This window comes from Phragmites australis, chromosome 18, assembly GCF_958298935.1.
Source record: "Phragmites australis chromosome 18, lpPhrAust1.1, whole genome shotgun sequence".
Classification (NCBI taxonomy): Eukaryota; Viridiplantae; Streptophyta; class Magnoliopsida; order Poales; family Poaceae; genus Phragmites; species Phragmites australis.
In genome coordinates this window covers 9,013,538-9,085,626 of record NC_084938.1, presented here as the reverse complement: position 1 = coordinate 9,085,626, position 72,089 = coordinate 9,013,538, and the positions used below count along the sequence as shown (strand labels likewise).

Here is a 72,089-nt window from a genome sequence, read left to right as displayed (position 1 = left end):
GACATGGAAACCCTTTCCAAACTGAAATCAATAGCGGTCCCTAGCAGGACATGTTGACTCCCGAGTATACATAAAAGATCATATCGGCTAAACCTTGATATACACATGCACCGATCCATTCGCCTCACAATACCAGTTAAGCTCAAGGCGAGATACGTGCCACCCTCGTGATAGCTCGACCATTCACTCGATCAAGTAGTGGATTCATCATGACTAACTCTTTAATCATATTGGCATGGCCATGCACTTTCTCAATCCAACTATCTCGAGGGACCCAGAGATATCTCTCCTATTATCAAGGATGGACAAATTCCATCTTGATCGCTCACATCCCCACGACATGTTTCATGACAAACCCGAAAACTACCTTTATGACTACCCAGTTATGGAATAGCGTTTGGCTGCCTCAAAGTATGCCACTACACATTCTGGGAACCAATGACGATCTCAAGTCTAAGGATCCTGCAGGTACACCATTTGAGATAACAACTGATGGCACATCATAAATGATAATCCCATCAGTATCTCAAGGTGGGTCTATCCAACATCATGTTCTCTAACATAAATGTCCACATTATTGACTTGGTATCTCTATACCTATGATCCATGAAACGTGATCATCAATCAATACATGTGCTGGTCTTATGTATCATCACAATGATACGCGACCAGGGATCAACTAAGAATAATATCATGATATAAACAAAGAGTTCCAGGAACAAGTCACATAATGATATAAACAAAGAGTTTCATGAACAAGTCACATACTTACCAATCAAAGTAAATGATAGTCATTCTTTAAACAACATATTATTCAAAATTACATTAACATAGACGTGTGATACAATCATCTTTATGATTACCTCTAAGGCATGTCACCTTCAGCCCTAGCCTGCAGCAACGCACAACATGACTGCCAGGGTAGCACCAACGTCGTCTTCAATAGCGGTCCATCACCACAAGGAGCACTGGGGGCCAGCACCCACCATCGAGAGATGGCCGTATGACGCACAAGGGCCATAGACATCCAGCATCTGGACAAAAGCAACATGGACAGCCGCCACCGCCGGCCCGCCCATCGCATTGATGTACCGCGATATCAGCAACCACCCCTAACCACTACCAAGTAGCCGCCGACCCAAACCGACCGGGAACGCCGAATGGACAGTTGGCCACCAACACGGCCGGATCTCCGCATCTGCAGGCCACTGCACAACGTAGAGGGCGGACTGCCAAAGGAACAACAGCAGGCCGGATGTGCCAACCGGACCGTCCGTCCACGCTTGTCACGGCCGGTCTTCTCCTCCCCTCCTTAATCTCTCCATCTCTCTGTCTCTCTCTATTGTGTGGGACCCAGTTGTCAGCTACATCCTCCTCCCCGCCGTTTCCTCCTCCTCAGCTGCCAGCCCATCTGTGATTCCTTCGATTCCGCGCGATAGTAATGGAAGGAGGCCACGATTGTTTGGAAACCTATGCTGCATTCAAGAAGGCAATCACGTCAGTTCATTTTTGTGATGGAAGGTGAATGAAATCAAGGAACCGAGCTAATTTTGGCCCGCCTATTTCAATGCCACCAATCGATTCAATTCTCCCTCTCCTCTCTATAAAACCTCAATTGGTCCCTCGGCCGAGCATCTTCGCACTCCACCTCGCCCAATTTCGCAATCCTCATCGAGTTTCCTCAAACCGTCAGCCCTAGCACCGTCACCGAATTTTTCTGGACTCTGCCGCCGTTGCCAAGTCGCACAGAGCCTTCCCGATGCCGTCTGAGCCTCCGCTAGTTCTCTCCGTCTGCACGTCAACATCCTTGACTGTTCACCGTCAAGCTCTAACCTTCGCTCGCAACTCCGTAGGCTGCCGAAGCTCGTCGTTGAAGCCCCACCGTCACCGAGCCTTCCCAGTCTTTCCCGACGCCCGACAAGCCATCAAACAGAGTCGCCGCACCCTCTGCTTCCTGTTCCACCGCTCATCAACATCATCCAACCACCGCAGCGCCATCTCTACCGTCTCCGGCGATCCTCCGTCACCCCGAGCCGTCATCACCGTCAACATCTCATTGGAGAAGAGGTAGGTGCCCACTCAACCGTTGGATCATCATTTTGTGGCATAGATTAGAAGTAGCGTACCCCTTCGTGTTGGTTAATCTCAGCCGTCTAATCCGAGATCAACGGTTCTGATTTAATGAATCGCGCGTCGAGTCAGCCTAGCCTAGTCAGCAGCCACGTGTGCATCCGTATCCGACGTGGCTAGTCCAGTCAGTGCTTTTTAGCCGAGTCAACAGCCTAGTCAGCAGATGACATCAGCGACTGTGCAGTAATTCGATTTTCCTGTTAGAAAATAATTTGGGATAATCCGAATATTTCAAAAATAGGCTTTCCTTAATAGAAAAATTCCAAAAAATAGTTTTCGTCTGGCTGTAGTTTTCGCTTCGTTGCTCCAATTTGGGCGGTTCTTGCACCCAAATCTTCTTGTTTCTGTGCCCTAGCTTGTTCCATTGTTCATTTTATGTGTTTTCTTTGTTTAGTGTTTGTTCTTAGTGGTGCTTGGTTGCTCACTTGTAGAGGAGTTTGTTCCGAAAGCGTTCGAGAACATCCAAGATCAAGACTTCGGAGATTTTGAACAACTCATCGGTGCACTTGAACATTTTGCACTTACTTTTATAAAGTTTTTTTTTCCAAATTGCATGCTCGTCAACATGATACCCCATTGTTAGGGTTTTCTACTTTTTCCTCAATCTTCCTTGTAACCGTAGATTGGTTTTCATGTTGGGTAGAATGTCCTTAGTTATGCTTACTCATGGGTAGCATAGTTGAATTATGTTGATATTGAAGAACCTTGGTAAAAGTGCTTAGCCTAATATAGTAGGGTCTGGGCAAGTTGGCATGTTGGTGGGCCTATGGATGTGTTCCAGGCAGAATTGTGGGCTTTCAGATATTTGGTTATTACATTGTTGATGGGTATGGGGCGGGCCTAGCCCATTAATTCGCTTTTCTCTCAGCATTGTTGTAACATCCTGAGTTGAGCATGTTTATTTAGTTGCAAATTTAGCTCCAAACTAAAACTTTTTAGGGTTTATTAATCTAACTAATGTTAAGAAGATGAGTATGTCGATGTAAATATATATCTTCATGTACATTAGATGTGCTAAGTTGAATAAGTGTTCCAAATAGCGCAAGAGTCAATTCCAAAGTAATCTCTACATTAGGATGGTTCATATGCTTTGGTTGAGATTCTTATGGTTCTTTTTGGGGTGGTTTGAAATGGAATCTCTCTCAATTTCAAAACCTACTCTTAGATTCTATTCAAATCAAATCCAATTCAAATTCAAATTCTTGGATTCAAATCATCATCAAAAAGTCTCAAGATCCAAAGATCATATATTCTAAATGAAGTTGATCTAAATTCAAAATCAAATCCAAATTCAAATACCTCAATTTGAATTTAAACTTTATCCTTATCCCAATTAATTCTATTTCCTCTTCTCAGGCCGAATTCATTTTCTCCTCTCTTTCAGCCCAGCTAGCTCGGCCCAGCTCCTTCTCTTCTCTCGCCCGCGCGCAGCCCAGCTAGGCAGCCCACCAGCCGCTCTCCCTCCCACGCGCCGCGCCCGGCCCACGCGCGCCCGTCTTCTCCCTTCTCCCTCCTCCACCTCACACTCGCACCGCACCGGTCGTCGCTCCGCTCCAGGAAAGATCTCCCGACCGGCTCCTCGTTCCTCTCTCTCTTCTCTCTCGCGCACGCATCCTCTCTCCTCCCATGCCCTGCACACGGGACTTCCGCAACCCTACCCATGCTTGGCCGGCGCAGACGGCCCATACCATAGAGAAAAAGGTGGGCATGATCGCCACCTTGCCGCCGACGTCCCCGTGACTCCACCCCACGCACACCGCCTCTCTCCACCTCTCCCTTCCCTCTATAAATAGCATGTCCGGTCTCTCTCTCACCCCTTCCCTGTTTCGCCATCCAATCCACTACCACCATCTGCATTACCGCCGTCACAACCTCGCCATCAACAATCAGCCGACCACGTGTTGCCGAGGAGCATTAGGAACTTGCCGTCGTCCTTGTGCCACCGTCCAATCACCGAAAGCCCGACGGGAGCCTGCCCGAGCCAGTAGCCAAGCAGCGCCGTCACCGCCCCTTTAACAAATCGCCGGCTGCCGCCCCGCCCGTCACCGTTCCTGCTCTTGGTGAGCCTCCCATTTCTCTCTTGCGTCTGTGTAGGTAGCATGTAGGTGTCCCCAGGGCCCCCTCGTAGCTTATCTCCGCGCGCTGCTATGTGATTAGCTCCGCTGCCATCGCCATTATCGCCACCGGCGTGTTTCTTCTCCATAAGTGTGGCTGGTCGTCACGCCATGATACCTAGGCCTCTCTTCTGTGCAAGTTGGTCCCTCCCCGTGTAAGGGAGGTGCTACCCAGCTCTGGCCGTGCCGTTACCCCTCTTCGGCCACCGTCTGGTGGCACTCTCGCTGCCGTCCGCCGTCGATGTGCTCCCTGCCGCATCCGCCATACCACGTACAAGCCCGACGTCAACTTCCCGTCACGAAACCACTACGGAATCCTAACACTGGCGATCTTCCCCGTGCTCGCTACCGTGAATTTCTCGCCTCCGGTCATTCCTTCCCCTACCCTCCACCACTCGCGCTGCGCAGGCACGCCCGCGTAGCTCGGCCTGGCTCGGCCCAGTGGTCGGCTGGCCGACCTGGCCAGCCCAACCACTAACAGGCTGTGCCCCATGGGCCGACTCAGCTTCGGCCCTGCTCCCTTAGCCCAGTAACCACCAGCCCAAGACATGAGTGGGCTATCACTGTTCAACCCAGTACTGTGTATACCAAGCCTGTCCCAAGCCCATTTAGGCTCGGATCCGACCCATCCAGGTCCGGATCCGGCCCATCCAAGCTCATTTGGCCCAAACCCGTATTATTCATGTGGGTCCCACCGGTCACTGTCTGTGTGGGGGCAGTTACTGTTCTATGGGCCCCACCTATGAACAGTGTTATTTCTTAATTTCTCAATTTAAATTCTGATTAAATCTTTCGGGAGCCATAACTTCTCCATTATAGCTCCGATTTTGGTGATTCTTTCGCTGAAATTCATCTAAAATTGAGATCTACTCATCTGTCACGTTATGGTATCCATTAGGGCTCATTTTTCTTTCCATTTGGTGTTAATTGATTCTTCTTTAGTTTTGCCATTATTAATTATAGTCGCTATTTCAGGGCAACCAGAGTTTTGCGAGTGCTGCGCCGGAAGCATCATGAGCAAGGAGGATCCCAATTACAATCAAGACTTTGAAGAAAATTCCGGAGAAGGCAAGTACTATCTCCTTGATCATATTGAACCTATGTTTTCAAATAATATACATGATGAACTAAAACCGAATTTGTTATCGCATGTGCTATATATTACGCTTTTACAAAACTACTTGTAATAGTTAATCCTATCAAACACATGCCATATCTTGAATATTACCATCCAGAATACATATCACCCTAGGATTACCGGTCATTATCTATATTAACGTCAGATGACGCCATAATATCTAGCATGCTTAGGATTGAATACGTCTCCTCGGAGATGTCGCTTTTAAAACACCTCTCCTTGGAGACAAGATTTATTGTTATCAATAACAACTCATATACCATGAATCCTTGATGGTTGTGAATTTCATGATGGTTGTGAAATCCTTGATTTCCTGTGGGGTATGGAGGGTGATATGTAAAAATGGATGAAAACTGTTTTAGCATGGGCAGGTAGAGTGGTCCTCCAGGGAGGATGCTCTTGGGGGCTTGAGTTACATGATGGTATTAATTGCCCATGAAGATGCCTAGCCCGGTCGTTTAAGGATCGAGTCTTGCGCCGTCATGCTTAGCCACCCCTGTGCAACCATGCGTCCTGTATGGGTAGGACTTGACTTTTTTTTCACTAGACTGAGTTGGGCATCATACTAGGAGGCTGAGAGCAACGAGCAGCCAAGGGTCTATTTGTCCCACTGTTTGGAGGTTTCAGGGACCGACTTAGGCTAAAAAAGGGATGCTGGCCTTCAGAACATGTAGCTATGGGACTTGGCGTGCCTCGTGGAAAAGCCTGCCAGGAAAGGTGTTGGGAGAGTCTCGGTATGATTCACTCCTCCGCTAGCTACGGATGGAGGCTGAGCATATCGTGTGGGTAAAGCTGTACAACCTCTGCAGAGTATAAATCTATTTGAATAGCCATGTCCAAGGTCATGGACGTGCGAAGGCATGGTCACGCTTAAATAGACTCCAGGTGCGTGAGTCTTGATGAGTGAGTGTGTGGACTCGATGTCCGTGTGATGAGGTTCCTGGCCCACTCCGTCAGAAGCTGTGTGGTACTAGAGGTACACCAGATGTGATAAAAGGGACTGCGAAGTGAGGTATAGCCCCTCCCAGGACCGAGAAACCCCAGATACATCTTGTTGCGGAATTTCGAACTACTTAAAATATTTGAAATCGATCATAGTTGATACAATTGGTAATCTGCATAAACTGTTTTACGCTTAAATCTAAACCGTAAAGCTTATCCTTGAATAAACCCTTTATGCATCTATCAACACCTTGAAGTAGTATAGGGCTTGCTGAGTACCTTCCGTGCTCACTCTTAATATCATTCAGATAAAGATCTCGATGCCGACTTCGCCGCTGGTGAAGCCGGGGATGAAGAATAGTCTCTAAAGTCACGTTCACACCCTCGCTACTTGTAGCTTGGCCTTTTGCTTCCGTGGTGTGTTTTGATGGCCGCTAGGCTAGGCTTGTAATATTTGGTGTGGTTTGTAAGCCTTTTGTACCCAGAACCATACTATCTACATACAAAGTTTGACTATGGTACCACAACTATTATACTATGCGTATCAGCTACGTAATCCAAGGACTGATACAGATGGCACAGGAGATCCCGTAACGGGGATCTTACAATTGTGAAGATCACTTGGTGGTATGGGGACGGAAGGGTGTACTTCCTAGAACCGTAAGGCGCAAGAGAGGGCTTCTAGGGTGGAGGGTGTAAGCGGGTCATCATGTGCTGAGAGAGGCATTGGAAAGGCTTTGCAGTGAAATCCTGGCCACACACCTCAGAAGTGTGTAAGTGTTTGATCGACACGGACAAAAAGGAGGACACGTCTTGTGGGTAAAGTGTACGACCTCTGCAGAGTGAAAACTGATATATCAACCATGCTCATGGTCATGAGCAGCATGGACTCCTCACATGATTAGCCAGGTGGTACTTTGGGTTAGTCTTGGGTTGGAATTGGTGGATCACAGTGGTGGGAACTGTGATTCCAGTTAGCTTTGTTTAGAGGTGGTTGGAACCTCGGTTGTGGAGCAAGGTGGTGGGAATCTTGGCTCTTGCCTTAGACAAATCATTCACATAGAAGTAGTTTGTCTTTACAACTGTTTACAAATAAAATAGCATTTATGCCAATAAACCTTTGAGTTAAGCCTATCTTGACTTTTGGCCCCCATGTCATAGTTTTTCCCACACTTGATGAGTATTCTATGTACTCACGCTTGCTCTTTCCTTCATAATCTTGTCGCGGCTCAGAGGCTGAAGACTACGAGGACTTTCCTGAAGATGGAGCTGAGTTCTAGGCAGGCGGCTTTTCGGTCGACTTTCTGTGGAGTTTGGGTTTCGTGCTAAGTTTAATTTCCGCTGCTTTGTAATCTGCTTTTAGACCCCTGGGGTTATTGATGTAATAAAGTATGTTTTAATAATGGATATTGCGTCTGCTACTCGCTTATGACGTCACTACGTATGTGTAACTTGATCCTGGCATACATGTAGTTTACATTCGGTTTGGTCTTAAAACCGGGTGTGACAGAAATGGTATCAGAGCTATATCGACTGTAGGACGCAAGCCTAGATAGAAATGGTCGCGTGTTAGGAGTTTAATTTATAAAAACTATATTCACAAAATTTTTGTTTACCCTTGTGTTTCTTTCTATCATTTTATTTCAAATATTTTACTAATACTCTCCTATTTTCAGCCTATAGATAGCCCGCAACAGGCAGACTGCTTGCAAGCCCACTAACGGCTACATTCCTCCCCGCGCCTTTGCCACCTTTGCACATAACACTTCAGCTAGACCCAGCCCTGTTATCATCATTCCTCAGCATGAAGGCAAAAAGCTGTACCACTCAGAGGGATTGGATGCAGGGAAGGCGCCAATGATGCTGGTGGAGATGTTGCAACGACTAGAGTACACCAAGCCGCCCGTGTACCACGGACTTTGTCAGCCTCATCCAGGACGCAAGGAGTGGACTGTTGAGGTATGCATCTACGGTTCCCCAAAAAGCAACGACAACTATGAGATCGTGGGAATCCACAAGGCAGTGGCAGTTCGGGCAAGCTTCGATGCAGGGATCCGAGACGCAGCAAGACAGGCATTGGCTGGCATCTGTGAGAGCAACAGGAGCTCCTTGAGGGGGACCTCCTATGACTACTTTCCCCATCGAAAACGTGGGAGCAGGGACATCAAGGTGAATTCAACCACACACGAGGAGTGTGGTGTGGTTCGTGAGCAGGTGCTACTGGCTACGACATTGCATGAGGACATGGATGAGGCTTTGGATGAGCTCCAGGACACATGCAAGCATCTTTGGGAGGCAGAGGCACTAATCAGAGAGCTGCAGAAGAGCATTAATGGGATGTCCAGCTCTTCAGACTATGAGGACCAGTCCATCCACTCACCCTCTCACAAGAGGCTACGACGCAATGACCCTTCTAGCTCGGAGTGTTCAGGGCATGCTGACTAGTCAGTTGATGGACCAGCAGCTGGATCTCATGCTTAGGATAATCACCATGAGATAGTTTTAATAAATTGTTTAGAATCATTTTGCTTGTTGTTCTAAGTGATGAACTGTTTGAGTGTTAAGTTTGCTTAGTTATGTGTGCTCGATGCGAGCTGTGGGTCACCTTTTGCACCCTGTCCAAAGCCATATCCCTTTTATCATACTTTGAGTTTATATCAGTTGAATCTTTTCCTTCCAACCCTATCCTGTATCATTATTCTGTTTTGTCACTCTTGTTTCCAACCTCTCTTTCCGATCTCCATCAGATGGTGAACACCTACATAAGGAGGAACGCTGGCAACGCCAATGCCAACAACAGCAATAACAACGACGACAACACCAACCCACAATTGCCAAACCCATCGCCACAGGTCAACATGGAGCGGTTGCTGATGATGCAGACACAGATTCTGCAGGGCTTGGCTCAGACTATAGCAAATATACAGCAAGCCCCAGCATAGATACAAGCCCCTCCTCCGCCACAGAACAGGTTGGGGGAATTTATGAGAACCAAGCCACATGTGTTCTCTCAAGCCATGGAGGCAATGGATGCAAATGACTGGTTAAAAGCTACAGAAAAGAAACTTCAGATAGCTCAAAGCAATGACAAAGAAAAAGTCTTGTTTGCCTCACATTTACTTTCTGGACCAACAGCAGATTGGTGGGATGCTTATACTAATGCACATGAAGACCCTCAAGCTATTACTCGGACAGAGTTTAGAAATAGCTTTCGTACTTATCATATACCTGCCAGAGCTATGAAGATCAAGAAGAAGGAATTCCAAGAGCTAAAGCAAGGATCAATGTCTATAAGTGAATATGTGGCCAAATTCACTCAGCTGTCAAGGTATGCACCAGCTGATGTGGACACTGATGAAAAGAAGCAGAAGCACTTCTTGGAGGGACTGAACGATGGGATTCAGTATGCATAGTTTCCTTAGGACTTTACCAGTTTTCAAGCTATGGTGAACAAAGCATTGGTGGTGGAAAACAAACACCGCCAGATGGAGCACAAGAGGAAGACGTCCTCCCAAGGCCAGGGTTCAAGCAGTCACTCTCGTCCCCGTTACAACCGCCTCAGCAAGGACCAATCTTTTGTCAGCAGAACCAGAATAGACCTCAGATGCAAACCTTGCGTCCGAGCTTCCAGACCACTCGTCAGATGCCACCACAAGCACCTCAGCAAAAGAATGGCAACCAAGCTCCCATCACCGGAAAGGCATGTTTCAACTGTGGTGAAGAAGGGCATTATGCCAATAGATGTCCAAAGAAACGTCCAGTTATCACCCAAGGATAGTACAACAACAATAGTGTGAAGCAAGGTCAAACTCAGAACCAGGGACGTAATGGAAATCAAGCTTCAGTCCAAGGCAATTGTGCACAATAGAACTACGTGCACGGAAAAGTCAACCACATCACCGCTGAAGAAACCCAGGACGCTTAGGATGTTGTGCTTCGTATGTTTCTTATCAACTCAAACCCAGCCTCAGTATTATTTGATTCTAGAGCATCGCATTCTTTCATCACTACATAGTATATTGCGAAGTACAATTTGCCCATTACATCCATGAATCGACCAATGCTTATTAGCTCTCCGGGTGGAGAAATGAGGGTAAAGTATATATGCCCCAAGATACGTCTGAAAATAAGGGGGGTGGACTTTCCAGCCAACCTTATAGTTTTGGAATCCAACGGTATAGATGTCATTCTCGGAATGGATTGGTTAGCAAAGCTTAATGGTATGATAGACTGTGCCCGAAGAGCAGTTCAACTGACCAATGAAGAAGGTACCAGTATCGAGTTCGTGGCAACCATTCCATCAAATGGGGATTGTGCACTCAATAGTTTGAAGGGTGCTCCTATGGAAGCAATCAATGTGGTGTGCGAATATCTGGACGTCTTCCCTGATGACTTGCCAGGTATGCCGCCATACCAAAATATTGAGTTTATAATTGAGCTTGTACTGGGAACAGCCCCGATATTCAAACGGCCATATAGGATGCCTGCAAATAAACTAGTGGAACTTAATAAACAAATCCAAGAATTATAGGATAAGGGTTTTGTGCGCCCAAGTTCATCACCATAGGGAGCCCTAGTTCTCTTCGTTGAGAAGAAAGATGATAGCCAAAGGATGTGCGTGGACTATAGAGCTCTCAATGAGGTAACTATCAAGAATAAGTACCCGCTACCTAGGATTGAAGATCTGTTTGATCAGTTAAAAGGAGCATGTGTCTTCTCCAAAATCGATCTTCATTCAGGTTATCACCAACTGAAGATCCGAGAGTCAAATATACCCAAGACAGCTTTCAGTACCCGATATGGTCTTTATGAATTTACGGTTATGTCTTTTGGGTTAACCAATGCCCCGGCATACTTCATGTACCTCATGAACAAAGTGTTTATGGAGTATTTGGATAAGTTCGTGATAGTTTTCATCGATGATATCCTTATCTTCTCAAAGGATGAACAGGAACACGAAGAACACTTAAGGCTCGTACTGCAGAAACTTAGAGATAACCAATTATATGCTAAGTTCAATAAATGTGAATTTTGGTTGGAGCAAGTCTCTTCCCTTGGCCATGTCATCTCAGCAGGTGGAGTAGCTGTAGATCCAAGCAAAGTTAGAGATGTTTTGAACTGGAAGCTACCTCAATCTATCTCGGAGATCCGGAGCTTTCTTGGATTAGCTAGGTATTATCGTCGATTTATAGAAGGTTTTTCCAAGATAGCCAAGCCACTCACGGAGTTGTTACAAAAGGACAAGAGGTTTCAATGGTCCGAAGCTTGTCAAGCCAGTTTTGAAGAGTTGAAGAACAGATTGACTACAGCCCCAGTGCTTGTTCTACCGAATGTTCGTAAGAACTTTGATGTCTATTGTGATGCTTCTCGACAAGGTCTTGGATGCGTTCTTATGCAAGAAGGAAAAGTCGTGGCTTACGCATCAAGGCTATTAAGGAATCATGAGAAGAACTATCCAACTCATGATTTAGAGCTAGCCGCAGTCGTTCATGCTTTGAAAATTTAGAGACATTATCTTGTCGGTAATCGGTGTGAAATCTGTATGGATCACAAGAACCTAAAATACATCTTTACCCAGTCAGACCTAAATCTAAGGCAACGCAGATTGCTAGAATTGATCAAAGACTACGATGTAGGAATCCACTACCATCTTAGTAAAACCAACGTAGTCGCAGATGCTTTGAGTCGGAAGGTGTATTACAACACTATCATAGTACAAGAATCTCAACCAGCTCTGTACAAAGAATTCCAGCAACTCAACTTGGGAATTGTCATGAATAAAGGACCTGTGGTCATGAAAATCGAGCCTACCTTAAATGAAGAGATTCGTAAAGGACAACTGGAAGATGAGAAAATCAAAGAGATTAAACAAAATATAAAGGGAGGCAAAGCCCCTGGATTTTCTGAGGATGATCAAGGTATCATATGGTTTGGAAAACGCATTTGCGTACCGGACCAAAAAGAGCTTAAGGATACAATTCTGAAAGAGGCCCATGAATCAGCCTACTCCATCCATCCAGGCAGTACCAAGATGTACCAAGATTTGAAAGCACAATATTGGTGGTATGGCATGAAGCGTGATGTTGCAGAATATGTAGCCCTTTGTGACACCTGTAAGAGAGTAAAGGTAGAACATCAGAGACCTGCTGGATTACTTCAACCCTTGAAGATTCCCGAATGAAAATGGGAAGAGATTGGTATGGATTTCATCGTTGGGTTACCTCACACCCAGTCTAGCTATGATTCAATATGGGCAGTAGTAGATCGTTTGACAAAGGTTGCTCACTTTATCCAAGTCAAGGCCACGTATACAAGTGCACGGCTTGCAGAACTGTATATGTCACGGATTGTTTGTCTTCATGGCGTACCCAAGAAGATTGTGTCAGATTGAGGCACTCAGTTCACTTCACGATTCTGGCAGAAATTTCATGAGTCCATGGATACAAAGTTAAACTTCAGCTCAGCATACCATCCTCAAACCGATGGCCAAATAGAAAGGACAAATCAGATCCTAGAAAATATGTTGAGGGCATGTGCTCTGAAATATAAATACAGTTGGGATAAGAGTCTTCCATATGCAGAATTCTCTTACAACAACAGTTATCAAGCCAGTCTCAAGATGTCTCCATTTGAAGCCATGTACGGTAGGAAGTGCAGAACTCCGTTATATTGGAATGAAACCGGATAAAGTCAAGTATTTGGACCGGAAGTACTACAGAATGCAGAAAGGCAAGTCCGAATGATCCGAGATAATCTAAGGACTGCACAATCAAGGCAAAAGAGCTACACTGATAACAGACAAATAGAATTAACTTTTGAAATTGGAGATCTCGTGTATCTCAAAGTCTCACCTATCATGGGACTTTGAAGGTTCAAAGTCAAGGGAAAACTAGCACCCAGATGTATTGGACCGTTCAAGGTGTTAGATAGAAGAGGAGAAGTGGCATATCTGAGCCTCCGTCGGTGCTCTCCATCCGCACGTCGACGTCCTCGACTATTGTCCATCAAGCTTTGACCTTCACTCGCAACTCCGTAGGCTGCCGAAGTTCGTCGTTGAAGCCCTGCCAACGCCGAGCCTTCCCAGTCTTCCCCGACGCCCGACAAGCCATCAAACGGAGTCGCCGCACCCTCTACTTCCTCTTCCACCGCTCATCGACGTCGTCCGAACACCACAGTGCCATCTCTGCTGTCTCCGGCCATCCTCCGTCGCCCCAAGCCTTCGTCACCGTCGCCATCTCACCGAAGAAGAGGTAGGCGCCCTCTCAACCGTTGGATCATCGTTCTGTGGCATAGATTAGAAGCAGCGTACCCCTTCGCGTTGGTTAATCTCAGCCGTCCTATCCGAGATCAACGGCTCCGATTTAATGAATCTAGTGCCGAGTTAGCCTAGCCTAGTCAGCAGCCACGTGCGCGTCCGTGTCCGACGTGGCTAGTCCAGTCAGCGCTTTTTAGCCGAGACAGCGGCCTAGTCAGCAGATGACGTCAGCGATTGTGCAGTAATTTGATTTTCCAGTTAGAAAATAATTCACAATAATCCGAATATTCTGAAAATAGGTTTTCTTTAATAGAAAAATTCCATAAAATAGTTTTTGTCATTTTTTAGTCGTCTAGAATTTCGTCTGGCCGTAGTTTTCGCTTCGTTGCTCCGATTTGGGCGGTTCTTACGCCAAAATCTTCCTGTTTTTGTGCCCTAGCTTGTTCTAGTGTTCATTTTATTTGTTTGCTTTGTTTAGTGTCTGTTCTTAGTGGTGCTTGTTTGCTCGCTTGTAGAGGAGTTTGTTCCGGAAGCGTTCGAGAACATCCAGGATCAAGACTTCGGAGATTTCGAGCAACTCATCGGAGAAAGCAAGTGGCCTTGAACATTTTGCGCCTACTTTTATAAAGTTTTGTTTTACAAATTGCATGCTCGTCAACATGATACCCCATTGTTAGGGTTTACTAGTTTTTTTCTCAATCTTCCTTGTAACCATAGATTGGTTTTCATGTTGGGTAGAATGTGCTTAGTTATGCTTACTCAGGGGTAGCATAGTCGAATTATGTTGATATTGAAGAACCTTGGTAAAAGTGCTTAGCCTAATATAGTAGGGTCTGGGCAAGTTGGCATGTTGGTGGGCCTGTGGATGTGTTCCGTGCAAAATTGTGGGCTTTCGGATATTTGGTTATTACCCTATTGATGGGTTGATGGCGGTCTTGCTCAGACCATGTTAAGGACCGGTTTGTGGAGCGATCACCCATGAAAACAGTACAATGACAAGCCTGGTATGGGACGGGCCTAACCCAGTAATTTGCTTTTCTCTCAGCATTGTGAAGATCACTTGGTGATATGGGGACGGAAGGGTGTATTTCCTAGAACCGTAAGGCGCAAGAGAGGGCATCTGAGGTGGAGGGTGTACTCCACTTATGTACGGCGGTGAAACCTCAGCGGGTCATCACGTGCTGAGAGAGGCGTTGGAAAGGCTTTGCAATGGAATCCTGACCGCACACCTCGGAAGTGTGTAAGTGTTTGATCGACACAGGCAAAAAGGAGGACACATCTTGTGGGTAAGTGTATGACCTCTACAGAGTGAAAACTGATATGTCAGCCGTGCTCACAGTCATGAGTGGAATGGACTCCTCACATGATTAGCCAGGTGGTTCTTCGGGTTAGTCTTGGGTTAGAATTGGTTGATCACAGTGGTGGGAACTATGATTCTAGTTAGCTTTGTTTAGAGGTGGTTGGAACCTCGGTTATGGAGCAAGGTGGTGGGAATCTTGGCTCTTGCCTTAGAGAAATCATTCACATAGAAGTAGTTTGCATTTACAACTGTTTACAAATAAAATAGCGTTTATGCCAATAAACTTTTGAGTTAAGTCTATCTTGACTTTTAGCCCCCATGTCATAATTTTTCCCATACTTGCTGAGTATTCTATGTACTCACGCTTGCTCTTTCCTTCATAATCTTGTCGCGGCTCATAGCCTGAAGACTACGAGGACTTTCCTGAAGATGAAGCTGAGCTCTAGGCAGGCAGCTTTTCGATCGACTTCCTGTGGAGTTCGGGTTTCGTGCTGAGTTTAATTTCCGCTGCTTTGTAATCTGCTTTTAGACCCCTTGGTTATTGATGTAATAAAGTATATTGTAATAATGGATATTGTGTCTGCTACTCACTTATAACATCACTACGTGTATGTAACTTGATCCTGGCATACATGTAGTTTACATTCAGTTTGGTCTTAAAACTAGGTGTGACAACGCCCGTCCTGAAGCTCGTCGACGAGGCAGCACCCCTGCAAATCGGAGGCCGGCTCACCACACAACGGGGTGGATCCGACCGCCAAAGTTGCATATCCGGCCACCCCACGTTCGAGATCCGACCAAGGTGGGGAGGAAACGGCCAGAGGACAGCGCCAGACACGATGACGACCAGGGCACAGGGAGGGAGGGAAGGGGGAGGGAGGCGGGGAGACGAGGGAGTTGGGGAGGGGGAGAGGGAGGGGGGCCGCCGCTGCTGCCGAGCGGCCGAGGCGGCGGCAGCGGCCAGGGGAACTCGGACGGCAGGCGAATCGCCCCCAAGTCGTCTCACGGGGAGACGATGCGAGTGAGGGGGGAGACAATTGGGCTCAGATTTTCTATCCTTACCATGATCACGCAAAACCAACAGAGCATAACGGAAATACTCACAATCCTCATCATTCAGTTAATTCCAATGTCTCCCGATAGTGCAAGCAATACAGTGGTTCTTTCTCATTCTACTCTTGCAGTTAATACTATCATCTGACAACGAAAATATTATATGCTTCGTTGATTCAACTTGGACAAAGGATGGAAAACAGGTTTAGGGGTTATTTTCTTCAACCCAGAAGCTTCAGAAGTTCAGATCTAACAACTGCAATTAGAGAGAATGCATCAGGAATTCATTCCTTGTCAGAAGCTGAAGCACTTCCTTCCATGCTAGCTGTTCACTTTGCAGGACCACAACAGCTGCGCCCTATATGCTTCCTGTCAGATTGTGAAATACTTGTGCAGGGACTGCGCGCATGAGATCTTCAACCAAATCGATGTCAGCACACACTTTCAACTGCATCATGGAATCAGTGAATCACTCATACCAAATGTAAATTCTGCTCACGGCCTTGCTTGAGGAGCAATTACAATGGAAATGAACTTACAGACAATGGTAAGGCCCAACATTATTGTCCAAGCCTTTATCATCATGCTACATGCGGTTTTTTCAACATTACTCGTCGTCCTGGATTTTGTAATCCAAGACAATGAAGCATCATTTGCCTATAGTATAATATCCTATTGACTATAATTTTGTCTAAAAAGATAAAGCTCCCATGCCTGGTAAAAGGGTACCCTGGATGTTCATCACCCATCCTGTTTGTCTGATACGCCGGGCAGGGGACATCATAGGTCTCTGATGCTAAACTTGCCTTCTCGAGCACAACCTGTGTGCTTCCGTACCAGCAATCTGCATCTCCTTCAATTAAAGTGGCAAGTAATGAATAAAGCGATATAGCTCAGCCAATGGCGCAGTTCGTCAGCGAAGAGCCTTCGTTTTCCCTTTCCCTTTAAACATGCAACCTTCATGGAATTAATCATTGCATCTCTACTGTTATAAGTTTATGGTAAGAAACACATAAAACAACATCATCCACAATCCAAATCCACCAGATTTAGGTCACTTTACCTTTTGCTTTGCTCCCCTTTGCTCCCTTTTCCTTTTCCCTTTCGTTGATTTCTAGTCCTACTTCTCATTCTATGATCGTAATTTTTTTCCTAGGCTGCCACTTTAGGCATCTTCTCTTTGCTTCTTCAGGCAGGCACGCATATCTTCTAATATTAAAACAATGACGACAGTAACCATGCATTCACACCATTACCTCCAGTTCTTCCAACCAGCAAGCCTGAGCTCTTGCCACCATGACAAGCATTAACAACGGAGCAAGGTCTCCTCCTGTTGTGAATGTCTACCATGAGAAATCCATGATCCTACCCGATGTGTCAAGGGTGCTCGCATGCCTGTATGAAAAAGATGTCAAGTTTGAGACAATCAAAGCCTCCTATAAGGACATATTCAGCCTCCAGGTAATTGCTTTATATTCCATTGTCCTATGCACAAGAAGTTTTAGAGGCAGCAGTTTGTTTAGCTTATACAAATTGACCTCATCTCAAGTTTGTACCTTCTTTCTCCTTCTCTACAGGCGTCGAGGAGTGTTCCGGTTCCATTCTATGATGGACCTGTATTTCTGCAAGGTAATGCTACTCACTAATGGCATAATCGAGCATCATAATTCTGTGTTGTGCATTCCATGATTCCTTAAGGTTGCATGGTTACAGTGACATACTGTTTTGCAAGTCACACATGCACATGCTAGAATGATACGTCGTTCAAGTGCAATGACTTCAATAGGTGAATCACCTACAAAAAAAGAATGGTATGGGTCGCTTGATGAATAACATTTTGGAGTAAAAGACAGTATGCATTCCTCAGAGAAAGCAAGATATGTAAAACGCAAGTAAAAATGAATTAATGTAGTTATCCAATAAAGATGCAAAAAATACTTCCAATTAGTTCGTAGTTTTTATTTCTTTCCATATTAAGTCAGGCAGAAAAGATCATACTATAAGCCAGCCTACATCAGTATATTTACCAGCCACAAAGGGCATGTATTCTAATGCATCCATTCATGTATTTAATATTTTTTCATTGAAGTAACTACTTAATTAATAATCTTATTAAGGAAGCAGTATGTATATGATTTGTGCATAAAAGATTAACTCAGTGTCTATACTAACATGGAAGATATATGCTGATGGTATTGTTCTTTCACCAAGATTGAAGACATTTTTAGCAGTTAGTGCTGTGGAGAACAATGAGAATGTGGCAAGAGATTAAAATTCAAACCTTTGATGTGTGTCACCCTTAATTCTTCTAATTAGTATTGTCTACTAGCTGAAACAATCAAATTGGAGCGTCTGAAAGTATCAGGATACAAAGACTACTCTGCTTCAGGCCAAATAAGTAAACTTCTTTAAAACAAAACAATTGTCAGCAAGAACAAAAAATAATATGGGAACAAAACTGTATGTCCAATGAATCTAACTTCTCACAGGAATTTAGAAGATTATATAAGATTTTCACTGGTTGGCAATGTGACATGAAATTCAAAGAGACAAAGAAAGAAATAAGCTCTACAGCCTCTGACTATGTTTCTTATTCAGCATTCTGGTTCCCAAACTCTTAATCCACTTCCATTTCAACACATTCATCAAAATGAAAAGAATAAGGAACTCTTGCTGATCAAAAGTTGGTATAAACAAGTTTGTTCCCAGTCATTCATGAAGCATTAGGAGAGAATTGTTCCAGGATCACAGTTTGGTAATGAAATGCAACAATGTACTAGCAGGATTGCGTGTCTCGTTGAAATGTTTTCAAAATGATTAGATTCATGGAATACTTCATTATGGTTGTACTAGCAGGATTGCATGGTACCAACACAAACTGGTGCTCCTTTCCTTATAGTTTTCAAGCAACGTTATGTAGCAGAAGTTCTTTACTACATACTAGAATTAAACGAGAAATATAAATGTTGTTTTCGAAAATATAAACCAGAAATATTAATTATGCACCTTGAGACAGAATGCAGAACTGACCTGTGCTGTGAACTGCAGATTCGAGAGCAATCTGCCGCTATATAGCAGAAACCTACGAGCGTCAGGGGTATCCTTTCCTCCTCGGAAAGGATGTCCTCGAGAGGGCTTCCATTGAACAATGGCTCCGGCACGAGGAGCACGCCTTCGACCCTCCGAGCAGGGCGCTGTTCTGCCACCTCGCCTTCCCGTTGCACGACGAAGACGATGATGACAACAAGGACATCGACCGGGAGAAGCGGAAGCTGGAGGAAGTCCTGGAAGTCTACGAGCAGAGGCTCAGCGAGACTGAGTTCCTCGCCGGGAACAAGTTCACTCTCGCCGACCTCGTTCACCTGCCGGGCACCTACCACGTCATCACATCCGAGAGGTTCGCCTACCTGTACGACTCGAGGAAGAACGTGCAGAGGTGGTGGGACAGGATCTCTGCCAGGGACTCCTGGAAGCAGGTGCTTAAGGACATGAAGACTGTTGAGGAGCAGCACATAAAGGAGCAACTTGAGCAGCAGCAGAAGCAGCAATGGCAGACAGAACAATTGCCGCAGTTCGGTCGCGACATTCGCATAGACCCTCGGCAGCAGGAGGGCACAAAGCCACAGACAGTGCTAGTTGCACCACCTAGCACCGGTACCATCTCAAACTCCATTCCATCAGCTCCGCAAAGACATGAAACTGCCTCTGACCAGAAGCCTTCCCCACCTATCCAAACAAAACAAGGTGGCTTCTTTACACCAGCCACCGGGAATCCTCCAGCACCCTCAAGGCAGACATATTCTACCCCTCAGAAACCACCTAGCAGTGTCGATAGCACAAAAAGTACCTTCTTTACACCAGCTGCCACCCCTTCCTCTGCCAAGACGCATCAGAGAACCTATGCCGAGAAGTCCAGCTACAAAGATACCTCATCTCCTAGCAAAACCAGCCAAAAATCACCAAAAGAGTTTCCTGATAAGCCCCAAGTTTCTGGTTTCTTCAGTGCTAGCAACCAGAATAATGGGGCAGGATCTTTTGCCAAACCTAGTCCAAAACAAGCCAAGATCCCTGGAGCTAATCAAACCACTGGAGCAGCTGCTTATGACAAGCCTAGTGCAGGATCAGCCAAAGCTCCCCACAAAACTGATGATCCTGATTCAAAGGCAGATAAAGATAGGGCTACATCTCCAGCCCAGGAAGTACAATCAGGTCCCCGGAATGCCCAGAGGCAAGCTAAAGCATTACCTTCTGATCTGAAAGCACCTGACAAGTCACCATTGCAAGTAGAATCTAAAGAAGATATTAAGGGTGTCAGTAGTGATGATGAAAGATTCAAGACCGAGAGGCTCAGGAGAATGTTAGCTGCAAGTGAAGCCGCAGAATCACAATTACAGTTTGCGGATTCTCAAGCACCTGCCACGCCCAAGAAGCCCTCGAATGCTGTCTCCAAGAAAGCTACAGAGGTTGATCAAAATAGGGCTACAACATCTCCAGCCCAGAATGCCAAGAGGCAAGCTAAAGCACCACCTTCTGATCAAAAAGTATCTGACCTGTCACCTTTGCAAGTAGAATCTAAAGAAGACAAGAAGGGCAACATTAGTGATGAAAGATTCAAGACTGAAAGGCTACGGAGAATGTTTAATGAAAGTGAAGCAGCAGCACTCCAATTGCAGCCTGCGGATTCTGAAGCACCCACCAAAGAAGAAGCACCTGCCATTCCCAAGAAGCCTTCAGAGGTGCATGAGCATGACAGAGAAAATCAAACTGCAACGGCCCAAGATAATGCAAAAACCGGTGGTTCTCTGTCCACTGGCACAAGAGCTCTTCATGCTCCAAGCTCTGCTGATGAAAGGACAACCATTTCACCACCAGGAGGGATGGCTCCTGACGATCGTGTTACTGATGGCCCCAAAAGATCAACATACATCAATGAGCAAGAAACAATATCACCAGTGCCAAGGGAATCACCAACAACCAGTGCTTGGAGTGCTCCCACATCATCAATCCAACAAGCTCCTCCTGCTGTTCCCAGCACTGACAGGTTGGCTGGAACAGCAGGTATTGACATGAGAGCACCACGGCAAACCCCATCTGGTGCTGGAAATGCCTCAGCACTAGTGCAAGGAGCTGATCGAGGTACTCATGTTACAAGTGATGAACACTCAGAAAAGAGTCCCACCATGGGTGAAAAGGCGCCAGAAGTGACACCAAGGAAGACACCACCTTCTGAGAGTCGCACTACTTCAGCACCAATCGAAGAAGCAACTCGTGATGCCCGTGGGAAGCAAGCACCAGGTGACCGAGGAGAAATCCTGGACGTTACATACAGTGGTGATGGTCGCACAACCAGAAGATCTGTTGACAAAACGGAGGCAGAACCAACTTTAGGTTCTCAACAAACAATACAATCAATCAAAGGAGTCGGCCCTACCTTACGTGGCATCAGTGGTGATGAGTCAGCCAAGGCAGCAATGGCTGATCCAAGTGCAGCATCACCTGCACCAGTGCAAGCACCAGCTTCTGGTGGACAGAATGCTTCTACAGTTCGGGGTGGAGGTACTCTTGATGCTAATGGCAAGAACAAGGCGGTCATACCATCTACTGCACCAGGAAGGCTAGCACCAACTCCTGACACACAAAGTCGTACCACACCAGGTAAAGTAGCTAATACTGAAAAAATCTGAAATATTGAAATGGTGCCTTGTTTATCTAGATTACAACTATGACAACATCTAGTTACATTTTTCTTTTAGGGTTAGTAGTCATAGGTAGAGAATTTCTCTATAACCTTTGTAACTATTCTTCCATGGGTCATAGGCTTATTCATGACATAACGCAGGTCAAATTTTAGACCAATCTCCACCAGTGTCTTCCTTATCTGATACAAAGAATGAGAAGACTGGTATCGATGGAACTAGTCAAACTACCACGGTAGCGCCCAATGAGCAGCCGGGTGGGCGAGTTCCCAGGAATGCTGGAGCATCTTCTCCTGGGCCTTCACCAGCGAAGACTCTGGGAGATATTAATGAAGCATACAAGGAAGGAGCATCTGTACAGCAGCTACCAAAAGATCAATCCAGGGCTCAGCTAGCTGAAAACAAGAAGAAGCAAGGTGATGATGCAGCACCAGTCGCTAAAACTGGCAAGGCCAAGGAGAATGATTTCCTGGCAAAAGTCGAAGACAATAGCACTGGACAAGCTCAAGCAACACCAACTAATGCACCATCCAAGCTGCAGACACAATCTGACCAGAACAGGCCTCAACAGTCAAAAGATGGTGCCATGGGAACCAACGAGACAGCTAATTCTCCTAGCTTAGCAACATCCAAAGAAGTACTATCACCCCCTGAGAAGAGCATGGGACAGCAGCAACTGCAAGGAGACAGGTCTGGTACATCACTGCAAAGCAATGTCAAACAGGGTTCTGAAGCTGCACTGCTGGAGTCTGGAACGCAGCAGCAAAGGAAGAAGGATCTCCCCACAAATGCAGACAAGAACAACGGTGAAACTCCAGTTGAGAGTAAGTCTGGAGAACAAACCTTCTCTGATAATCAGCAAGTGAAGAACAGCAAAACTAATAGCAAATCAGACAGAAGCAAACCCACCCAGTTTGAGGGCAATGAAGGTAATCTCCCCGAGTCAGAGAGGCGTGGCTTGTAGACCAACGTATGAACTACTTTTACTGTGTAATTTCCTTTCAGCTTCTTTGTTGTGAACTTGTGGTCTTGTCTACCTCATCACCACTTCCACATGCTGATGTAATAAGGTCTATGGTCTTACCGCCTTATGACCAATCACGCCAATATCGTTTATTTGGCATGTTATATCGCTGTTCTTTCGTTGAACAAAGACTTGTTTAGATGTCAAAGTCCTTAGTCTAACCATGTCAGCACAACTTTGTCTTCCACAACAACTATGTTCCTTTGTAAATTGTCTCAGTATGTTCATCAGTAGTTTCCAAATGCTGGTCTTCTTTCGATAAATGCTTTTGAAAAGCCACCACAATACCAAATGGAACCTAAACAAGGTGAAGGTACCGCCACCGCTACAGATATAACATCGTCACTTTGCAAGTTGAACAACTATGTCACCACAAAACCATCTTCAACAGTTTCCTCAACTGTACAAATTTCCTCAATTATTTCATGTTGAATGGAAAAGTAGGTTGTTTCTCTGGATTTGTTTTCAAACATTCGCGCAAGAAATGGTATGGATAGAGACACTAGAATAAACCTGGGACTTTGATTGGTGTGCCGTGCTTTATTTTTTCCCAGTGTCAGAGAAGAAGAACGTTTCTCAAAAGCAAAAAATTAGCAGAATTGTTAATAAAAGATCCAAGCTAAGTAAATTTCAGATGAATAAAATTTTAAGAATGATCAATATTAGAGAGTGAGAGCCATTAATCACAACATCTTTGTGTAAACAATGCAAAAACTCAACGCAATCCGCCTCTCGGCTCTGGCATTCCCAACTAGTTACAGCTTTAGAGATTAGAGTAAACCATTAGATCTCACAGAAATTAAAGCAAACCAGAAATCAGGCCAGCTTCCGCATCCTCGAGCTGCTCGACTAAATCGTGCTCCTCGTCGACGGTGCCGTCCGGAGCCGCAGCTCCCATCTCCCTCGCCTTCCTCGAAGCCCGCCTCGCCACCTCCGGCCACGCAGTCTACATCAACGTCTCCGATGTACGCCATGGAGGCCGTCGGCGCCCTCGGGCCAACATTGCCGTCACCGCCGCCGCCGCCGTGCCTGCAAACCAAGAGAATGCTGCGCTGCCCGCAACCGTGCGTCGCGCGCGTGGAATAAGCGAAGTCGCCGCCGGCGTGGGGCGTCGTGAAGACGGCGCCGGCGGCTCTGCAGCTGTTCGTCGCGTAGTTCGTTAGGCCCAAGACAGCCCACTACTAAAGTGGGCCGGCCCACGAGTGCTCGGCACACGTTTTCTTTTTGTATTATTTTCTTCTGATCCGTATAATGAAATCACTGTGGTCTAGATTTGCATTCATATGCGTTCAATACTTTGGAACACTTGATTCAAAAAATTGCAGAACTTAATTAATTTTTTTTGAAAAAACACGTTCAACGTTGCACATGTAATCTAGTGAAACGTCTTTCATATGCACTCAACATTTTAAAGAATTTTTTCTAGATAATAGAATAAGATTATCCTAATCTCTACATCAAAAGATGCACACAACTGTTTATTATTATAGTGCCGGAGTCAAAGGCCTTCACACCATAAAACACCTGTCTAATATAGATCATTGATTTCACGTAGAACATTATTAGGTCTAGATAGATAATCTCGCAAAGAACATGAGCAATTGTTTTCCCCTGTAGGGCATTATTTAACCTTTTCGTTTTCTCAAGCAACAAAGGAAGTGATTTGTAAAGGTATCTCGTCCAAATGGAGGTAACAGCAGAACACTAAGGACTCAAAAAACACATGATTCTCAAAACGTAGGACCAGAAAAACATATGATTAAAGTGTCCTGCCGTCCTGCCACTTGAAATCATAAACGAATTTAAAACACAGGAATTGTACAACAAAGCTATTTGGATATGCTATAGGAAAAGCACATGATGTTTTTAGCGTGAAGAATTTATTGAAAGAGAGAATGGGAGAGAGATAGACATATTGTGCATTGGACTTCTCAAGTAATTTTAAACATGAGTTGGAGATCATGTTTAAAATCATCTAAAGGGCTCCTTTACAACGTAAGATTGAAAAAACGTAGGAATAGGAAAAATATAAGAATATGATAGTGGTAGGTGGAAAACACGGGATTGGAAAACACAGGAACTTTAGAGCGGAAGTTGTTTGGGTAGGTTTACCTCGAGCCTACGTGAGCGAGCAAAAAAAATGAGCTCTGACTTGATCTTGGAAATCTTGCGCTTTCATATGATTGGTACAGTATTCCTACGAAATTCCTTTACCTGATTCCTTTAAACCCAACGGCATGAACAGGACCAATTCCAGATAAATGAAGAGTCCTGTGAAAATCCTTCGAACCAAAGGAGCCTAAAAAAGTGAAGGAAAGAATGAATCCTATAGAAATTTTCCTATGCAATCCAATAATCCAAAGGGCTCCATAGAAAAAAAATCATATAGGAATCAAATCCTCCAAAATTCCTCTACAGTTCCTCTATTCCAAAGAGGGCCTAAACAAGAACGAGAACAGCTCCCTCCAGGTCCCAGATAGTCCAAACCTAGTCAGCCGTGCATTATGGAGCAGATAATTCAATTACTAGTTGGTACAGAAATCGAGTCCAAGCAAACATGAAGCATTTCTGCTTCTACCAAACCAAGACAACGGTCCCTCGTTGACCTCGTCCTCTGTCATCTGCAGCTTCTGCTCCAAAGTCCAAACTTCCAACATGTTGATTCGCGATTCCATTTGAAGCAAAATTCGAACCCCAGAGCGTTGTCGGATTCCTGTTATCTCGTGGATTGGTGCCTGCTTACATTTCTCTAGGACTCCATAGCTCGTGCCTTGCGCCGGCCAGTGATCAGTACTTGGTCTTTCACTAAAGAAATGGCCTATTTTTATTAATTGAAAGTTTTAAATAATAACTGTTCTGAAGTTTTCTGTATACTTCCATGGAATTTATTTGTTTTTTGGGCATTTCAGACACTGCCATGACCAGCAAAATGCATATTTGAACAGTTCGGACTGCACTTTGGTTGTAAAACCTAATAAAGTTATAGGAAAAAATTGTGTTACGAGCCCCTAAACTTTTTTTTATTGTGCAACCAAGCCCTTGCTTAAAGTCTAGGTTTGTTGATCTGAACCCTTCAGCTATTTGACTTTTTTGGAACCAATCCCATCAAATTTGATCTTTTCTGTTTGAACCCCGCTACTATTTCGATTGGTTCAACTGAACTCCTTTTCTACTAAAAATTGTCCAATCAATATATGTATGGCATAAGTGTTAAGTTGAGGCAATAAAGTATAAAACATGCTACTTTTCTCTAGAGAAAAATTCACAAACACATTATAATGTTCAATAATCGCTTATTTCTTCTGTATTTTGATGTCAACATTAAAAAATTGTTTGGTTTACTAATTTGTGAATCGTGTAATAAGCAAAGGAGCCTTACTAGACTCAAATAATACAACAGCTTAAATAAAGAAAAGCTTTACTAGTGGAGAGTGGAGGCACTCAAAATCTATGCTTGAAGGGTTTGAACCAGTTTGGAGATCAATTTACTCGTAATTTTAGTTTGGAGGCTAAATTCAACTTCAGACGCTTCATTGAACACTGGTGAATAGTTTTGTAGCTCAAATCAACAAAATCAAACTTTAGGGGCTTGATTGCATGAGCTGAAATAGTTTAAGAGCTTACAATGCTATTTTTTGCATGTTAAATATAACATTGTAAAATTATTATTAAGACAAATCTACTCATAATTTTCATGCTACCAATCTAAATATTCACCAAACAAAGATATCGTTTTCCGTGGCTTGAGGCTGTACTAGTGTACTCTGAAGAAGAAAAAGAAGAAAATGTTTATCCCGGTAGACAAAGCGAAGGCGGCTATTCGAGGACACTTGTCATTTTACAGGAATAATAAATGACTGTAGAAATAAAGTTTTCTTTAGATGGAACTTTTTTCCGAAGGATTTCAATTCTAAGAAATATTTGGTACGAAGCTTGTTTGGAAAATAGATTGAGGATGTTAAATTCCTATAGAGTGGTTCCTATGGCCCAATTCCGTATGAACTTTAACCGCATATTTAATTTTTACTTTGAGAAATCAAATGCATTCTCTCTCTTTTTCTCACGATAATGATATTTAATTCCTATCGTTTTTCTTCATATTACTGTACTTTCTAGTTCCTACGTTTTGGTCACTGGCTTCTGCTAGATCCTACGAAATACATCTGGTGGGCTAGTTTAAGCTGCACCTCCAGCTAGATTTCATAGTACCGAATCCTTGTCCGTACATCTATGATTAACTTTGGCATGTGAAGAATCCACCTTTTTTTATTTTTTCATATAATATAACCATGCATTGCATGAAGAATCAGTATATACTCGTTTATTAGATTTCTTTCTAGTACTATTACAGAGTGTCAGCCTAAACTTTATAAACTCCTAATAATACACACCGAAGAAACACATACGGGTCTAATAATTGTATATTTTCTGCTCAGCCTCTTGCTTACCCTCCCCAATTAACCTACGAAATCTCACGTATTTTTCTGTCCACGTACGTAACTTGGCCCTTGTATTTTGCTGGGAACATGGCAACATGAAGGATTTTATGAGGAAATAACATTCTTCCATACAGAGTCTCTACGAAGCTCGTACAAAAGTTCTTTTTTTTCTCCAAATTTGTCCATGAGTTGTGGCCCTTATGTTTTGAAGCATGTCGTCCAATTCTGAGGTATTTGGACCTAAACGCCATGCTAATTGCCGTGGGGGTGGTCGTTGTGGTCACCGGACTCATTACCGCGGCTGTCGAACGGCGAGCCGCCATAGATGGCCTCCAAGGGAAGGTACTGGTGAGCAAAAATAAATTTCCCCCCTTTATAGATCTAGGGTTTGTACCGGGAGTTTTGCTACCTCCGGATCTGCTCCGATGGAGTAGCCAGCGGCGACAGCCCATACAGTGTGGGTCTTGTGGGGGTATGTATCTAGTAGTAGTTTCAGAATTTTTGAGTGTTTTTGAGCTTCCCTAGTTTGGGGTTTTGTTCCAGGTCGTTGGATTTCTCTCAGGCGGCGTCGGCTACATTTTCTGGGTCACTATTTTGATTTGGTTTGATGGTGGCGTTGGATTCCATTGCTATCACATTGGAGAAGGTGACAATCGATGTTCTTTCAGAGTTATTCAATCTATCGGTGCTAGGTAGGTGACGAACAGAGTCACTTCCAGGATCTAGTCTGCAGTGAAACAACACTTGGTGCCACTTCCAGGACCTAGTCTGCTGATATTGTACCCACTCTCAGTATTCTCCCCTGCCATGCTTCAACTAGGCGGCCATGCGATAGATGAGAGGGGCTGGATCTGAAGAAGACGACCTGGATATTATCTCTTTATATTTTTTTTCTTTTTTAGGGGGTTTGGTTGTCAACCTGGGGATGTAAGCTCTATGTTCAATTTAACATAATCTAGGGCTTATTGCCCCTTCAAAAAATAGATTAATATTTCGAGACGAACGCTTCTAAAGAATGGATAAATATTTTTAAAAAGATGACAAATATTTGTATACTAGCTGGCTCTCTCTCCTTGTAGGACCATGGGACAATGAGTTGGTCAAATTCTGTCATCCCTACTCCCGAGCAATAAGGTCAAAGATTTCAGACATTCACACCAACCGAGCCAGAGAGGCACAAATAACTGTGCGTCATGGATGTTGCCCCCACATCCGCATTTTTTATGCACCGCCGTGCTACGCTCACATGCCACAACCATACTTAACATTTAACACATGAACAATACAAAATGCTTATGACTAAATGTTTAAATAAAGAGAGTGTTAAACATATGTATAAAAATGGTAATTTCCAATGAAAAAAAGTCTACATGTGCTTAAAAATTATAAGTTTCAATGCAAACAAAGACTATATGTGCTTAAATATGGCTAACTATCTTTTTAGCACTAATATAAACAGCGATACTTAAATAAACATTTTACCCTTCGTCTAAGCACCTGTGCTACTGCAGTTACGAAAAAAATCTGATTTTTTTTCCATAAACACCTCCTCTAAGCACCCATTATGCATGCTCTTACACCCAACATATAGTACAGCTAGACATACAAACGGTTTTCGTTGACAAGTTCATGGTTAAAATCTTTCAGTCAGATAAAAAATTAAAGTAAAACTTCATACTATGTATATTTTAGCATAGCTAGCTCTCAGAAAGATACATTTTAGTTTGAACTTCATATAATTTGACACCAGGTTTCAATTAGCTCTGGATACCTCGATTCATGTTTGTTAGTGGTATAGAAACCCAAATTATATGTAGTCCTATGCAATTGCATCTATACTAAATTTGTAGTTTTGAAAAATTTACTCAAGATAAAAAAAACTTTTTCCACAGTTAAATTCTTTGTTACTGTTTAATGTGTCCAACTATTGAAACCATAGCACCTCTTGAACATTTTTTCAAGTAATTGGGCCTATACCAAGTTAGGGTTGATGTGAAATGATATTAGGTTGCGGATAGGCTATGGTCGGCCATATCACAGTTTAATTTTAGAGAGCTCGCACTCTAACAATAAATTTGTACTCCAAAAGTTCATAATAATGACCAATGAGTGCACGTCCATTCACAGCCCATTTTTACAATGGCAAATGATCTCTCATCAAGTTTGTTAGTGCTCTAAGCAAGGAATTATGATGTCTCTTGGGCATGATTACATGTGCACCCGGGGTGTGCCGAAGAATAATCACATAAAGTGTCTTACACGCTTACACCTGCTCCCATTTGGCAACAGTTCAAACTGATGAGTGGGAGTTTTGGTTTATGTTTGGCAAACACAAATGAGTGGTTTTGACCATAACCGAATCATGGATTTCGAGTGGCCATGTAAAATAGATCTTTTATGAAACCGTAACAAACAGTTACTAGCATAGCTCTATATTTTTCCTGCAATATGCTTGCATATCAATGTTGGCTGAGGGATGTTAATGTACTGGTAGCCGTAGCTGCTGCCTTAAAATTTGGTTGAGCTAGTTTGGATCATGCTTTGTCTTCATATGTTTGGTTTTTAGCACAAGGCCATCATTTGAGATGTTGGTATCCGTAGAGGCAGAGATTCCAACAACTGGACCAAGTAGAACCTTGCTCACAGATACCTTGTGAATGTATGGACAAATTGTGTTGTGACAATGACAACATGAAGACGAATCTTAAACCGACAAAATGGTTATCCCTGAAAAGCATACCGTGAAAAGATGAAGATTCAGAAATATCATTTAAAATTGGGCCTGAAGAATGCCTTGAAACTTCAAGTTCGTGAACTACGAAGTATAATTGGCTTGGTTAAGACCAGATTCAATTCCTAATGCTGAATATTAGTTGTATAATCGTTGTATGGATAAAAGTGGTTGCCACTTTGTAAAGAAGAGTCATACCTAATGCCTCTTTTGTAACACAAGAATTTCGCAGGAATCGGTACAATTCTCATATGAATCATGAAAAATTCCGGCGTTCAAATTGGACCTAATTATCTAGCCACCGACCCACTTCCATCCCTTCTTGCCATAAGAGCCTACAAAAACAAACAAGCAAAAGATTAGTACATGGTCAACATAATCACATGCAATGGACCAAAACAGCTAGGGCACACATTCACATTTGTGTTAGGAGTTCTCATGGCTGACAAAACAATTTGCAAGTTACATGATCTAGCTTGTATTTGGAGCAATGGAGTACTACCTAAAACGTATGATACAGGGCACATGCAAGTACTGGTTAGTTGGCCTCCTAAGACTCCCACAAAAGCAAGCCACTGGAAGCCACTTTAATTTATTGAACTACACAGCCGTGATCTGATCCTGACGTCCTAACTATTTTGCAATTTGGCCATTTTTCTTTTATAGCCTATTACTTTTCCATGCATACCGTTTGCTTGACTGTACCTTAGATGATGGACAATTATTATATCTTCCCCTAAATCACGACGCTAATCAAGGCGAAACGCCCAAATTTCGGATGTTGACATGAGGCATGCGGTAATGGTTTCGATTATCTATATATATTCAGACACGGGTACCACACCAATTGGACTATTAGCGTTTTGATTATTTATATATATTCAGACACTCGACAAATCTATCGCTAAAACATTTTTGACTTGTGTGTAGCAATTTTTTTCAAATCGAGTGTTTACACAAATCAGAAGCACAATAATCAAGGTTCGTGCATGTTAGATCGGGAGGGGTTTCCATGCATGGTCAAGAGAGTGATGGAGCTGTGTGCATTTGCAGTGATGGCTTTCTCCAAAAGCCTAGCCATCACCGCATCCAGCAGCAGCGCATGGGAAGAAAGCATTATTAACAACGCACTTAGATGCCGTAACCCAGAGGAGAGCCGAGAGCAGGTTGGTTTTGCAATCCATGCAAACCTGCTCCTCTCTTTCTTTTTCAGAAAAGTGCCGGTGAATTCGAGTAAAGAAGAGCCATCTGCCATCCCATGGCATGCACCCATGTCCTCTACATTTGCCGGTGAAAAAGGGTTGCAAACATAATGATGGTGTGGAACACGCTTTAATCTTCTAAACAGTGATGAACACACTTTCGCGACAGTGGAGGACTGCAACAGATATCATATCTATCAGTGAATTGAACAGTTACTTTGACACACTGTTCAGATTGTGGGACATGTATTGAATTGAAGGGTTTGATATGATCCAACACTAGGCAAAAAAAGGCAGACGAACAGGTGCTGTTTGCTCTTCCAAATAAGCACATTGGTGAGAGCTTCCATGTGTCATAGCTCCAGTAGTAGTAACATGATTAGCAGTAAGGGGGCAGGTATGGCAAAGCTGTATTGCAACATCTCAACAAGTGGAAGAATCAAAGAAAGAGAAAAAAAAAAAAGAAACAGATATATCTTAGCAGAGCAGGACATGGCGCAGTGAGCTCCACTGGGACAAAACAACTAAGAGCTCACTGCCTGCCTAAACATCCTTCAGTACCACCACCCAAAACACTACTAGTAATCAATCGCTTCAGTCCTGCTCCGCTACCTTAGGCTCAATGTCCTTCAGCAGGCCAACGATCTGCTGCATGGCCGGCCTCTTGGACGGCAGCTCGGCGGTGCACAGGTAGGCGATCCGCAGCGCCTCTTCCATCTGTCGCTCCAGCCCGGTGTCACGGATCTTTGGATCGATGATGCTGGACCCTAGGTTCGCCTTCACCATTGCCCTGGCCCAGTTCACTAGGCTTGCCTCCTTCTGATCAGGGTACTCGTCACCCAGCGGCTTCTTGCCGGTGACCAATTCAAACATCACGACACCAAAGCTGTAAACATCAGATTTTGCAGTCGCTATGGCGTTCTCCAAGTCGGAGAACTCTGGCGGAGCATAGCCTGGGGAATGGTGCAGGAGATCGTTGTCGGTGCTTGTCCCAGCGATCATTGACAACCCAAAATCGGACAGCCTAGGCTCCATTGTGCAGTCGAAGTAGATGCTGCTTGCCTTAACATCCCGATGGACAATCTGCGGGATACAGCCGTGATGGAGGAATGCCAGTGCCCTCGCAGCACCTAATGCGATTTTGTGTCGGAACACCCATGTCTCAGTACCCTCCAGTGTGATGTTTTCAGTTGTGACACCTCCGTTGTTGTCCTCCCATGTGTCGGTGCTCCAATCTTCAGTGGTCTGAACTCCTAGTGGCAAGTCATGCAGTAAGTTGTGCAAATTTCCATTCTCCATGTACTCATAGATTGCAATTCTCTGGTCCCCTGCCAGACAGTAACCAGTCAAAGGAACCAAGTTAGGATGCTTGATCCTTCCCAGCCGCTCGAGCTCCCTGGCAGCATCTTGGTCTGCCATTACCGACCCATGGACCAGCACCTTAACAGCAACTTGAATTCCACCAAGAAGGAATCCCCTATACACCGGACCAAATCTCCCTTCTGCCAGCAAAGTACCCCTGTCAAAGTTCGATGTCGCTGCCAAGAGGTCGGCAAATGTGAAGCTCAGTAGTGGCTTCTCAAAGATTACGACTGGCACTGAAGTTGCAACCTTCACATCGGCAACCCATGTTGTTGAATCTGTCTGGAAAGCAAATGGCCCAGATACACCAGGCTCCTCGTTGAACGACACCTGCTTAACCACAGGCAGTGCATCACACATCTTCCTCCGCCTCCGACATGCAAATGCCAAGCAAAGCAACCCAAAAACAGAGAAGAAAAGCGAAAGCACAATGGCCAATGCCAGCTTCATCCCCTTACGCTTCCCCCCACTTTTCTTGATACGGTCCGGGTTCACAGCGATTGGGCAGTCATTCCTGGACCTAGCAAATGCAGCTGCAAACGCCTCGGGAGAGAGCTCAGAGGCACATACAGTGAGGTTGTTGTATGAGAAGTTGAACCGCTCCATTGATGCCAACTTCTTCACCAATGCCACAGGTATCTCACCGGTGAGGTTGTTCACGGACAAGTCCAGAACGCGTAGCTGAAGAGAGCTCAAGTCAGGGACTACCCCGCTGATATTGTTCTGTGACAAATCCAACACCTTCAATCCAACCAATCGGGACGAAAATTCCGTGGGGATATGCCCATGCAATCCAGTGCTTGAAAAATTAACATACTCCAATTCAGAGATCTCACCCACGGACAAGAGTAAATTGCCATTGAACAACGGGTTGTGTGCAAGATTCACATGCCTCAGGTTCCGGAACCGGCCGGCAATGGTGAATTCTCCAAGAAGCTCATTGCCTGACAAGTCGAGGTACATCAACGACGAGCCAGCATACCCACTGCTAAAATTTAAGCCAGAGAAGCGGTTGTTGCTAAGGTCTATGACCCTCAACTGCTCCTGGAACGCCCCGATGACAGAGCCGCCGAGCCGGTTGCCCGACAGGTTGAGGTAGGCCAGCAACCGGAGCGGTGACAAGTCCGGCAAGTCCCCGTTCAGTGCATTGCCGGAGAGATCCATGGCCACGAGGCTCCGGCACCCGGTGACGACGGCGCCGGGGACCTGCCCTTGGAACTGGTTGTGGCTGGCGTTGAGCACCTGCAATCCGGCGAGGGAGCCGAGCGCCTGCGGTAGCGCGCCAGTGAAGGCGTTGTGGGAGACGTCGAGCGCCTGGAGGCGCGCGAAGTTGCCGACGTTGTTGGGGAGCGCGCCGCTGATGGCGTTGCCGGAGAGGTTGAGCGCGAGCAGCGACGCGCTGAGCTCCCACAGGTCGTTGGGCAGCGCGGTGAGGCGGTTGCTACTGAGGTCGAGGAGTTGCAGCCGCCCGAGCTTGCCGACGGAGTCCTCCGGGATGGCGCCCGACAGACCCATCCCGGCGGCCGCGAACACCACCACCCGCCCCTCGCCGTCGCAGGACACCCCAGGCCAAGAACATACCGCGCCGCCGCCGCCCGACGACGGCGCCTCGCGGCCAAGCTTGGAGAAGAAGCGGGAGACGAAGTAGGCATCCGTGTTGGGCTCCTGCGCCGCCGCGCACCACGCGGCCACCGCCAGGATGAGGAGGGCGCAGCAGCGGCCGCCGCCACGGCCCATGGCACGAGGACGGGCGAAAAGCGGGGACAAAGGAAAGATCTTGGTGCTAGTGCGAGGCCGCGTTGTTTGATTCTTGCGGTGGTGGTGGTGGCGGTGCTTGCGGTGGTGTCATGGGGGACAGCTTGGAGGTGGGCAAGTGGCGGATCTCCCCAGCCTCTACCCTCTCTCTCTCTCCAAATCTTGTTGGCTTCTTTGGACTCTGGGGGATGCGGTGTGCGTTTGGCAGGTCGTGCTTGGTGTGAAAAGGGAAGAAGGGGAGCTTGAGAAGCGGAAGGTGACGAGGGCGAGAGGAGGAAGGGGATCATAAATTTAGAGGAGGTGGAGGGAGTAAATGGGGGAGTAAATTCGGGGGAGTGGGATTCAGCTCAGCTCAGCCTCAGCAACTGCCGCGGGCAGCCCACAGCACCGTACGGACGCGGATACTCCGGATGGATTTCATTATACAGGCGAAAATTTGGTTGTGGATCTAGGAATTACTATTTCATTATACCTTTTGAAGGCATGGTACAACGTACTATCTGAAATACGGTACCAATTGTAACATCTCAAAATCCAGGTAAAAATCTAAAAATAGGCAATAGATGTCATTATATTTGTCAAAATAAATAATATATCGGTGTATTTATAAATCTAGTATATGTATTCAGCACCTTAAATATTGAAAAATCGATTCCGATACCTGAGACACCGAAAACTCCTATATTCAGTACTGAGAAGGTGCCGAATATGGTACTATTTATCGTATTCGGCACCTTACAGGCCATATTCTCACATCACGTTGGGTCGATGCTTTTGGTGCTTTTCAATATTTGTACTCAAACCTGATTATCTATTTACATTACCTTCTTTACTCAATCTTCTGGGACATTAAGTATAGTATCACCAATAGATCAATCTATTAAAACTATAGAATCAGATTGGGAAACAGATAGCATACTTGCATATCATACCTCTTATAGCATGGTATCGATAGATGAAAACTCCTTTATCTTAACGACGTCTTGCTTTGTTTTCTAATAGCACGAACGCAACTTTTTCCGTTGTTCTTCCAATTCTATTTCAATCGCGCTATGATCTCCTTCGAATAATTCATTAATTAAGCGTGGACATGTTGCCATTATTGATGTTAGCTAAACTCATCATGGGTACGACTAAAATACCTTTATCTATGACCAACAAATTAGAAATAATAGCTGGCCTTTATTCTTTTGAGCTTGAATTTGGCTCTTCATATGATGAAGGCCAAACTCCTTTTTTCATATCAAATTGTCCCCAAACTGAATTCACTATTTTAGCATTGTTCAAGCTAGGCATATATTCAGTTGTATGCACTATTTCTTTAACACTATTGCAACCATAATTTCCTTTATGTAGCTCTAGCCCAATAACCGAATAAGGTATACATGAAGATGAACTATATGCCATAGTGTTGCACGTAGGTCCATACATGTTTGTTGATTTTTCGTTTATTCGGCTATAATCTAAAACCAAAGTGGAGGCTTTAAGTGCATCACATAACCGTGGTGTTTCATAACTTTGAGGTTGCATATATGTAGTATTTTGCAAAGGAGTCCTAAAATTTGCTTCCGGCAATGATCCATATGGAATCGGAACCTGTGATAATGTGCAAGGCACAACATAGGTTGCAACGTGATATGAAGATGTATGCACGCTCGCTGAATTCTCAGCAACTCGGCTATAATCCGTAGCCGAGGCATATGTATTAGGCGCTTGCATATTTACTGACTCAACTACTCAACCATGATCATTAGCCGAATATGTGGCCAAGTTAAGTGAATATTGTGATGCAACCTCTGGTGCAGATGACCCACCATAAGTATTTGAATTGCTGATATAATTTTGGCCATATATATTGTTCATTGGCGTAACTTGTTGCATAACTGCATTAGGTGAAAACATCGCCGATAAATTAATATGTAAACTTCCTTGTTGCATGTCACCAAAATTACCAGCAAATGGAGGCTCAAAATAATTTGTCGAATTCATCACCTTAATTCAGCCATGTTGATCATTCATCGGCACTCTATTTGTGATGTCCTCTGTGGTGTAAGTATTTCCAATGAACTGGAAATCACATGATCATGTTGCATGTTACCAAAAGAATTAATATTTAGAGTACTAACGTCACGTAATAGGAGTTCTTTGACGTTGCTCATCTAGTACTTGAAACATTAAAGCTCTAATATTGCTCGATAAATCTAAACCCTCAGCCATTCTTTCACAATGTTTAGCCATATCAGTACCAACTAATTGATCAATTATAACTTTTGTAAGTGTGCTACTTACAATGGGTTGTACCTCGGGCTTAGTGTAGATAGATGGTAGTGCCATTTCTATGAGCACAGATGTAACAATGCCCCCTTGATTAATTTTTGGCCAGATTGATTATAGCTGAAAGTTTTGATTCCCTAGCGGGGTCGCCTAAAAGTGTGTTGACGCAAAAAAATATACCGCGCCAAACACTGAGCATCTTGTGTGCAATATCTGAATAGCAACACCTAGGATACTCTCGTCGTGGCGCTACGTCATCGGATCTTTGTTGTCACCCACGCTCGAGAGAGACCCCGTCAGAGCATAGATGGCCAGCGGCTTATCCTTGGTCATCGAGATCGAGAACATGTAGCAATGTAGATTAGAAAAGAGAATGAGACTATAGGAGCTAGACAAAAGAGATAAAAAAGGAAAGGTAATATAAATTGTATTTGATGAATTGGATGATGATTCTCAATTGGTCGTGGTCCTCTCATATTTAAAGAGCTAATATAAGATTATGACTCATAATTCAAACCAAACTAGACTTACAGATATGATTCGACCGTACCTTCTAATGTCCAAACTTTCTATCACTAATATATCTTTCCTAGTGAACCGCATAAACTCATATATATTTTCCCAAGTATCCTTTATTGCAGTTCGGTCTTCTTGATTCGACTACATGCTCAACCCGAACATCTGCTCATGTACTACCTTCTGGATTTGAGTATCTGCTTAGAGACCAATTGCTCGATGTACCCATGTGCTCGAATCCTTTCAGTTCTTCCACCTATTCGGAGACCAACTGCCGAAATTCGTTTTCGGAGATCACCATGGTCGGTGGTCACTGGTCGTGGTTGTGGTCGCTGGTCATTGATCACTAGTTGTGGTTGCTGGTTACTGGTTGTGGTCGCTGGTCACTAGCTCGAAGATCACCTCACACGTATTCGACTAGTTTCAACAATATTTCATTGAGCCGATCATCATTGTAACGACTACTATAGATGTCAAATCATGTTATCAACACTAAGATATTATTTGGGTTCTAGATATCCAAATAAAATACTTGGAGATGGTTTTATATTTTAGAAAGTAGATAAATAATTTAGTATTTCTTAAAATCTTGCTTACAATTAGAAAGGCTGAATTCATTTTCTTTATTAAGGAAATAGCAAGCTGTCTAAAAAAGTTATGGATTTTTTCGATGCTTCTAAGGACATTAATTAGTAGTTGAGAATGGCAAAAAATGTATTTTATTTATGTTTGAAATATGTTTAGGAGTGTTTGAATGAATCATAATTGTTAAACACTGTTTGATATTTTATCTAACTAGGAAAATGAATCCATCATTTTCTGAAATATATTAAGCTATAGTAAATTCATGCGCGTCAGCCAAAAGCCTCTGGTTGTTTCAAGCCTTATTTAAACTCTTATTGAAAGCACTGGGTTAAATAAACAATTTTAAATTACAGGGAGGTAAATCGGATATTTTTCCTTTTTCAAAAAAGATACCAAAGGGTATGGTGTACTGAATTTGCAAAGGTTAATGCAAAATCAGTTTGGTATTTTTGTTTAAGTGTGACTATGAAACCCCCCATTGCCCCCATGGCTAGCGCCAAGCAGCTTAGGTCTGGTATGGACTTATTGTTATATATGTATTTAAATGTGAATTCTAGAATTCTTATATATGTATTTAATTTTTTGGTACTACATATACCTATAATGCATTCTTAGATATTATAAAATCTCTAACGTTTTGCTTTATTATTTATAATCTTGCACAACTTCTTCACGTTTTTGTGAACCTAATTTACATATGTAATATTGTTTAGTATCATACCATTTTGATATTGAACACATCGCACGCGACCATGCATGACACCAATGGAATAGGTCGTCGTGGCGCGCGTTTGCTTACGTGATGCCGATGCGCCGAGCAGTTGGCTTTTTGAAGCACGCTCGACTGTAAGGTGCTGCACATGCACACCAGGTGGTAGAGGCGTTTTTTTCTTCTTCTTTCAAGAAACCAACCAAGGATGAGCGTGCCAGCTATTCGGCCGGCCAACATGTTTGTGCAAATGTACTTGTACTGTATTACTCCCTCCAATTATAAATATATATTTTTTTAAATAAGACATAGTGTTTAATATATAATTTTGATCACTATTTTTTATTACAATATATTTATAAATCTATTGAATTTGTGATATTATGAAAGATTTTTTTTAAAAAAATCTATACATATAATTTTAAATTTCTAAACTAAATATTTTAAAGTTATTATTGGTTAAAATTTTAAAAATTTAACCGAATAGAGTATAAATATATGCACATGGATCCTGGATCCGGTCAAGCGATAAAAATGACCAGCACATCAAAATTATCAGTAAGCTTCTAATAATTTTATACCGATAATAACTAGATGTATTTGTAGTATGGTCTAAATCTAATGATCACTTCTGAAAAATGATTAGAGAAACGGTTGGTTATCACCTTAATAACTTCTAGTCCACCCCTATTGTTTGAGGCACTACCGATCTCTCAGAAAAGTATACCCTTTTTGCGCTCCTATCAGCTCAACTACATAAAGAGGATGTGCTCTAACCAACCTTTTCTCACCTATTTGCACATGACATTGTGTGAAACCTCGTTTTCGTTCATCGAGTTTGGATGGGGAGGGGAGCTGAACAAGACGTACGGCCGGAAATAAAGTCTAATGGCGGCTGCCAATGCTAACAACAAGAACGAGATTCCTGAGATGAAGGACAAAGCATGGAGTGCGATAGCTCAACAAAAGTCAATTTTCACCAAACATGTAGATCAAAACTAGCTTATCTGGTGGAGCAAGCGAGATTCTGCATTGAAACGTTCGTCGATATCGATATATAGATTGTTTGAAGGAAAATGCTATCGAGTATTAGCACAGTAGCTTAACAAGAACGAGATTAATTGTCTGAACGGTTTGGTATTGAATTTTTTTGAAAGTTTATCTGTGTGACGCCAATTGAATAGGTCACGCGTGTTTGCCTCAGTAATTTTCTTTTGTTTAGATTATACGATAGTTGGATGTGTCATGCTGTGATATGTTTGTTTAGATATTGCTCCCCGTTTGCCGTTTGGCATTGACTTCTTTCCCACTAGGGAAATCTTGACACATTCCATCCTCTTTTGTAGTTTTATCACAGATTCAAGGACGACTAAAGCCCTGTAATCAATTACAAAGTGATCTAGTTCCAGGAAAAAATTTGGACACGCGTTCGATCTGGTTTTATCCTTGGCGGCCAACTGTTCAATGGTGTATAGATCTGCAATATTCCAAAATTAGTTAGTCGGTGATTATGGCCAAAGTAAGTATTTTCTTTATATTTGAATATCTTCAGCAGTGCTAAAAGGTCCATAATTTTTACCGTTAGATATTTTTCTAACTAGAAAATAAACTCAGAATTTTCCAAAATATTAAGCTATGGTAAATGTATGCCACGTCAGCCAAAACCACACTCAAGGCGGTTCAAAACCTGATTTGAACTGGTATTGAAAGTAAGGGTTAAAATAACCGGGTTTGGGGTACATAGTGGTAAATCGGAAATTGGACCAACTCGACTGTACAGTACCAAAAGTGGACTTTTCCCCTTTTTAAGATGGAAATCAATAGCATTTGGGTACCAAATTTTCCATACGATGAGGCAAACTAATTTGTTATATTGTTAAACTTGACTATGAAAACCCCATGGTTGCGGCAAGCAGCTAAGGTGTGTTATGGTACCATAATAGAGTATTATTTGTCATTTGTGTACAATTTGTGCTTAGAAACAAATTAAAGTATAGTATTATATTATTACAGAAAATATCATTATTATCGGTTCAAAGACTAATTTACTGTCGGTTTTTGAACCGACAATGATTAAGTGACAGTGTTAATCCATACCAGCTACAAAATTGGTGGTTATTGTACATACTACTACCGGTCCATTACATAAATCGGCAGTGATAATCCTCACCCCCACCTAGATCTCTGTTGACAATAACATATTCAGAAAAACAGCACATATCCATACACAATTCATCACAAATCTTTCTAGCTCGACATATTTCATTCATAAATCACATATAAACATACATAAGTAACATGTTATTTATAAATGTTTCTTGGTTGGTTGGGATAGAGCTTAAACTCTTCAACTCATAATTTGTTTCAGAAATCTTAGGGTTCACTTGAAATATTCATGCAAGGGAAATAAATAAGCAGTTCAACCTATCTTGTTACCCGAATTTGTGAATTCGGCAAGTCCCAAGTGCTCATTGAAGGTTACATTTTATATGCCGGCTCATAAAACTCGCCTTTTGGACTTATCACTTTATTATTGATGAACCTGATGAGTTCTTCTTGAATGGCGTTGATGTGATGTTACAGAAGTTTACTTGTGTTCAACTTGATTAGCTGTTATTAGAAGAATTGAAAAAATCAATCATACAGAAAACATATATAAATCGAGAAACATATATAAATTGAGAAACACACATCAATATGTATTTACATACTGCTGCATCATCTTGGAGCACCTTGTCTCTGGTTAATGTGTGCATGAACTCACATGCATAGAAGCCACATAAATTGTTATCTAATTCCTGCCTGTTACACTGAAAAAAGATATAAATAGAGGTCTAAGTCCCCACCCGACCCGCTAGGTCTCCATCTGTCCCCCGCCAGTTGGGGCAAGATGGGACGGTAACACCCGGTTTTAAAGGGACAAAACCAGGCACAACCACATGTATGCCAGGATCAAGTTTCATACATGTGTTTACATCATCAGTGTATCATTACAATATCAAATTATAATACCGATATTAACCTATTACAAAAGGACCCGAGGGTCTAAAAAAAACACAGCGGAAAAGAAAGCTTCAGCGCCAGAGGGTCTTCCATCTTCCACAGGCGTCGACCGGGGGCACACCAGCCTAGAACAGGAACTCCGGGTCGAAGTCGTCTTCATCGAAGATTGCAGCTTCATTGATGGCTTCTGAACAGCGGAAGAATGCAAGAAAGAAAGGAAGCAACGGGTGTGAGTACATACTGTACTCCGCAAGTGTGGGAAAACCATGATATGGGGCTTAAGCCAAGGAAAGGATGAACACCGGTTAACTGCACTAAGCAATTATAACCTCTGACTTCAACAACAGGCATCCTATTTACTAAGTATGTAGACACAACTGTAACAAGAAGGAACAACTCATCGGATCCATCTGACTACCAAGACTTATCAGATATCTCATATCTGGCTACCAAAACTCACAGGTAATCCCATTACTTGGTTACCCAACCAATTATACCAAAACCCTGATCCCATCTAATCCTGAAGAAGTCTAAGCCTGCTCTTGACCATGAGCACGGCTGATCGATCAAATTTATACTATGCAGAGTTTGCCCATCTTTCCCCACGTGTCGTGATTTCATCACCCGCATTACAAGGTGACAGTCTCCATGTTGCCCTACTGATCAAGCACTTACACACTTCTGAGGTGTGCGCCAGGAGATCACTACAAGGTCTTTACAAAGCTCCCACTAACCTGCAAGCACCCACTGAGGTTTCACCGCTAACAGACGACTAAATCGCTGCAGAAGCCTCCTCTTATGCCACTTAATCCGTCCGACAGTGCTCGTAGAACCGGAGGGTGGCTAATTAATTGGCCAGGCCGTATCCATATAGACCCCATGGATGGTTACGGTTTTAGCTTTGTTACATGTTCAAGAACCGGTCCTTAGGACCCTACATAGGAACAACCACAAACATGCCGTATAGCACCACCTCAAATCAACTATCCTGTTAGGATCCCTATACCATGTTGCTACACAATTACCATACCTGATTCTTGTTGCATAGACATTAGTCAAGATTAACATATAACCCAATCATGACAGCGACTAGCATATCTACCCTCCATTTCCCATGACTTGATCAATGACAACAAGGATAATCATACAAAATTCTAGTAAACCCTAACATAGGATTCCATTTTTGACAAGCATGTAATGAAGGATAAACAACTACATATAAACCCTAAAAATAGGAGCAATATGTTTAAGGACACTTGCCTTCAGCTGAGGGTTGCTCGAAGTCTTCAAACACACTATCTCATAGAATCCCGAATTGAACACCTCCTAATTGACATATCGGAAAAGCACACAAGGGAAAACTCTAATAACAGTACACCAAATAGTACTAAAACTAAATAAAAACCCTATAAAAATGATTCTACACGACGCTACGAACATTTGGGCGTAAAAACCGCCCAAATCAGAGCTACTAGCAAAACGTATTGAGCTTTTGAAGTTCCAGGGGCTAATATGCAAGTTTTAGTTGATTTTCAGAGAAATACCCGAATTGTTTTTATACTAAAAACATTATTTATGATGTCATAAAGTGAAAATTGAATTATCTTTGTGTTGAAAAACCCACAGACCGGGTCCATGGACCGTGGACCGAAGAGAAGGCCCTCGGTCCACCGGTCCATGGTGGACCAGAGGTGCTGGCGCACAAGTATAAGGCGGCGGGGTGGCCAGAGAGCGGCTGGACCAGCGCTCCGGCAGTCGAACCACGCCGGCGAGTGGCGAAAAGGAGAGGGAGGGGTGCGGCGAGCTCAGCCCAAGAGCAAGTGGCACCGGAGGGGGCTCGAGGTGGCTGGGCGACGTGGCAGACGGCGACGGCGGCGGTAAAGCGTCGGGAACGGGGCTCCGGTGGCTCAACGACGACGGCGAGCCTCGGGTTCAACGACGGGGAGTCCTGTAGGGCCGGAGAACATGTTAGAAGGGCCAGAGGCGGCTCGGAATCGGAGAAATAGGGGCGGCGGCGCGCTTCACAGGAGTCGAAGAAGAAGCTTCGGCGGCGGCGTTTCCCGGCGAAACGAGGTAGATTGGGTGCAGAAAATTGCGGAGAAGAGAATGACCAGCTTAAATAGGTGAGATAGAGGGAGGAAGGGGACTGGCCGGGGAGGTTTCCAATCGGGGAGCTAATGGCCATTACTCGGATTGATTAGAGAGGGAAAGAGGGGAGGAAATGGCGGGCGGTTTCCATGCAGCGTGTAAAGGAAAGGAGGGGATCACGGCACGGTTGGATTTGGCGAGGGAAACAGCTCGGGAGGGGAGGCGGTTTTGAAACCAGGGGGCGGGACGTGGGGCGATTCGGCTAGGCGGGAGGTGGAAGAAACGGAGCCGCGGCTCGGGCGCTCGGGCCGCTCGGTTACGGGCAGCTCGGCTCGGGGCGGGGCCCACTTGGCTATGAGAGGAAGGGAGGCGGTCGGCTTGGGCGCAAAGGGAATCTGGCTCGGGTGCGGCCCAGTGTGGGAAAGAGGCCGACGGCCCGCTCGGGAGGGAGAAAAAGAGAGAGGGGGAAGGGAGAAATTGGGCCGGGGAACAAAAGGATTCGGCCCGGGAAGCTTTATCAATTTCGAAATTGCTTTTCCTTTATATTTTGAACTATTTTCAAAAGAGTAATTAAACGAGCGACTTCTAGCGAACTTTTGCAAATCTTTTCCACGCATAAAAACCCTATTGCATCTACAACGGCATGAATGCAACAATCTTATATAACCTATGTCAATTTAAATTTAGAAATTAATTTCCTCTATTGAACAAAATTGCAACTCCTATTTTAAATTCTAGCAAAATTTTAAACTATTGCAAAAATTGAAATTTAGGGTGTTACAACGGAGCACTGGTTAGGGTGGGGCAAGACGAGGTGGGGCACGGTTTGGGTGAGGCGGAGGCATCAAGGTCCGCCCCACCCTGCCTTGCCCCGGAGTATATATTATATGCACATTTAGTGAGTTTATTAAGAATTTATTATCCTTTTATAACGAAACTTTTAGTAAACTAATGCATATATGTAACTTTGTCATGTTATGTTAGGTCTTGTGAATCTTACATGTGGCTTTTTATTGATTTGTATGTTGTAGTAGCTATTATCTTATAATTAAACTTGATCTAGAGCTTTTAACGATTTTAAACACGGTGGGACGGGTCAAAGTCGGGGCTCCACGGGGCGGGGTGGGGTAATAAAAATCACTCGGTCTCGGGTCGGGGCAGGGCGGGGGATATGCAGGTGGGGGCAGGTGGAGGCAAAACCCACCCCTACCCCGCTCCATCTAGTTCTCTAGATATGAAACATCAACGGCATGAAATTAGTCATTTAGTAGGAATTAAAGATATGAATATTCCATACATACCAGAAAGTTGGTTTAGGCATTGAAGGTCTTCGTGTATGGAAGGTATCGAACACTATCCATATAGTATCGTGCGAATGCCCTGTGTATGATTATGAATAGTATTACTGGACTTAGAGATTCAATCGAATGGAAGATTACTAGAGCAAATAATAAAATGATCGACTTAACCTGTTTAGCATATATTACAGGTAGAAATTCTATGTGTGGTCTTCTTTATGAGTCAAATACAACAATCTTGCTAATATATATATGTGTGTGTGTGCAGGTATCACTGGATCCTTGTGTGTGCGTGCGCGCGCGCGCCATCATAGCTAAGTAGTCCTAACATCAAGTTGCTCATAAAAGAGTAGAACGAGCATATAAGGAAACACATACATAAAGTTGTAAGATAAAAGTATGAATGTCTTGTATTGTTGCTTGACTACAGCCTTCCATGCATAGATCTCGACTTCAACCGGATTATCTCTAACAAGCATCTCATTGATAATTGCTGGGTCGAGAAATCCTATTTTGTAAATGCACTTTTTCCTACATTTTTTCTTCCATTCTACATAAGAATAAGTTAGAGATGCAATTAAATGTTAGAAGAATGTAAACCATGAGTTGTAAATATAAGACATTTATAGTGTCCAGCAACTCATGATAGACACGTTGATGGCATCTTGATGGTACACATTGTAAGTTTTCTTGAATTATAGCTACAATATGTTGGAGTTGTTGTGGAAATCTTCATATTTGTAGCTAGTGTCGATCATTGTTCTACTCTTGCTCGACTCCGTCATGTATAACTGATGGAATTTCTACATTTGATAGGATATATTGTCCATCACATCTGGTTTGACCAGTGGTGTGCCCAACTTAAACAACCATCTAAGCTCTGTAGTGGAATTGGGGCATCCCCATCAGTTTGGTCTGTTGTAAGTCCGGTTTCAGCAAGAAATTGTTGGATCCCGACATCCTTTAGGTAAGGCTTACCCCTGATGCACTCGTAGTCCAATTTAGGTTTTGGATCAATCGCCCCATCTATTTTTGTTTCTCTATGGATATGAAAAACTTTTGCTATAGGATTGACTGGATCCTGCTTCTTAGGCTGAGCTGGCTTGAAGTGTGCAATTACACTAGTGTTCACTACCCGTCTCAATTCCTTAGGAGTTTGTTCTAACTACTAAGGTGATGCTAACATCTTAGGTGGCACTTGATTCTGATATGAAATCGATTTCTAAGATGAAATTGACTTCTTAGAAGGTGTAGGTGCTGGCTGTGGAGGACTCAAACTTCTAGGTGGTGCAAGTGCTGGCGGTGGAGGACTCGAACCTCTTATTGGTGCAGGTGCTGGTGGAGGATGAGTTGGAGATCTTCTGCGTGGAGGCGATTCTGGGGTCAGAGATCTTCTTGATGAAGGGAGGTATGTTCGGAAGTCCATCTCCTCTTCTTCAGCGTCTGTGACTTTGCCAAACAATATGTAGTGCTTGTTCTATAGGACGAAATTACCAATGTTTGCTCCCAGTTTTTTCTGCCCTGTCTCTCTGGGGACATCAATGTCCATTTTGCGGTACCCAGATAGTACGCTATCCACTTGAAACTTGACGTATCTGGGCGGTATTAGGCAACTTCCACGCATGACCAAGACAAGCCCACAACCACCTTGGTCGTAACGTTCGCAGTGGGAACGACATGCTTGCACTGTGTGGTTTCTTTGATATCATCCATGGGATAACGACATCATTCATCTTCAAGAATACCCGTGGATGCGCAGCTACTCCGACGAGCATAGGGCTATGGAGAATAGTAGCATTGTCTTGTACTTGCTGCTGGCCGATGGCTTCTTGTATGGCTTGTCATATACGAGCTTCTGTTGTATGTCTCTTGTTGGCATTCTTCTTGTAAAAGAGCCAAGACATCTTGTATTTATTGTTTACTTCTCTTCCGACTCCTATAACATTCAGAGTCTTTTTGAGGCCTCAAACCTTGGCCTCGAGTGCGGCCATGATGCTTCTTGTTTCCCAATGCAAGGGTTAGCTCGTCATTCTCCCTATCTACCCTAAAAGAGCCTTTGGTACTCTAGACGTGGGCATCTGCAATCACATCTTGCTGTGCTCAGGCAAGACAGCTCGGCCGAAGCCCACAAAGAGAAGTGGTCGCAGCGGAATCTTGCAGGGGCAAAGGAGAGGCAACCGGGGCGGTGGTGGGGAAGCGGGTCACTGGGGTTGTGGCTGTGCGATGGATGGCGAGGCACCGGGGCGGTGGGGTGTCGGGGCACTGTGGTGGTGGACGAGCATCGGGGCGATGAGGCATTAGGGCACCGGGGAGAGGGAGCACCGGGGCAGCTGCCGTCGGGGCTACTGGGTGCCAGGCGACAAGATGCGAGGGGTATCACTGTCTCTAAGTATCACTACTGGTTATAGTACACAACCGGCAGTGATGTGAGGGGTATCACTACCGGTTCTACACTACACCCCGCAGTGATACTAGTTCTTTACAGTTTATTAAAATAATATTTAGATACATTTTCAAAGTTTATTCGTGTAGTTTATTAAATCATAGTATTTATATTAAAGCATGCCTTTAATATTGTGTATACTATTTTTTTATAGCATTCATATAATTTATTAAATAGTATTTACATTAAAGGATATATATCCTTAATTAATTAATATGAAACAATATGTCATTAATTAATACAAATTTAAGCAAATCCTTAATGAATACATCAAAGCTTTTTTCAGTTAATGATTAGGCCTTCGTTATGATCACTGCATATGTAAGTATCTTCCTTAGTGTCTTCTATATGAGTTAGGTCGATGTTCTCTCCAAATGAGGGTGGTCATCGAATTTATTGTAATCTTCCTCGTTGATGATATTTTTAACTTTGACAATTCTTCTTTTCTCCTTGAAGAACCATGTGGCGCTGCTTCTCAGCCGAGTCCTTTACATATAAGACTTGTGTAACATCATTGGCAAGTACTGATGGTTCTTCTTTGTAACCGATGAGTTTGAGATCCACGATAGTCATACCATACTTGTCGATGTTCACTCCTCTTAGGAGTTTGACCCATTGGCAGCGAAAAAGAGGGGCATTCAACGGTCCATACTAAAGCTTCCAAATCTCCTCTATGAATCTATAGTAGGTCTTCCTATTGCCATTGCTGTCATAGGCATCGATACATACACCACTATTTTGATCAATTTAGATGGAAAATTAATTTCTAAATTTAATTGGCCATAGGTTATAATTGTGCTTTTTGCATCCATGCCGTCGTAGTTGCAATAGATTTTTGTGCGTGGAAAAAGTTTGCAAAAATTCGGTAGAAGTTGCTCGTTTAAATCCCTTTTGAATTTGAAGCAAAATATAAAAAAGAAAAACATTTCAAAATTGGAAAAAGTTTCTCGGGCTGAATTCTTTCTCCCCCGGCCCACTTCCTCCCTCCCCCTCTCTTTTTCTCTCTCTGCGTGGGCTGCCTCCCCCTCCACCCCCGCACCGGCCCGTTAGGCCGAGTCGGCCTCCCAGTGCCCAAGCTAGCCTATCCCTGCCTCCCCTCGCCGACAAGTGAGCCCGCCAGCTGAGCCGGCTTCAAGGGCCCGAGCCACTCCCCCTCCCCGCCATCTCTCTGCGCGTGGGCCCGGCCTAAGCCTCCAGCCGAGCCGCCCACCCGACTGGCTCCCCTTCCCTAACCTCCTGCCGCCTGACTCAACTAGCCCCAAAATTGCCGCACCCAATCAAATCCCGCCTCCCCGCGCCATAAATCGCTAATCAAACCCCACCACCATGACCGCCGCCCCCTATTCCCTCCTCCCCGGCCATTTCCCCCTTCATTCTCCTCTCTTTAATTTGGAAATCGATGCTTTTAATGGAAGTCATGGCGCCAGCCGAATCCTCTCAAATCCGGCCACCCCTCTCCCTCCCTCGATTATTTAAGCCTCTCATCATCTCCCTTGCAAGGTTCTGCACCCAAACCATCCTTTTTCCCTGTGATTTGCGCACGGAATCGAGCCCGCCGCTGTCTCCGCCATTGCCACTGGTAAGAGCTCACCGCCGCCCTAAATTCTCCCTTGCCGAACCTCTTGTGACCTCGTTTCTCCCTCCTACGGTGTTGCAGGACCTCGAGCTTCGCATCTCGTCGCTTTTTGGAGCACCTTCCGCCACCGGACGCCATCCTCGCTGAGATCGTGCATCACCGCCCACCGTTCTCCATCGCCGGCCCCCTTCGGAGCTCCTTCGCCACCGTGAGACCCGTTGTGAGAACCCCTGTCCCCTCCTCTCTCTTTTGCGTCAAGCCCCATCGAGTTTCGTGGCCGGTGGCGCGTTTTCGCACTGCGCCGGCGAGGCTCTGGCCGCCCGCCCCGTCGGCCACCGCCTCTCCCGTCCCGCGCCGCCGCCCGCCGCTCCTGTTTAATTCCATCCGCCCGATCCAAACTGACAACTCGAATTAGACTGAGCTTACCGCTTTGAGCCTCGGTCCACCGTGAACCGTGGACCGGCCATAAGGCCGTGGTCCACGGGGCCCATAAACCTATTCCATGGATTTTCCAGTAGCAAAATAATTCAGAAAATGCTTTATTGTGTCATAAATTGAATTTCCAGTATAAAATTAATTTGGGTTTTCTTTGAAAATCAACTAAAACTTGTAGTTTAGCCCGTGGAACTTCAAAAGCTCAATACTTTTTGCTCATAGCTCCAATTTGGGTGATTTATGCGCCCAGATGTTTGTAGCGACGTGTGGAATCTTTTTATAAGGTTTTTATCTATATTTGGAACTATTTGGTGTATTGTCCTTAGAGTTTTGTTTTGTGTGCTTTTTTCGGTTTGTCGAATTAGGAGCTGAGCAGTCCGGTAATCTCCAAGACCAAGTTTTCGAGGAATTTGGGCAACACTCCGTTGAAGGCAAGTGTCTTTGAGCATCTTGCACCTATTTTTAGGATATTTATGTAGATGTTTTACCTTCGATGCATGCTTTTCTAAATATGAGATCCCATGTTAGGGTTTATTAGTTTTGAATAAATATTCCTTGTCGCCGTTGTTTTATCATGTTATAAAATGGGTAGATATGCTAGCGCAGTCAGGGTTGGGAGAAATGTTAACATTAACTAATGAACTATGCAACAATATTTGGGAAATGGTAATTTTGTAGCAACATGGTATAGGGATCCCAACAGAATGTTTGGTTTGAGGTGGTACTGAACAACAGTCTTGTGTTTGTTTCTGTGCGGGGTCGTAAGGATCGATTCTTGAAGCATGCAACCTGGCTAAACCGCACAACCACGAGGCCTATATGAGTACGGCCTGGCCAACTAATTAGCCACCCCTCTGGCTCTGTGGGCACCGTTGGACGGTTAAGTGGCACAAGAGGGGGCTTCTGCAGCGATGGAATCGTCTGTTAGCGATGAAACCTCAGTGGGTGTCTGCAAGCTAGTGGGAGCTTTGTAAAGGTCTTGTAGTGAGATCCCGACTCCACACCCCAGAAGTATGGAGCAACACGGGAATCACGACTCATGGAAAAAGCTGTGCAAACTCTGCAGAGTATCAAACTGATCGATCAACCGTGCTCACGGTCAAGAGCAGGCTTGGACTTCTTCAGGATTAGTTGGGATCTGGGTTTGGTATGGTTGGTCGGGTAGCCGGGTAATGGAATTACCTGGTGAGTCTTGGTAGTCGGATGGAATCCGATGAGTCAATCCTTTTGATATAGCAGTGTCCTCATACTTAGTAAATAGGATGCCTGATGTTGGAATCTTAGGATAAGTTGCTTAGTGCAGTTATCCATGTTTAGCCATTCCTTGACTCAAGCTCCATATCATGTTTTCCCTCCACTTGCGGAGTACATCTTTGTACTCACACTTGTTTTCCCCTTCCTTGCATTCTTCCACTATTCAGAAGCCGTGTATGAAGCTGCAACCTTCAACGAGGACGACTTCGATCTGGAGCTGCTGTTCTAGGTTGGTGTGCCCCCGGTTGACGCCTGTAGAAGATGGAAGCCCCGCTGGCGCTGAAGACATCTTTTTATGTTCCGCTGTGTTTTCTTTTAGACCCTCGGGTCTTTTTGTAATAAGTTAATTAGCGTTGTAATAATGGCACTGTGATGATACACTAATGATGTAAGCACATGTATGAAACTTGATCCTGGCATACATGTGTTGTGCCCAGTTTTGTTTGTTTAAAACTAGGTGTTACAGCGGACTCCTTCGGGCCACCCCTCCAGTGCCCATGCAGCCTTCCGAAGCCTAAATACGCAATTGGCCTCTGGAGATAATATTAGGGAACAAAGTACACCCCTGCAACCGATCTGACGCTAGGTGATAGGCGATTAATGCCGGTGTAAGTGGTGTTTATCCTAACACCCAAGTGCGATGCAAGTCGTCTTAACACCCCCAGCAGAGCGGCGCTGGGCTACAATTGGCAACCGGCTCACCCCTCAGGGGGCATGCACCACAATAGTTACCATGGTAGATATTTATCTTCTATGTAGGATAAAAAGTAGTTATCCAGGATAAGGCCCAGTAATTCGGTCAGGTCCTAGATATTTGTACATCGTGATAACTTGTACACTAAGTTACGTACCACCCTATAAATAGAAGAGACTCTCGCCGTACTTGCTGGGGCAAGATGATCTCTTGCTCCAACAGATGGCGTACAGGTATGGGATGAGCCACCAAGTTAAGAGTCTATGTGTCCCTATACAAGCTTCTTGCAGTCGCTTCATACAAAGCTGAAGGGCCGACAAGCTTGAGCTACCAAGGCTCACAGTGTCGATGAGTCACTAAGACTCTAAGACGTCAGCGTACCACTTGGTACAAGGTAGGATCACTCATTGATCCCTTCTCTAGGAAGCAATACCTAGCAACAACTCTCTCTAGGCCTAATAGCACTATCACTTTCTAATCTTGTGCTAATTGCCTTGGATGGTCACTTTTAACACTTTAGTGGTTTGGATGTCTTCTCAAGTGTATTTGAGCTTCTCTGTACTCTAGCTCCTTCAAATGGCCGAGTGTGTGTGTGTGGGGGGGGGGGTATATAGGCTCAACCCCGCGCACTAGCCATTGCTCCAATGGTCATATTTTTCTTTAACACCGGATGATCTGGCGTGCACTTGCTCCAAGCACTGGAGCATCTAGTGTGGATCGATCACATAAACTAGCCGTTAGAGCCATTTATCCTCCAACGAAGCCTCCTTTGTATTTGTCAGACCATCCGGCATGTACAACCTTGAACTCCTTCTGAAAACACTCCGACATGTTCAACTGCTTCAGCACCAAACCATTCGGTGTGTAGAGTTTTTCCAGAACTCGTCCAATTCAAATTTCTTTCAGTTCTATGTTTTGTTTAACTCATCCATGGGCTTTTTTGAGCTACATAATGTTAGAATTTCTCAAGTGTGCATCCATTAGACATACTAAAGCATATGCTTGATAAACATGTTAGTCCCATTGACTATGTTTATTAATCACTAAAATCACATATATGCCTTAAAAGGGTCATGTTCGCTATAATCTTCCCCTTTTTTGGTGATTGATGATAACATAACCAAAGTAAGTGACAAACAATAAATGATACCAATTGTAAAGCGTGCAATGCCTTGCCTCTTTGCTTGGATACAGGGTAAAAACAATCAATGATACCAATTGTAAGGGAAATATCCTATCATTGTCATATATTGTTCTTACCTTCAATTTATCTCCCTTTTGTTGTGACTACCATAGAGATAATTATCCTCTTTCTCCATCGTCACTATCTCTCTTGATCGACCCATTCAAGATCTCCTTGCTTTGCATGCTTGTTGCCTTGATATCACTTGTAACCCTTCCATGCGCACTGCTTGCATCATGCTTCTCACTTTGTCAATAATTTTGTATCTTGCTTTGGTCGCTAGAATTCTCTTCTTTTGTCAACAATCTCAAAAATACTACAAATACATGTTGAACTCAAGGGAAAACGTTAAAGCACCAAGGAGAGAATTTCATAAATTATGATCCATTTGAATATTACCACTTGTGATGATAAAAGGGTTATGTGGATATCATTTAAAATAAAAAAATAGATCATAATTTATGAAACTCGCATGATAGGATCTAAACTCTCCTATATGTGTGTATATATGATGAGATCTACTTGTGACTACCATTTGTAGGTGTGTAACATATGCACAACTACACAATATATAAAGATAGAAAATTTTAAGCCATATTATGCATGAAGATAGCTTAAAAGATTAAATGAATTGATAAAGATACCACTTAAAATATGTGTTAGTCTCAAAATCACAAACCCCTAAATATGTGCATATAAGTGTCGAATACTTGTAAGAGATATGGACCTGTTATTGGTAACAATGGGGAAGGGTACTCTGTGGGTTGGATTCATGACACATAAAGGATATTGCTTGTAGAAATATGCCATAAAAAGAACATATAACTAATAAACCATGTAAGTTGCTCATGGGTTAGAAAAAAATACAAGCAACTTACCATATAAAAAACCTACACTAGTTATTGCAAGAAAACAAAATATGCACATACAATTCTAGACAAGACAAATATACTAAATGCAAAATAAAAAAAAAAGAACAAAAATCTATCTACAATCACCTCTTTTACCTTTAGATGGAGGAATTAGGTATATGATTATCAATATCTTCATCAATACGTTCAATCTTGTACACTTAACTTCTTTGTTTGAACATTCACTTCATTTTGCCGGTGATGAGAGGGAAGATCGTGGAAGCAGACCGGCCCGGTGATGGGCAGGTTCGGCGGCAAGATAACGAAAACAAAGCGGTTAGCACAACGGTCATGGGAGATTCGGCGGGAGCCAACGCAAAAGACATGCGAGGAGCATGGCGGGGCGAATAAGATGGGGCGGAGGAAGAAGATAACCGGAGTCCCGGAGGTTGAAGACCAAGCGGTGGTTCTTGGATCAAAAGCAGATGGTCCGTGTGCTTGGACCAAAAGTTCCAAGGTTTAGTTTCAGGCAGCTGAGTCAGAGCAAAGTCCATAAGTTTCTTGTGCTAGCCTCCCAAGGTTTAGTTCCTCCTCTCGGTCAGTACCGACCGGCATTCGATTCTTCTCCTCTCAGCCCAAACTTAATTTTCTCGTGGGTTCGCCATGTATATATACTTGTGGCCGGCCGGTTAGCAACATATATACCGTGATTCATACAACAGCGTATATATTGCAAGTCCCTGATCCTCCTCCGTACAGGCCAAAGGCTTCGGAAGCATAGGGGAAGTTGGTGTAGCCAGATCGTCCTCCGTGGGGTAACATACGCAGGTTTTATCCAACCATGCGAGAAACTTCTCTACCAAAAATCTGTGTTCATGTAAGTAAGCTATCAAGCATCTCTTCAGTTTCACTCTGCCTTCATCGGTTCACCAAAATGAAGTTTGTGGTTTGTTATTCTTATTGGCCTATTTTTCTTGCAGCTACATGAGGTTGCTCTGACACTTCGAAGATATGCAATGGAGCTGCGACACTCCACGCAGACTTTTGGGAAGCATACGCAAAACCAAGATTGGATGCCTTGATTCTCCGAGCAAAGAACAGCTCTAGAACTGAAATTTCATTGCTAGCTAACGGTCGATCTTTTAGTTTTGATGTGCTGCTTGTACCCATGGATCAAATGTAGATGTGGCATTCACTTGTGTGGCAGATAACGAACCACGAAAATTAAAAGATAATATGACTAAATGATTCTATTGGAACTAAAGTCTCGCTAGATATCAACCGTGTCAATGATTTTCAAACTTCTCATGAATTTGACAGACTTTATCCGTTTACAGTAGGAAAGTAGGACTCTATATACTGATATTAAGATTGAATCTTCAAGTAGTGAGGCAATGAGGTGCCGAATATCACCTAAGCACCACAAAACATTTGTGGGCGCATATATGGTGTTGCTTGCTGTGGCAGTGGGATTTCATGGCATAACAAGGCAAGATATTCTTGTGGGATGATGAATATGTTAGCGGCACGCATTTTAAATACTCGCGCTATCATGGAAAGTCCCACACTGCTACCCAACTCATGCCACAACTAAATAATGATCAACCGACAAACCTCATCCTGATCATGCGCAGCAGTGATAATTCTCGAGGTCATGCCAAAACCAGCCCTTTTTCTTTGATCCACAACCTACTTCCTGTCATAAGATGATTGTAATACATAAAAACATATCTGTGAATTCTATTTTTTTCCTCTTAAACAAAATATATATGAACAATGATGCCACACTTGAATGGCCAACCAACCAGCCTTATTTATTTATTCATCGTGCTCTGCTATAAAGTAGTTGAATATGGCCAACCAACCAGCCTTATCTATTCATCTTGAATATGGCACTTGTTGTCATCTTTTACCATTTTAATTATCAACCTTTTCTTCCTGTACACTGTGTTATAATTTTATACTAGCTAAGTATTCGTGCATTGCAACGAAAATATAAATATTAGATACTGTAATATCAAATACAAACTTAAGGTATAAAGATGTGGATGAGTCATTAAAGTGCCGCTGAACGAATATGTCGAGAGCGATACCGTAGTTTGATTTCAGATGTGATTCAAAAAAGAGATGGAGCTTATCTGCTAATTTTTCTCCTAATTTTTTTTTTATTAGTAAAACATGTCACATATCCTTAGCCGTTAACGAGACGGGGATGCTAAAGAACGAGGGTGGATGATAAAAGTAAGTAAATTATTCAAATTTTAAAGGATTTTATTATATAGGAGGAGAGTAAGGAAAAATATGACACGAGAACTTATTTGTGTTTTATATATTCGACATTATGGTTAAAAAAACTGAACTCGATTGATATGGATAGGTCCATGTTGTTGTGGGCACCTCAAGTAATTCCTAGTGGCCGGTCGCACATTGCTCTTGCTTGTACCATGCAACCAGAGCACACACGTGCCAAGGCGCAAAGTTAAATCAAGTGGGGAGGCTGCAAAGCAGACAAAGAGATAAACCGCAGTAAAGATATAATTAAGTGCCGAGTGCACCCCCCATGTAGAAGCTTTAGAGGACCTAGAAGATGAAGAAGCAGCATGCCATTGCGCCTTCGTGCATTGAGGCGTGTCAAGCATGTCTTTTAAGATCCGGTGTGTGGGCAATGTAGGCTTGGGAAGCATAGGGAATTCATGAGGCGACATATGCCAACTATTTGTAAGTAATCTAGTTGACTTTGTGGCAGGAGGCTTCGGAACACCTGGCTAACCTACATATCAATCTAAGTGACAAGCATGTTTAGTTAAAGGACCTGACGAAGAAGTTAGCTATTGGCATTTGGTTCCCTGAGCCAAAGAGAGGTAGATCAGGTTTTTTAGGGTCGAGAAAGGACGGGGTCCTCCAATGTACTGGCACGACATGCGGGTCTGGATTCACGCGGTAGCAGGTGTGTAGTACCCGTATAGTGCGTCAGACGATTCATGTCCAGTACGTAGAGAGAGGTAGATCATGACCAATGATCAATTAAAAACATTATTTATCTTTGACCTTTGTTCCAAATTTCATGGAATATGAAACTTTGCCCCCCCCCCCTCCCAAATTTCCGGGCACCTTAGATTGGGCTCTGGGCAGTGGAGTTTTAACAAGCGGTTACTGGTCTTAGTGTCTGTTTGTTTTAGTTTGAGATTTTGAAAAGTATCTTTTAGATTGTAGATTTTAAAAGTTGAATTGTAAATAGTTGAGGTTCTAAAAACTGAGGGTTGTTTCTCATCCTGGATTATATGGTGAGTTGAATTTGGTTACATAATTTCCGTAATACTCTAGTTTTTCTGAGTATATATTTATGTCTATTTAACCTAATTATAACACTTTTGACTTGTGGAAAGTAGAGGACTGGGCTCCCAACCACAAGTAGAAAGCGGCAGGAGGCGCCTCGTGGGGCGCGTGGGGAGGGGCATGGGGGGGCATAGAGACGCCTAGGTGGGGGCGGATGGGAAGGGACCGAATAGAAGGACGAGGGGAACGGTTCGAGAATAGTAATAATATTAGTAGGTAATTACACTGGAAATATGTGGCTACTTCTATTTTTTCTACTATCACAGTCTGTAAAGAACTGGCGAGAAGCGGCTTGTGGATTGTGATAGAAAATTAGGTTAGATTTTGAAAAACATATTTTACAATCTACTCGTTTGTTTTAGTTTCAGCTTTTAAAAGTCGATTTTCAGAATCCCAAACTAAAATAAATAGACCCTTACCTGTGAACGTTTTCATATCATACAAAAAGATCTGGAAGATTATTATATTGTTGGAACATTACAGTATAATGTTCTCCCAACTATAGATACTCAGAAAAATATTGCATGGACTGGTGATACGGCTGTAGTTAGGGAGTGAGCACATTCAGTATTTCAGTTAGTTGACTCGGTTTTTGTAATTAGCCAGACGTAAAGTTTTCATTTGGAAGCAAGCAAAAGGAGTGCAATACACGTACGTCCAGTGGGCATTTTGCCATCACCTCATTTTTTTTTGAGACAATAATGCACTAAAATTAGGCCGAAGGTGACTGATCCAGTCCATATTGTATCAGTGGGCTGAGAAATTGAAGCCCAAGGTGGATCGATACCCAGAGTCTCAGGCATGGTAGTAGAGTAATAGTTAGATGATAAGTTAGCTTGGGTTAGGGTATGTTAGGGTTTCGATGGTGCTTATGAAGGTGTTTGGTTGGCTTTTGTTCTTCCATCTCGTCACCCGTGCGGTTCATTTGGTGAGGATGCGGTTGGGGGGGGGGGGGGTTTCTTCCGATCCCTTTGTGTTTGTTGTGTTTCCGAGTCACTGGATTGTGGTTGAGTGGTGCCGGACTATGGTGTGGGTGGGATATCAAAATTTGGTTTGATGTTGTTGGGCTAGTTTTCTAGCTTCCATCTCCGGCTTGCTGGCGGTCGGTGGCGCTAGGTTGTGGTTCCATCTGTCCTTCAGCGATGGTGCAGCCTCTGGCCATCAAGAAAGCCATGTGCGTTCATTGTTTCAAGAGTACGCCGGCACGTTCGGTGTGCTACTCGTTGGTGCTTCAAAAATCTGCGGAGTTTCTTCGTCGAGGAGGACATCGACTTCAAGCTTCTTGCTTGGTGTGGTCTCCGTCTAAGGATAGTGGTTTGTCGAGTAGCTCCTCCAATTGCTTGCGACGACGGAGACTGGGGAATCTTGCAAGGACCCATATGTAATTTTAATGATTCTCAAGGGTGGCTTTGTAAGGCATGTTTTGTAATCATGTTTATGCTTATATGAAATACATCCCGGTTATTTAAAAAAATAAAAAATATGTAAAAATTAATATCCTCTAAAAATAAATGAAATACTATGCAACCATCATTTCAGTTCGCCAGGGGCCCACCATGACCCTCTACCACCCCCGACCACATGAGTCGATGGAAGAGGGATGGCCATGCAAACTCCGACGACTGCTATTTTCTTTTGTTTATACAGTAGTAACAAATGAACTCTCTTGCTATTTTTCTAGACTATTTGTTCATGCGCTATGCTAATGCTTAGTCAGATACAAGATGCTGATCAAAACCTTTATTTCGCACAAATGATTGGGCCCGATGGTACAAGGTGTAGTGTCTTTTTTTAAAATACCAGTACATTTTGTAGACGCCTGGACATACTAATACAACGCCTACTAAAGGCTAGAGATACCCGTCGAAACAAAATACAGCCTTAATGAGGCACACAAGAAACCTAGGGTTTAACCCCTGATGGACAGGGGTATAACCATCTCCACTAACAGTTCTCAATGTGTAGTATCTTGAGCTCTTGATTAGTTGTACAGTGAAAAATACATACATGCTCTCTTTTGTAAGCAAAGACATATCCACGGTGCAATAAAACCTCAAAAACAATACCAGCAACAACATAAGTTAAATCTATATGGCGTATTTCTTTGGTGTGGCACATTATTACACTACTAATGAAATGGTCATTAGTGCCAGCTTAAAAATGCTATTAGTGCCGGTTTGTAAATCGACACTGATAATGAGTATCAGTGCAGGTCCATAATACAGAACCAACACCGATACTCAGAATGTCAATGCCGATTTGTGAGACAAACCGGCACTGGTACTATGACTATCAGTGATGGCTTTTTGCATGAGCCGGCACTGATGGCTCTCCTGTATATTCTAGTTCAAAATTAGTATTGCTTTTTGTATGGCATTTGTAGCCATGCTGGTGCCATGGCTTGGTTTGGCATAGCCCATCGGCCTTACTATCATGTATACAAAACAAAAAAAATGAGACAAGCATATATATTTTAGTTCATTTCATTGGTAACTTGAATGCCCAGTATATTATAAATGAAGATATGTCGTATATACACATGTCATACAACAAAATGAACATATATAGGTCAAAACCAAAAGTCCTAGAAACAATCAGTCATCTATAAATTAGAAATTCTAGCTACTGCTATCCATCATCCTAGGCCCTTGCTAGTGCCATCCTTATGCCATGCGGAATTTGCTTCTTGAATCGATATGATAGAAAGAACCAAATACATGGGCCAAATCAGCAATATTTTCAGATAATTCAGCCATAGAAACAGAAAAAAAAAACTACAAAGCTACATGGGTAAAAACACTAATGCATCCAACAGATATATCAATATCATCATCTCAGAGAAACCACACATAAAAAACACATCAAGCTTTCCATGTTTCACCTCCAGCAATTCGCATAACCTAACATTAGAGCAAATCAGAGACTCTGTACCTCCAAATATAACATACCAATTCATCAACTAAACACGTTACACACAACAGATCGATGTGTACAAGCCTCATGAATTCTCACTTCACTCACCAGGCCACCATAACCTTAGGTCAAACTACATCACTACCACAATTGAACAAATTCACACCAAAATAGAATACTATAGCACCCAAAAATCATCTACAACAAACTCACTAATTCGCAGATCAGAGAGCGCAGTTAGGCTGTAGTACTTCCTGACCTCATCCCCGCCTTCCGGCATCCCAAGGCCCATTAGGATTTCATCGTACGAGTTCCTGGTCGCTGGAGAGGAAAAAACACAAGCCGAGACACATTGTAGTATCTAGGCCCCTAAGTAAGTGGTAAGTATTTCAGTGATTAATGACAATCGTATCATTGTGACTAACAAATTTGGTTTGAAGGGTATCAAAAATTTTAGTTCACAATGATGATTGGGTATTCTTGGTTCCTAAGTTGTTTGGATGACCAAAGGACATGTGCATTAAGATTAAGGATCTTCTAGTTCTAAGTGTCACAAAGAAGATGAAGGACACTTAGAGTAGTATATGTCTCTTTCCTTAGTTTTGTGATTGTGCTATAAAGAGAGGCTAAGAGTAGTAGCTTGACCTAGTTGATTCTAGACTTGGTTTAATGCACACTTGTGAAATTCTAGCACTGGGTAGCTCATAGAAGTCCTTGGTCGAGATGTCGAGAAGTTAGAGCTTAAAGAAGTTTGAATTGGACGAGCTCAGTACAACATAACTCACTGGATAATCGGGTCCTGTGAAAATTGGTCACATTAGATCATTTTGTTTCACAAGTCATGATGTTCAACGGATGGTTCGGTGATAAATATGTTCAACTCACCAGAGCTTTTGTTTCGGACATGTGTCCAGAAAAAGTCAAGTGTTACACAAGATCATCCGGTGAGTTCAACTTCAATTTCTAGGAAAAATGAAGTTAAACTCATCGGATGATCTGATGATGGATTTGTAAGAGCACCGAACCATTTCCAAAAGAAGTAAATTTTTTGAGGAAAATGAAATTGAGGTCACCGGATGGTCCAACATTGTGCGAGATAGAACACTGGACTAATTTTTGCAGAGAGGTTGCTCGAGCAGTTTGAAGTAGATCTATTCATCGGATGGTCTTGTGTGTTGATAGAAGAATACACTGAAGCAATTCTTGCAGAGAAGGTAGGAGTAGTTGAAAATTGGAGATCAACTGGTTGGATGGTCCAGTGTTAAAGGTATGCTTACTGGATGCCTACATCGGACTATTTCTCTAAGTATCAGCTAATGACAGCTGGAACAGTGTGGCTTTGAAATTTGTACTCACTGAATTATCCGGTGTAAGTAAGAAGATGCTCACCGGATCATCCAGTGTTAATAAAAAAATTAGGTGATTAGGCAACAGCTAAATTTTGACATCTATCCTATATATACACCCTCACTTGTTTTCAGTTCTATCTCTTGCGCACTCAGAGAAGCCAATACACTTAGTGTTTCATCTAGAGGCAAGAGAGAGCACTTGGTTGTCTAGCAAGTTCTTAATTGAAGATTAAGGACATCTTTAGTGCTTGGAGAGTAGTAAGTGTGCATCTAGTTGTAGTTTAGGCTTGATCTTGGTCAAGTGAAGCTTATAGCTTGTTACTCTTGGTGATTGGTAACACCTAGCCGGTCTTGGTGATTGGAGGTAATCTCGGTGAGCTCTTATAGTTCTTGTGGGAGCCCTAGGAAGAGTGATATTCTTGATTTGTTGTCCGCCAATCCGGAGATAGAGAAGTAACAATCATAAAGGAGCACTTGAGTCTTAGAGACTTAAGGAGGAGCGATATCCTTAGTGGATACTCTAACGAGGACTAGGAGGAGTGCCAACTCCTTGATACATTGGAAAAAAAATCTGGTATCCTCTTTACATTCCTGTATTTACTTTGAGCTTTTTCATACTTGCAAGTTTTTAATTTCTGCATGTTCTTAGTTTCTTTGCTTGCTTATTTTATTGCCTTGTCCTAACTTGTTCTTGTAGTCACATTTCTTTTCATCTAGGTTAAGGTTACTACTTGTTCTAGAAATCAATAGAAGTTTTAATTAGTGCCTAATTCACCCTCTGTTGGGCCATTCGATCCTTTCACACATACTCAATCAGGGAGAGCGACCCAAACCCGATGCAATAATTTGATGGAGAGCGACCCATACCTTACTCGCGGAGGCGAACCGACGCTCGAAGACGGCAACGGCGGACAAAGCCGAGCGGACGGCGGCACAATGGCCGCAAAAGAGGTGGCTCGTGAGGCCTATTGATGTGAAGGGTGACGTCGGACGTGAAGGTCGCAATCCTTGGTGCCCCACTGCCACGAAGAAGCCCCAGTCTTGGGACGCCACATCCACCTCTTCCGCGAGTGTGGATCTAGGCTCCATCGAGAGAGAGAGAGAGAGAGAGAGAGAGAGAGAGAGAGAGATGGCTGAGAGCTCCATTGGGTGAGGGTGAGGAGATAAGGCTGAGCTCGTGCACATGCGGACTTGTTCACGAATGCATTTTACCTGCGTAAAATTTTGGGTCCGGTGTTGGCACAGAAATTCGGGATGCTCGCGCCAACACACGAGCACCTCGTGTGCAATCCACGACACCATGCGCGAGTGTACAACAACGGAGATAACTATTGCACTTTTGCAGCAACGAGCGACTGATTTATGAGCAAACTGATAAAGGATAACTAACTCGACGAGCAGCACCTGGGAAGCCTAGTTTGACACTACGGTGACGGATCTTCATCAGCAAATCGTACCCAGGAAGGACCCCATCAGGGCATGATCAACCGACGGGTTACCCTAAGTCATGGAGATCAAAGACGACATCAATAGGAAGAATAAGAACAATAGGGTAAACAAGAGAAAAAGTAAAAAGACATGAAAATAAATTGATTTTGTGTTGATTGTGGATAGATGCAATCAGCATCCATCCGCTCAACTATTTATAAGGGGAGGGTTGGACTTGACCCTATGGAATAAGACTCTATCCCTAAAACCCACCTACACATGCCTTGTTTGGCCAAAACTATCAAAAGAATCCGAACAGATTAAAAAATAAATTTGAATTGGACTTAGATTGAATACCGGATGGTTCGATGAGAACAAAAATGTGAACACCGAACTATCCGGTGAGTTCAATTAGGCTTGAATACTAAACTCAGTTTTAATGCACACCAGATGTTCTGCTGTATGAAATACACATGCTGGAGATCAATTCCCAAAAGTTCTGAGCTCTCTGCAACAACGTGTATTTGTGCACACCGGATAATTCGATGCTTAGCTGATGCTTCACGGGACGGATTTTCCAGAGAGCCAAACTCTCTGCAAGAATTCATTTTGTACTCACCGGATGATCCGACGCTTCATCAGATAACTCATCGAACTATTTTCAGAAGATGACTTTGCAATCTCTTTGCTAGAAATTATGAACTCACCGGATGATTTGATGATTACACCAGAACCTTTACCGGACCATTGCCCAGGAGTTTGAAACTCTCTACAAAATTCCACTTCTCTACCCATCGGATCTTCTGGTGATGACACGGCCTTAAGCATCAGATCATCCGGTGTGTAAAAAAATATAGGCATGCAATTTTTTGCTATCAACATCCGACTCCTGTTGTTCACTGCTGGTCCGACTAATGAACCGACACTGATAAAAGTTATCAGCGTCGGTTCAATCGAGCTCAATCATTAATTAAACTTAGAATATTACGAACCGGTATTGATATTTCATCAGTACTGATTTGTGTCTACCCATCGTTGATAGATGGCACGTATAACCTATTCTGTTGGATTGTTATTTCATTGCCTGCCCTGTCTGAGCGAGCGCATATGCAAACATTTTCTTTTTACGGCAAAACCAATGCAAACATTGTGAATGAGACATGGGGTACACACACACAACTGCACAAGTGTTGTAGTGCTGGAGGAGCGAGCAACGTGGTGTCACTGGAGGCTGCGAAGCTCAGCTTACACCGGAGTGCATATGTGTCATCAAGTGCAAGAGCATCCGCTGCGAAGCAGTCCTCTCACCTCCTCTGGACAAGCGATAGGCTTGGGAAGCATGGGAATTTTTCAGGGCACCATACATATTCTGTGGCTGAGAAGTGGAAAAGCATTTCGGCTATGGGGGTATTGGCGATGTAAGTAAAGTGCAAAGCATTTCTTTGGTTTCACCGTATGTGCATCACTACATGAAAATGAAAATGTCTTAGCTCCACATTTGCTAATTTTGCAAACAGCTACTAGGTTTGGGTCAAGCACTACAAGAAATTCCGCTGACACTTCGCCATCCAGCATGCATGTTGTGTGCGAACCATGAGAACAGATATCAATTGCTTGTGATATACTTTTCAAGCAGCCATGGTTCATATTCTATTTTCGCGTCCATGGATCAAAGGTGAGCACGTCTACTCCTGGGGCAGAGAAAAAGACAATGGAAACTACAAGATAATTTGATGGCTTTCTTCAAACAGAAGCATGCATGGAACTACGTAGTTTGTTAAGGCCAACTATTATTATTACCGAAGTTCTAATGGAATTAATTGTTAATTCTGTAAAATTATGTTTTAGTTCCGCAGTACATCTCTAAATAAGAAAAAACATTACATACGGAACACACTTTTTCAAACCATTAATTATTCAAGAGAGAAGCGACAGCTCATCTGTTTAAGGAGTTCTCAACTGCAAATTTGCAGATTACGTACATTCCCAAAATTGCACAGTGGCCTGCAACTTCGGAGCAGTCCATCTCCAATTGTGACATTATTACAAATCTAGGATGTGGTGTACTTGTCTATGACATTGACAGACTTTACATTAAGGAACTGAATATTATATTAATTGATATTAACAAAGCATATTGTTGAATACATTGGCAAGTTGAATGAGGAAACTGTGACAAAAGAACCGTTTTTCAGAACATATTGATAAGTTGAATGAGAATCATAGAGATGGACTTTTAAAATTTTCATAGAACACGAAAAATGTGCTTTCAGATAAGTTGAAGACATCTCTAGCCTGGAGTGTGTGGTATGCGAAACTATGATCCTTTAATGTCCTTGTTTAGTACACATGATAAGTCTCTTTTTTCTGCAAAAAAAAAGGGAGTAGACAATATAAATTCAATAAAACATGCTGTATAAATGAATTCTTCATCTGTCTTACCTACCACACTGCAGGGTAGGACTGCTGGAGTACTTGAATTAATACACAAACCACAGTTCACTTTGCAAGTGCTACAATTAGAGAATTCAAACCTGCAGTTTCCCTTGACGAGCCCAGTTTCAAAATCTTAACAATAAAGAGAGCATAAGCGTGACCACTGTGAAAGCAATTTTCTTTTATTGAAGGGATCATCAGAAGGCCATGTACTTCTGAGGATCATGTATGCAGTCTTATGCAACCAGAACACTCATTTGCCAGGTGACGGGCTTGATGCTGCTTAATTATTTTATAGGTTTGGAAGGCATCAGGAATGCATGGTTGGTGGTGACGCTCATACACTGTAACATATCAACAGAGACCAGCCACATGTTTTTGAATTAGCTCGCTGGAGCCTTTTGTGCTGCCGTTGCACTCTGGAAGGTAGAAATCAGAAGGGTGAGAAGTGGACCTTTCTTTCTTTCGCTACATGATGACCAGCTATCGAGGGTGTACGATCCATTATAACGACAGTTCACAACTTCGCTTCTTTCTATCTTTCTTTACCTACTTGAAGATCCAAGTCTTAATTTCAGAAGTACACGGGACAAAAAAATCACCTCGCTGTTGTTGAGAGATTTAGATTCCACAATCTACATATATAACATATATAAGTTAATTATTAGAAACTACACACTACTCAGAGAGGGGACAAATGTTCACGAGTACTAATTGAACGGCAGGTGAATTATTAGTGTTGCAGGTCAATCACATTGTCCAAGGTAGTGGTCAACGTCAATGTTAATAAACCAGTCCAGTGCTAAATATAGGTGATTTTATTAGGGTCATAAACAGCTCGACGCGACGATCAGGAAACCCCAGCGTGTCTAAAGCGGGTGAAGCTAGAACTTAAATTATGTTGGTGCTAAATACACAATATAAAGTAAATATTGATTCTAAAGCTTAATTTATTATGATGCACATATGATTAAAATAAGATATATATTTTAGACCAGAATACCCTTTACACGGTGTTCATTGAACGCCTCAACGGGGTGTACGGAAAATCCTCGTCGGCACACTCTCACCTTAGAGGTTTTGCCATCGGGCTATCTGCCCGTTTGCAGGTTAAAATAAGATAGTTACTACTAAAATTTTAATTTATCCTGTGCTAGAGCACAGATATCTCTACCTAGCTTTGCCACTGTTCCAATCCACGTAGCCTGCAGATCTTGAGCAGTTAGCTTTAACATGTGTATGTTTTCCCACAAATTCCCTTTGCATCCCAAGCCAATGGCTGTTGTAGGAGCTCACTCGATGAAGCTGATGCTCTGGCTCTTTATGATACATGTATATTCTGGAAAGCAGGCGGCCTACACAGCCGTATGTGAGACCATATTGCTTGTTCCTGTGACACTGAAACACTCATATATACACTGACACACAAGTCACGTACGTACCTGGGTTGAGGCCCTCAAATTTTCATGGACCCCTGGGCACGTTTGGACATGAACTGATCCATGACATCACCTGCAGTCCTGCAGTGCTACACTGCACTAACATGCACGCGAGTTAGCTTACCGCTAATAAATATTTTAAAAATTTATCTCTTATAATACTATTACAATATTCTCTTACATTATTACAGTACTCTTTATTTTTTTTATCCCCAACAGACCTTCCACTACTCTCCTCCTCCATTCGAATTTGCTACTGTAGCAGTAGAAACCTACTCTTTAGAGATGGCCTATTGCGAATCATACGGGACAGTAAATTTGGAACTTGCTACAGTGTTTTCAGAGTACTGTAGCTGTAAAAACCTACTCTATTGGAGATGCCTATTACGAATCATACATGCTTGAGCTTGTCGTTGCAGGCCAATGCGGCAAGGTGCAGTTGGAAAGCTGGATACTACAGCTGCATTGGTCATGCTCCCTGACCGTACATATCTTGTGTGCAGGTCAGATTCGCAAGACCTCAGTGGAGTAGAAGACTCATGGTATATATGGCGCATTTATTACTTACTACTGCTTTGAGCAAATTTTAGCAAACTACACCTATATGTGCAAAATCATCACAAAACAACACTTATTTACATCATCACTACAGAACTGCACATACTTTGTATGAATTACCAGAGAACTACACTTTTCGGCGCATATCATTAATTTGGTCGTAGCTGACAAGTTTGGTCCACAAACCACATATGAGACTCTGACAGGAAATGAAAATTAGATGAAGGCAAAGTCTGACATGTGGGCCACCCTTGTCAACTAACATTAAAGTTAAAGGTGTTTGCCGAAAAGTGTATTTTTCTTATAAATTGTGTAAAGTACGTTTAGTTTGTGATAAGGGCGCAAACAAGTGTAGTCCTATGACAAATTTTCACACATCATTTTAGTTGTGGAATTCGCTTGTAACAACCCAATTTCTAAAAAGAACTATACATGTATATATATACATATATAGTTCGAATGAAGCTCAAACGAAGGAAATCGAGACGTGCACGAGATGGACTTCATCGAAACCTTAACCATGTTGGATTGAGACTCTCTCGCCCTCCCAACTATATATGTCGTCCGGTCCCCTAGACCATCTCCGGAGCATCCGCCACCTTTCCCCCATAGAAGCCTAGCGAACCCGCTGCTAGGGAGCCCTCTCGCCGAGCTCTGAGCACCGTAGCTTCACATCGCCAGCTCTCTGCACAACTTGCCGTTGATGACACGTACCTAAAATGGGTTCGTTGTCCTCTAGAGATCGTCTTCTGTAACTCGTCGGAGTCGATAGGACATGATGACGAGGTTCTGGCCATCTCCAGTGAACACACCGCCGCGGGGATTTTCTACGACGCCGTCTCGCATGTCGGGAACGAAACCGATTCAGGTGAGTTATCGGCTCTTCTATGTGGGGTCACGATTAGATCATAACGTACCAGTTCGGGAGGATTAGATCTAGACATCATATCTCACATGGATGCTTCGGATTTAATGAACTTAATGTCAATCATTAGTATAATGTGACACCGTCAAAACCACGTTGGATGGCCATGTCCGCACGCCACCTCAGCATGACCGCTGATGTGTCGGCCACAATTGCGCTAAGTAAGCGCCCAATCAGCATTAGTTTCATGTTTATTTGTTTTATTTCTGTGCTGATGTCATAAACCTTATATATTGATTAATAATTAGTTTTTAAATACAAACATAATTATGAAAATAGGAATGAAAAATAGTTTAAATGTTATTTAATTCTATTTATTTATTTTATATGGTTATATAATTCAAATAAATGCTAATAAATTCTTAAAATCCTAGAAAATCCCATAAAATCACAGATTGCTCTGAAAAATTCTAGAAATTTTCGTAAACACATAGTTTCATCTATAATTAATCTTTTGGAAGTCATAACTTATCAACAATATCTATGATTTGATCCGTTCTTTTGCCAAAGTTTCAAAAAAATGTGATCTTGTATATGATGATTTTTGAGTGTGATATTTGGTTCATTTTGGATCTTAGTGTTTATGTGTTGTCTTTTTGCTGATGTTCACGAGTAGACACCAACGTTCCAAAGAAGCTAGAAGGACCTCAGGACCAAGACTTTAAAGACCTAACTGTATTGTCAAGGCAAGTTACATTCTTAACCATATAGATTCCAGTATTTAAAATACTTTGTTTTACAATTATGCACGCTAATAATATTGCTAGGAATCCTAAGATTTGGGCTTTACCTTAGTTTTTCTTTATCATCCTTATCTCCATGGTTGGTTTTGGTTATGGTAGGGTAGATGACGCTTAGCCTTGCTTTGGGATGATGATGGTCATGATAATGGCTCTATGAAATATGAAAATGGTTCTATGCAACAATGATAAAACATGATGATCTAATTTTTTAGCAACTTGGTATTAGGATTTGAGTGGTGGCTGGATGATACTGGTACATGTTGTACGATTGAGTTGTGGTAGTCTTGCTCGAATCTATAGACCGGTTCGTAGAGTGATTTTTCCGAGTTAATAGTACAACTACAAATCTGGTATGGTTGGGTCTAGCTGATTAATTTTCTTTACTCCCATTATTGTGTAGACCATTTGGTTGTATGGAACGAAATGATGTACTTCCAAGGTTTCCATAAGGCAAGAGGGGGCTTCCGTTGATGAGGTGTATTCATGCAGCGGTGAAACCTTAGTGGGTATACATGTGTTGAGAAGGTCTTTGTTATGGATTCCTAGCGCACGTAAGTGTGTAAGAGTTATCAGTCAGCCAACGAGTGCTCGACAAATATGGAAGACATGACTTGTGGATAAAGTGCAAAACTGGTTAATCAGTTGTACTCACAATTAGGAGTTCAGAACCATTTAATCCATAATCGTGGGCAAATGCATAAATATATTCCTAAAAGAGAAATGGGTAGACTAAGTATTGTTGACAAGATTTTTGATTTTTTAATACCCTTTGAATTTTTTTATTTGTATTTCTACTTGAATCAGAGAAAAAAAACACTTCTCGGTTTATCAAATGATGATACATAGTGCAACATGGTCAGAACAGAGTGTTGCATTTTTTAATACAAACCTTGGAAAGAAAGGAAGTCTAATCCATAAATCTTGTCAGTTTCATTGATTTGGTCAATCATAGTTGTGGGAATTATGATTGAGGTGTTGTTTAACTTTTGTGGTAGGAACCATAATTGAGGTGTTGGAAGGTTGTTTAAGTCAAGATGGTTGAAATCGTGAGGTAATTGCTTATTTATTGTTATTTACTTAATTATTACTTGCTTTTAATTTATTTTAGAATAAATGTTGTTTATGTAAATGAGCCATATTGCTATATTACTGTTTAAGCCTTCATATACATATTATTCCTCATAACTTGTTGAGTGTGACATATGCTCACACTTGCTATCATCGAACACTTAGTTGGAGATGTTAGAGAGTTCACTGAAGATAGATCATTCTAAGTTATTTTCTACGTCAGTTTGCCTATGGAGTCATCATGAATGATAGATTCCACATAATTCCCCTGCACTTTTATTCGGATCTTGGTCTTTAAAGGTCATTTTTGTAAGATGATTAAATATGATTAAGTGAGATATTATAATGATATTATATATGAAGTCACAATGTGTTAGGAGTTATTTTTGAGCTCAGCACATATATGAGATTGGTTATTTGGATCTTGGTCTTTAAATGTCACTTTTGTAAGATGATTAAATATGATTAAGTGAGATATTGTAATGATACTATATATGAAGTCACTTTTATTAGGAGTTATACTTGTTTCCTAATGTCTCACATTCTTATGTGCTCTCACATGGTTTTACTGTCATCGTCTCCTCTATTTCTGCAGATAGCACTACGTGAAAAACGGACAAAGGAGACACAATTTAGTGACGGTTCATTACCCTACCTGTTACTTATGTCGCCTCTGGTTGGGACCAGGTATATACCCATCATTTATAACATGTTATAGGTGACGGGTCATAATATTACCCGTCACCTATGACATAAGTGACGGGTAATGAATAAATCCGTCACCTATAACCTGATCATAAGTGACAGGTCTCCCTGCACCAGTCATAGGTGACGGGTCATAGTACAACCCGTCACTTATGACTTGGCATAGGTGACATGTCTTCCTGGGCCAGTAATAAATGACGGGTCGTAATATGGCCTATCACTTATGAGAAGTAATAAGTGATGGGTAATATTATCACCCGTCACTTATTATTTAGATCTGTTATAAAGATGGCTAGCCACTGTGCAGGCCGAACAGTGGTCAACAGTACCACGCGCTTAGTTCTGACGATTTTCTCCGGTTCCACTAGAGACTGTCTAATATTTTGTTAATTTGAAGTTTGAATTGGTGCTAGGTCTTTGAAGGTTTGTATCTCCTCCTTTCCTTCTCCTCTAATCCCTATTTGGTAGATTTGTTGTGCTTTGAGATGTAATCGGTCATTTTGCATATTTGTCCAAAATCTTAGTACAAGTGAGTTGTATTTATGTTAGATTTGGTACTAGGTTTGTCCGATCTACCGTGAGATGCCACAGATCTAGTGTATTTGTTGGGAATTTTTAATCGCGTGCTTAACCACGAAATTAAGGTCATTATTAATGAAGAATGAATGTTTTTACATTAATTGTAGATGACGGACAGAAGTTGGATGTACCTCGAGACCCGGACTTGTATGGAGTACCTGAGCGGGATGAAGCATTTCATGAGTACTGCCTTGGCGGATATGAAAGATCGTTGTATAACGGTAATGTATTGTCCATGTTGTGACTGCAGGAATGAAAAGAAGTTCCCAAAACCAGACAATATCTATGGACACTTGGTCATGCGTGGATTTAAAGAGAATTATACATGTTGAAACAAACATGGCGAAGAAGGCCTTAACGAGGGAGAGATGGATCGGGCCCTCCATGCCAACAGTGTGGATCAAGGACTCACACCCGATAAAATGGATCATGATCTCAGGGATGAGGACATATTAGGTTTGAATGATAATGATCTCGAGGATTTTGTGGAGAATGTGGACTAGATGGTGCGGGATGTTGAGTGGCACGACGAATATAACAATGGTGAGTTTGCTAAATTCCAGGAATTTATGTGGGATTCCAAAACGCCCCTTTATCCTAACTGTAAGGAGAAGTACAAGCGGATCTTTGGGAACCTAAAGCTTCTATAGCTGAAGGCAACCCATGGTTAGACTGACAAAAGTTTCAAAGCATTGCTGGATATGCTAAGGGACATTCTACCGGAGGGAACTTGGTGCCCGAGGGCGTCTACGACACGAAGAAGATAATTTGTCCTTTAGGACTGGAAATAGAAAAAAATACATGCATGTAAGCAGGATTGTATCTTGTTTCGTGAAGAGTATGCAGAGTTGGATCAATGCCTCGTGTGTGGAACCCATCGATATAAGCGTAGAAATGATGGTGGTGATGGGGACGAAGGCAAGAAAAGTAAATGTGGTCCTAGGAAGGTGGTGTGGTATTTTCCAGTAATTTCCCATCTAAAGCATCTGTTTGCCAACAGAAAGGAGGCACAATTGGTGCGTTGGAATAAGAAGGGTCGTAAGAACGACACAATGATACAGCACCCAGCAGATTCTGCTCAGTGGCGAATTGTTGATTCCACATTTGGTTGGTTCGCCAAAGAATTGAGAAATATTAGGTTTGCTATGAGTACAGATGACATGAATCCATTCGGTAACATGAATACCTCACATAGCCCCTGGCCTATTGTATTGTCATCTACAACCTTCCACTCTGGCTTTGTAACAAGCGGAAATACATTATGTTGTCGATCTTGATATCAGGATAGAAACAATCTGGCAACAATATAGATGTGTACCTCGGGCCTTTAGTTGATGATCTTAAGAAACTCTGGTTAGAAGGCATCGAGGTTTGGGATCAGTACAAGAAAGAGTACTTTACATTGCAGGCCATGTTGTTCGTCACCATCAATGATCTGCCAGCACATCGTAACTTGTCAGGTTAGAGTAAAAGAAAAGGTGAAGTATGCCCCCATTGCTTAGATGACACATGCAGTTTGAGGTTGAGCAACTCAAACAAAATAGTATACATGCGGCATCG

The 72,089-nt window shown here is 43.0% G+C and overlaps 2 protein-coding genes across 2 annotated transcripts; one reads left to right on the top strand and one right to left on the bottom strand.

The window, feature by feature from the left end:
• Nucleotides 1–17,097: 17,097 nt before the first annotated feature.
• On the top strand, nt 17,098–22,806 carry LOC133899326 (uncharacterized). Its single transcript, XM_062340315.1, has 4 exons — nt 17,098–17,393; nt 17,510–17,561; nt 18,981–21,587; nt 21,772–22,806. Exons 1-4 carry the CDS (start codon nt 17,229–17,231, stop codon nt 22,590–22,592), a joined length of 3,645 nt encoding a protein of 1,214 aa, XP_062196299.1. The 5' UTR covers nt 17,098–17,228; the 3' UTR covers nt 22,593–22,806.
• An 8,597-nt stretch (nt 22,807–31,403) lies between these two features.
• LOC133899276 (probable LRR receptor-like serine/threonine-protein kinase At2g24230) lies at nt 31,404–34,472 on the bottom strand. The gene has a single exon (XM_062340254.1). It carries the CDS (start codon nt 34,121–34,123, stop codon nt 31,619–31,621), a length of 2,505 nt encoding a protein of 834 aa, XP_062196238.1. The 5' UTR covers nt 34,124–34,472; the 3' UTR covers nt 31,404–31,618.
• Between the last annotated feature and the right edge of the window lie 37,617 nt (nt 34,473–72,089).

Coding starts and splice junctions, on each gene's coding strand:
- LOC133899326 (XM_062340315.1), top strand. CDS start 17,229: ATGACAAGCATTAACAACGGAGCAAGGTCTCCTCCTGTTGTGAATGTC. Junction 17,394..17,509: donor AGGACATATTCAGCCTCCAG/GTAATTGCTTTA, acceptor CCTTCTCTACAG/GCGTCGAGGAGTGTTCCGGT. Junction 17,562..18,980: donor TGGACCTGTATTTCTGCAAG/GTAATGCTACTC, acceptor TGTGAACTGCAG/ATTCGAGAGCAATCTGCCGC.
- LOC133899276 (XM_062340254.1), bottom strand. CDS start 34,123: ATGGGCCGTGGCGGCGGCCGCTGCTGCGCCCTCCTCATCCTGGCGGTG.